Source organism: Vitis vinifera, chromosome 18 (assembly GCF_030704535.1).
Source record: "Vitis vinifera cultivar Pinot Noir 40024 chromosome 18, ASM3070453v1".
Taxonomy (NCBI): Eukaryota; Viridiplantae; Streptophyta; class Magnoliopsida; order Vitales; family Vitaceae; genus Vitis; species Vitis vinifera.
Window position 1 is genome coordinate 25,492,838 of NC_081822.1, and position 58,330 is coordinate 25,551,167.

Consider the following 58,330-nt stretch of genomic DNA (forward strand, 5'->3'; position numbering starts at 1 on the left):
TAAAGGACTCTTTTCTTTTTGTGAAGTCTTGTTTTCTAGGCATTAAAGACTTGAAAATTTTCAAGATAACAAAAATTTAACTCAACTCTCACTTTTTCTTTTTGGTAAAGAAATGGCTCAAATATTATCTTCAACCTTCCCGTAACAATGGTAAATTGTCAATTGTTCAACATAACGTATTCAAATGAACCCATCTACTAATGGACCATGAAAAGGAATAAAGAGAAAAAGATGAAGTTGTTTGGTATGCAAATGGTCGGAAACTAATGTGCTTTTGAATTTTGTGGTGGGTGTATCCCCTTCTTTACATTCTTTTAAAAGCCACACACCTCTCTTTTATCATTGTGAATAAATGACTCTTGGTACATCTCATAAAAGAATGAATATTTAATTTTAAATAAAAAAATCGTTATATAAATAAATAATAAATATTGTTTTAGTTTAAATATTTTTTTGCTAAATTGGAATACGATATACCTCGAGCCACATAAATGACCAAACAAAACTTAATGATATGATTCAATTGTTTTTAGAGGCATACTTTACTCTTTCAAACAAATGCATAATTAAGAAAAAATTACAAATTAATTAATATGTAATTTGTATAGAAATTACATATTAATTTTTCACCAAACCTCATAAAAAATGCACAAAGGAAAAAGCTAAGAAATGGGTCATCTATGTTGATAAATAAAGGACTCTTTTCTTTTTGTGAAGTCTTGTTTTGTAGGCATTAAAGACTTGAAAATTTTCAAAATAACAAAAATTTAACTCAACTCTCACTTTTTCTCTTTAGTAAAGAAATGACTCAAATATTATCTTCAACCTTCCCGTAACAATGGTAAATTGTCAATTGTTCAACATAACGTGTTCAAATGAACCCATCTACTAATGGACCATGAAAAGGAATAAAGAGACAAAGATGAAGTTGTTTGGTATGCAAATGGTCGGAAACTAATGTGCTTTTGAATTTTGTGGTGGGTGTATCCCCTTCTTTACATTCTTTTAAAAGTCACACACCTCTGTTTTATCATTGTGAATAAATGACTCTTGGTACATCTCATAAAAGGATGAATATTTAATTTTAATTAAAAAATCGTTATATAGAAAAAATAATAAATATTGTTTTAGTTTAAATATTTTTTTGCTAAATTGGCATACGATATACCTCGAGCCACATAAATAACCAAATAAAACTGAATGATATGATTCAATTGTTTTTAGAGGCTCAATTTACTCTTTCAAACAAATGCATAATTAAGAAAATATTACAAATTAATTAATATGTAGTTTGTATAGAAATTACATATTAATTTTTCACCAAACCTCATAAAAAATGCACAAAGGAAAAAGCTAAGAAATGGGTCATCTATATTGATCAATAAAAGACTATTTTATTTTTGTGAAGTCTTGTTTTCTAGGCATTAAAGATCTTGAAAATTTTCAAGATAACAAAAGTTTAACTCAACTCTCACTTTTTCTTTTTAGTAAAAAAATGGCTCAAATATTATCTTCAACCTTCCCGTAACAATGGTAAATTGTCAATTGTTCAACATAACGTATTAAAATGAACCCACCTACTAATGGACCATGAAAAGGAATAAAGAGAAAAACATGAAGTTGTTTGGTATGCAAATGGTCGGAAACTAATGTGCTTTTGAATTTTGTGGTGGGTGTATCCCCTTCTTTACATTCTTAAAAAAACCCACACACCTCTCTTTTATCATTGTGAATAAATGACTCTTGGTACATCTCATAAAAGCATGAATATTTAATTTTAAATAAAAAAATCGTTATATAAATAAATAATAAATATTGTTTTAGTTTAAATATTTTTTTGCTAAGAGCCACATAAATGACCAAACAAAACTTAATGATATGATTCAATTGTTTTTACAGGCATACTTTACTCTTTCAAACAAATGCATAATTAAGAAAACATTACAAATTAATTAATATGTAATTTGTATAGAAATTACATATTAATTTTTCACCAAACCTCATAAAAAATGCACAAAGGAAAAAGCTAAGAAATGGGTCATCTATGTTGATCAATAAAGGACTCTTTTCTTTTTATGAAGTCTTGTTTTCTAGGCATTAAAGATCTTGAAAATTTTCAAGATAACAAAAATTTAACTTAACTCTCACTTTTTCTTTTTGGTAAAGAAATGGCTCAAATATTATCTTCAACCTTCCCGTAACAATGGTAAATTGTCAATTGTTCAACATAACGTATTCAAATGAACCCATCTACTAATGGACCATGAAAAGGAATAAAGAGAAAAAGATGAAGTTGTTTGGTATGCAAATGGTCGGAAACTAATGTGCTTTTGAATTTTGTGGTGGGTGTATCCCCTTCTTTACATTCTTTTAAAAGCCACACAGCTCTCTTTTATCATTGTGAATACATGACTCTTGGTATATCTCCTAAAAGGATGAATATTTAATTTTAAATAAAAAAATCGTTATATAAATAAATAATAAATATTGTTTTAGTTTAAATATTTTTTTGCTAAATTGGAATACGGTATACCTCGAGCCACATAAATGACCAAACAAAACTTAATGATATGATTCAATTGTTTTTAGAGGCATACTTTACTCTTTCAAACAAATGCATAATTAAGAAAACATTACAAATTAATTAATATGTAATTTGTATAGAAATTACATATTAATTTTTCACCAAACCTCATAAAAAATGTACAAAGGAAAAAGCTAAGAAATGGGTCATCTATGTTGATCAATAAAGGACTCTTTTCTTTTTATGAAGTCTTGTTTTCTAGGCATTAAAGATCTTGAAAATTTTCAAGATAACAAAAATTTAACTTAACTCTCACTTTTTCTTTTTGGTAAAGAAATGGCTCAAATATTATTTTCAACCTTCCCGTAACAATGGTAAATTGTCAATTGTTCAACATAACGTATTCAAATGAACCCATCTACTAATGGACCATGAAAAGGAATAAAGAGAAAAAGATGAAGTTGTTTGGTATGCAAATGGTCGGAAACTAATGTGCTTTTGAATTTTGTGGTGGGTGTATCCCCTTCTTTACATTCTTTTAAAAGCCACACAGCTCTCTTTTATCATTGTGAATAAATGACTCTTGGTATATCTCCTAAAAGGATGAATATTTAATTTTAAATAAAAAAATCGTTATATAAATAAATAATAAATATTGTTTTAGTTTAAATATTTTTTTGCTAAATTGGAATACGGTATACCTCGAGCCACATAAATGACCAAACAAAACTTAATGATATGATTCAATTGTTTTTAGAGGCATACTTTACTCTTTCAAACAAATGCATAATTAAGAAAACATTACAAATTAATTAATATGTAATTTGTATAGAAATTACATATTAATTTTTCACCAAACCTCATAAAAAATGCACAAAGGAAAAAGCTAAGAAATGGGTCATCTATGTTGATGAATAAAGGACTCTTTTCTTTTTGTGAAGTCTTGTTTTCTAGGCATTAAAGACTTGAAAATTTTCAAAATAACAAAAATTTAACTCAACTCTCACTTTTTCTCTTTAGTAAAGAAATGACTCAAATATTATCTTCAACCTTCCCGTAACAATGGTAAATTGTCAATTGTTCAACATAACGTGTTCAAATGAACCCATCTACTAATGGACCATGAAAAGGAATAAAGAGAAAAAGATGATGTTGTTTGGTATGCAAATGGTCGGAAACTAATGTGCTTTTGAATTTTGTGGTGGGTGTATCCCCTTCTTTACATTCTTTTAAAAGTCACACACCTCTGTTTTATCATTGTGAATAAATGACTCTTGGTACATCTCATCAAAGGATGAATATTTAATTTTAATTAAAAAATCGTTATATAGAAAAAATAATAAATATTGTTTTAGTTTAAATATTTTTTTGCTAAATTGGCATACGATATACCTCGAGCCACATAAATAACCAAATAAAACTGAATGATATGATTCAATTGTTTTTAGAGGCACAATTTACTCTTTCAAACAAATGCATAATTAAGAAAATATTACAAATTAATTAATATGTAGTTTGTATAGAAATTACATATTAATTTTTCACCAAACCTAATAAAAAATGCACAAAGGAAAAAGCTAAGAAATGGGTCATCTATATTGATCAATAAAAGACTATTTTCTTTTTGTGAAGTCTTGTTTTCTAGGCATTAAAGATCTTGAAAATTTTCAAGATAACAAAAGTTTAACTCAACTCTCGCTTTTTCTTTTTAGTAAAAAAATGGCTCAAATATTATCTTCAACCTTCCCGTAACAATGGTAAATTGTCAATTGTTCAACATAACGTATTAAAATGAACCCACCTACTAATGGACCATGAAAAGGAATAAAGAGAAAAAGATGAAGTTGTTTGGTATGCAAATGGTCGGAAACTAATGTGCTTTTGAATTTTGTGGTGGGTGTATCCCCTTCTTTACATTCTTAAAAAAACCCACACACCTCTCTTTTATCATTGTGAATAAATGACTCTTGGTACATCTCATAAAAGCATGAATATTTAATTTTAAATAAAAAAATCGTTTTATAAATAAATAATAAATATTGTTTTAGTTTAAATATTTTTTTGCTAAGAGCCACATAAATGACCAAACAAAACTTAATGATATGATTCAATTGTTTTTACAGGCATACTTTACTCTTTCAAACAAATGCATAATTAAGAAAACATTACAAATTAATTAATATGTAATTTGTACAGAAATTACATATTAATTTTTCACCAAACCTCATAAAAAATGCACAAAGGAAAAAGCTAAGAAATGAGTCATCTATGTTGATAAATAAAGGACTCTTTTCTTTTTGTGAAGTTTTGTTTTCTAGGCATTAAAGACTTGAAAATTTTCAAAATAACAAAAATTTAACTCAACTCTCACTTTTTTTTTTCGGTAAAGAAATGGCTCAAATATTATCTTCAACCTTCCCGTAACAATGGTAAATTGTCAATTGTTCAACATAACGTATTCAAATGAACCCATCTACTAATGGACCATGAAAAGGAATAAAGAGAAAAAGATGAAGTTGTTTGGTATGCAAATGGTCGGAAACTAATGTGCTTTTGAATTTTGTGGTGGGTGTATCCCCTTCTTTACATTCTTTTAAAAGCCAGACACCTCTCTTTTATCATTGTGAATAAATGACTCTTGGTACATCTCATAAAAGGATGAATATTTAATTTTAAATAAAAAAAATCGTTATATAAACAAATAATAAATATTGTTTTAGTTTAAATATTTTTTTGCTAAATTGGAATACGGTATACCTCGAGCCACATAAATGACCAAACAAAACTTAATGATATGATTCAATTGTTTTTAGAGGCATACTTTACTCTTTCAAACAAATGCATAATTAAGAAAACATTACAAATTAATTAATATGTAATTTGTATAGAAATTACATATTAATTTTTCACCAAACCTCATAAAAAATGCACAAAGGAAAAAGCTAAGAAATGGGTCATCTATGTTGATCAATAAAGGACTCTTTTCTTTTTATGAAGTCTTGTTTTCTAGGCATTAAAGATCTTGAAAATTTTCAAGATAACAAAAATTTAACTTAACTCTCACTTTTTCTTTTTGGTAAAGAAATGGCTCAAATATTATCTTCAACCTTCCCGTAACAATGGTAAATTGTCAATTGTTCAACATAACGTATTCAAATGAACCCATCTACTAATGGACCATGAAAAGGAATAAAGAGAAAAAGATGAAGTTGTTTGGTATGCAAATGGTCGGAAACTAATGTGCTTTTGAATTTTGTGGTGGGTGTATCCCCTTCTTTACATTCTTTTAAAAGCCACACAGCTCTCTTTTATCATTGTGAATAAATGACTCTTGGTACATCTCATAAAAGAATGAATATTTAATTTTAAATAAAAAAATCGTTATATAAATAAATAATAAATATTGTTTTAGTTTAAATATTTTTTTGCTAAATTGGAATACGGTATACCTCGAGCCACATAAATGACCAAACAAAACTTAATGATATGATTCAATTGTTTTTAGAGGCATACTTTACTCTTTCAAACAAATGCATAATTAAGAAAACATTACAAATTAATTAATATGTAATTTGTATAGAAATTACATATTAATTTTTCACCAAACCTCATAAAAAATGCACAAAGGAAAAAGCTAAGAAATGGGTCATCTATGTTGATCAATAAAGGACTCTTTTCTATTTATGAAGTCTTGTTTTCTAGGCATTAAAGATCTTGAAAATTTTCAAGATAACAAAAATTTAACTCAACTCTCACTTTTTCTTTTTGGTAAAGAAATGGCTCAAATATTATCTTCAACCTTCCCGTAACAATGGTAAATTGTCGATTGTTCAACATAACCTATTCAAATGAACCCATCTACTAATGGACCATGAAAAGGAATAAAGAGAAAAAGATGAAGTTGTTTGGTATGCAAATGGTCGGAAACTAATGTGCTTTTGATTTTTGTGGTGGGTGTATCCCCTTCTTTACATTCTTTTAAAAGCCACACACCTCTCTTTTATCATTGTGAATAAATGACTCTTGGTACATCTCATAAAAGGATGAATATTTAATTTTAAATAAAAAAAATCGTTATATAAACAAATAATAAATATTGTTTTAGTTTAAATATTTTTTTGCTAAATTGGAATACGGTATACCTCGAGCCACATAAATGACCAAACAAAACTTAATGATATGATTCAATTGTTTTTAGAGGCATACTTTACTCTTTCAAACAAATGCATAATTAAGAAAACATTACAAATTAATTAATATGTAATTTGTATAGAAATTACATATTAATTTTTCACCAAACCTCATAAAAAATGCACAAAGGAAAAAGCTAAGAAATGGGTCATCTATGTTGATCAATAAAGGACTCTTTTCTTTTTATGAAGTCTTGTTTTCTAGGCATTAAAGATCTTGAAAATTTTCAAGATAACAAAAATTTAACTTAACTCTCACTTTTTCTTTTTGGTAAAGAAATGGCTCAAATATTATCTTCAACCTTCCCGTAACAATGGTAAATTGTCAATTGTTCAACATAACGTATTCAAATGAACCCATCTACTAATGGACCATGAAAAGGAATAAAGAGAAAAAGATGAAGTTGTTTGGTATGCAAATGGTCGGAAACTAATGTGCTTTTGAATTTTGTGGTGGGTGTATCCCCTTCTTTACATTCTTTTAAAAGCCACACAGCTCTCTTTTATCATTGTGAATAAATGACTCTTGGTACATCTCATAAAAGAATGAATATTTAATTTTAAATAAAAAAATCGTTATATAAATAAATAATAAATATTGTTTTAGTTTAAATATTTTTTTGCTAAATTGGAATACGGTATACCTCGAGCCACATAAATGACCAAACAAAACTTAATGATATGATTCAATTGTTTTTAGAGGCATACTTTACTCTTTCAAACAAATGCATAATTAAGAAAACATTACAAATTAATTAATATGTAATTTGTATAGAAATTACATATTAATTTTTCACCAAACCTCATAAAAAATGCACAAAGGAAAAAGCTAAGAAATGGGTCATCTATGTTGATCAATAAAGGACTCTTTTCTATTTATGAAGTCTTGTTTTCTAGGCATTAAAGATCTTGAAAATTTTCAAGATAACAAAAATTTAACTCAACTCTCACTTTTTCTTTTTGGTAAAGAAATGGCTCAAATATTATCTTCAACCTTCCCGTAACAATGGTAAATTGTCGATTGTTCAACATAACCTATTCAAATGAACCCATCTACTAATGGACCATGAAAAGGAATAAAGAGAAAAAGATGAAGTTGTTTGGTATGCAAATGGTCGGAAACTAATGTGCTTTTGATTTTTGTGGTGGGTGTATCCCCTTCTTTACATTCTTTTAAAAGCCACACACCTCTCTTTTATCATTGTGAATAAATGACTCTTGGTACATCTCATAAAAGAATGAATATTTAATTTTAAATAAAAAAATCGTTATATAAATAAATAATAAATATTGTTTTAGTTTAAATATTTTTTTGCTAAATTGGAATACGATATACGTCGAGCCACATAAATGACTAAACAAAACTTAATGATATAATTCAATTGTTTTTAGAGGCATACTTTACTCTTTCAAACAAATGCATAATTAAGAAAACATTACAAATTAATTAATATGTAATTTGTATAGAAATTACATATTAATTTTTCACCAAACCTCATAAAAAATGCACAAAGGAAAAAGCTAAGAAATGGGTCATCTATGTTGATAAATAAAGGACTCTTTTCTTTTTGTGAAGTCTTGTTTTCTAGGCATTAAAGACTTGAAAATTTTCAAGATAACAAAAATTTAACTCAACTCTCACTTTTTCTTTTTGGTAAAGAAATGGCTCAAATATTATCTTCAACCTTCCCGTAACAATGGTAAATTGTCAATTGTTCAACATAACGTATTCAAATGAACCCATCTACTAATGGACCATGAAAAGGAATAAAGAGAAAAAGATGAAGTTGTTTGGTATGCAAATGGTCGGAAACTAATGTGCTTTTGAATTTTGTGGTGGGTGCATCCCCTTCTTTACATTCTTTTAAAAGCCACACACCTCTCTTTTATCATTGTGAATAAATGACTCTTGGTACATCTCATAACAGAATGAATATTTAATTTTAAATAAAAAAATCGTTATATAAATAAATAATAAATATTGTTTTAGTTTAAATATTTTTTTGCTAAATTGGAATACGATATACCTCGAGCCACATAAATGACCAAACAAAACTTAATGATATGATTCAATTGTTTTTAGAGGCATACTTTACTCTTTCAAACAAATGCATAATTAAGAAAACATTACAAATTAATTAATATGTAATTTGTATAGAAATTACATATTAATTTTTCACCAAACCTCATAAAAAATGCACAAAGGAAAAAGCTAAGAAATGGGTCATCTATGTTGATAAATAAAGGACTCTTTTCTTTTTGTGAAGTCTTGTTTTCTAGGCATTAAAGACTTGAAAATTTTCAAAATAACAAAAATTTAACTCAACTCTCACTTTTTCTCTTTAGTAAAGAAATGACTCAAATATTATCTTCAACCTTCCCGTAACAATGGTAAATTGTCAATTGTTCAACATAACGTGTTCAAATGAACCCATCTACTAATGGACCATGAAAAGGAATAAAGAGAAAAAGATGAAGTTGTTTGGTATGCAAATGGTCGGAAACTAATGTGCTTTTGAATTTTGTGGTGGGTGTATCCCCTTCTTTACATTCTTTTAAAAGCCACACAGCTCTCTTTTATCATTGTGAATAAATGACTCTTGGTACATCTCATAAAAGAATGAATATTTAATTTTAAATAAAAAAATCGTTATATAAATAAATAATAAATATTGTTTTAGTTTAAATATTTTTTTGCTAAATTGGAATACGGTATACCTCGAGTCACATAAATGACCAAACAAAACTTAATGATATGATTCAATTGTTTTTAGAGGTATACTTTACTCTTTCAAACAAATGCATAATTAAGAAAACATTACAAATTAATTAATATGTAATTTGTATAGAAATTACATATTAATTTTTCACCAAACCTCATAAAAAATGCACAAAGGAAAAAGCTAAGAAATGGGTCATCTATGTTGATCAATAAAGGACTCTTTTCTATTTATGAAGTCTTGTTTTCTAGGCATTAAAGATCTTGAAAATTTTCAAGATAACAAAAATTTAACTCAACTCTCACTTTTTCTTTTTGGTAAAGAAATGGCTCAAATATTATCTTCAACCTTCCCGTAACAATGGTAAATTGTCAATTGTTCAACATAACGTATTCAAATGAACCCATCTACTAATGGACCATGAAAAGGAATAAAGAGAAAAAGATGAAGTTGTTTGGTATGCAAATGGTCGGAAACTAATGTGCTTTTGATTTTTGTGGTGGGTGTATCCCCTTCTTTACATTCTTTTAAAAGCCACACAGCTCTCTTTTATCATTGTGAATAAATGACTCTTGGTACATCTCATAAAAGAATGAATATTTAATTTTAAATAAAAAAATCGTTATATAAATAAATAATAAATATTGTTTTAGTTTAAATATTTTTTTGCTAAATTGGAATACGATATACGTCGAGCCACATAAATGACTAAACAAAACTTAATGATATAATTCAATTGTTTTTAGAGGCATACTTTACTCTTTCAAACAAATGCATAATTAAGAAAACATTACAAATTAATTAATATGTAATTTGTATAGAAATTACATATTAATTTTTCACCAAACCTCATAAAAAATGCACAAAGGAAAAAGCTAAGAAATGGGTCATCTATGTTGATAAATAAAGGACTCTTTTCTTTTTGTGAAGTCTTGTTTTCTAGGCATTAAAGACTTGAAAATTTTCAAGATAACAAAAATTTAACTCAACTCTCACTTTTTCTTTTTGGTAAAGAAATGGCTCAAATATTATCTTCAACCTTCCCGTAACAATGGTAAATTGTCAATTGTTCAACATAACGTATTCAAATGAACCCATCTACTAATGGACCATGAAAAGGAATAAAGAGAAAAAGATGAAGTTGTTTGGTATGCAAATGGTCGGAAACTAATGTGCTTTTGAATTTTGTGGTGGGTGTATCCCCTTCTTTACATTCTTTTAAAAGCCACACACCTCTCTTTTATCATTGTGAATAAATGACTCTTGGTACATCTCATAACAGAATGAATATTTAATTTTAAATAAAAAAATCGTTATATAAATGAATAATAAATATTGTTTTAGTTTAAATATTTTTTTGCTAAATTGGAATACGATATACCTCGAGCCACATAAATGACCAAACAAAACTTAATGATATGATTCAATTGTTTTTAGAGGCATACTTTACTCTTTCAAACAAATGCATAATTAAGAAAACATTACAAATTAATTAATATGTAATTTGTATAGAAATTACATATTAATTTTTCACCAAACCTCATAAAAAATGCACAAAGGAAAAAGCTAAGAAATGGGTCATCTATGTTGATAAATAAAGGACTCTTTTCTTTTTGTGAAGTCTTGTTTTCTAGGCATTAAAGACTTGAAAATTTTCAAAATAACAAAAATTTAACTCAACTCTCACTTTTTCTCTTTAGTAAAGAAATGACTCAAATATTATCTTCAACCTTCCCGTAACAATGGTAAATTGTCAATTGTTCAACATAACGTGTTCAAATGAACCCATCTACTAATGGACCATGAAAAGGAATAAAGAGAAAAAGATGAAGTTGTTTGGTATGCAAATGGTCGGAAACTAATGTGCTTTTGAATTTTGTGGTGGGTGTATCCCCTTCTTTACATTCTTTTAAAAGCCACACACCTCTCTTTTATCATTGTGAATAAATGACTCTTGGTACATCTCATAAAAGGATGAATATTTAATTTTAAATAAAAAAATTGTTATATAAATAAATAATAAATATTGTTTTAGTTCAAATATTTTTTTGCTAAATTGGAATACGATATACCTCGAGCCACATAAATGACCAAACAAAACTTAATGATATGATTCAATTGTTTTTAGAGGCATACTTTACTCTTTCAAACAGATGCATAATTAAGGAAACATTACAAATTAATTAATATGTAATTTGTATAGAAATTACATATTAATTTTTCACCAAACCTCATAAAAAATGCACAAAGGAAAAAGCTAAGAAATGGGTCATCTATGTTGATCAATAAAATACTCTTTTCTTTTTGTGAAGTCTTGTTTTCTAGACATTAAAGATCTTGAAAATTTTCAAAATAACAAAAATTTAACTCAACTCTCACTTTTTCTTTTTAGTAAAGAAATTGCTCAAATATTATCTTCAACCTTCCCGTAACAATGGTAAATTGTCAATTGTTCAACATAACGTGTTCAAATGAACCCATCTACTAATGGACCATGAAAAGGAATAAAGAGAAAAAGATGAAGTTGTTTGGTATGCAAATGGTCGGAAACTAATGTGCTTTTGAATTTTGTGGTGGGTGTATCCCCTTCTTTACATTCTTTTAAAAGTCACACACCTCTCTTTTATCATTGTGAATAAATGACTCTTGGTACATCTCACAAAAGGATGAATATTTAATTTTAAATAAAAAAATCGTTATATAAATAAATAATAAATATTGTTTTAGTTTAAATATTTTTTTGCTAAATTGGCATACGATATACCTCGAGCCACATAAATGACCAAACAAAACTTAATGATATGATTCAATTGTTTTTAGAGGCATACTTTACTCTTTCAAAAAATTAATTAATATGTAATTTGTATAGAAATTACATATTAATTTTTCACCAAACCTCATAAAAAATGCACAAAGGAAAAAGCTAAGAAATGGGTCATCTATGTTGATAAATAAAGGACTCTTTTCTTTTTGTGAAGTCTTGTTTTCTAGGCATTAAAGACTTGAAAATTTTCAAGATAACAAAAATTTAACTCAACTCTCACTTTTTCTTTTTGGTAAAGAAATGGCTCAAATATTATCTTCAACCTTCCCGTAACAATGGTAAATTGTCAATTGTTCAACATAACGTATTCAAATGAACCCATCTACTAATGGACCATGAAAAGGAATAAAGAGAAAAAGATGAAGTTGTTTGGTATGCAAATGGTCGGAAACTAATGTGCTTTTGAATTTTGTGGTGGGTGTATCCCCTTCTTTACATTCTTTTAAAAGCCACACACCTCTCTTTTATCATTGTGAATAAATGACTCTTGGTACATCTCATAACAGAATGAATATTTAATTTTAAATAAAAAAATCGTTATATAAATAAATAATAAATATTGTTTTAGTTTAAATATTTTTTTGCTAAATTGGAATACGATATACCTCGAGCCACATAAATGACCAAACAAAACTTAATGATATGATTCAATTGTTTTTAGAGGCATACTTTACTCTTTCAAACAAATGCATAATTAAGAAAACATTACAAATTAATTAATATGTAATTTGTATAGAAATTACATATTAATTTTTCACCAAACCTCATAAAAAATGCACAAAGGAAAAAGCTAAGAAATGGGTCATCTATGTTGATAAATAAAGGACTCTTTTCTTTTTGTGAAGTCTTGTTTTCTAGGCATTAAAGACTTGAAAATTTTCAAAATAACAAAAATTTAACTCAACTCTCACTTTTTCTCTTTAGTAAAGAAATGACTCAAATATTATCTTCAACCTTCCCGTAACAATGGTAAATTGTCAATTGTTCAACATAACGTGTTCAAATGAACCCATCTACTAATGGACCATGAAAAGGAATAAAGAGAAACAGATGAAGTTGTTTGGTATGCAAATGGTCGGAAACTAATGTGCTTTTGAATTTTGTGGTGGGTGTATCCCCTTCTTTACATTCTTTTAAAAGCCACACACCTCTCTTTTATCATTGTGAATAAATGACTCTTGGTACATCTCATAAAAGGATGAATATTTAATTTTAAATAAAAAAATCGTTATATAAATAAATAATAAATATTGTTTTAGTTCAAATATTTTTTTGCTAAATTGGAATACGATATACCTCGAGCCACATAAATGACCAAACAAAACTTAATGATATGATTCAATTGTTTTTAGAGGCATACTTTACTCTTTCAAACAGATGCATAATTAAGGAAACATTACAAATTAATTAATATGTAATTTGTATAGAAATTACATATTAATTTTTCACCAAACCTCATAAAAAATGCACAAAGGAAAAAGCTAAGAAATGGGTCATCTATGTTGATCAATAAAATACTCTTTTCTTTTTGTGAAGTCTTGTTTTCTAGACATTAAAGATCTTGAAAATTTTCAAAATAACAAAAATTTAATTCAACTCTCACTTTTTCTTTTTAGTAAAGAAATTACTCAAATATTATCTTCAACCTTCCCGTAACAATGGTAAATTGTCAATTGTTCAACATAACGTGTTCAAATGAACCCATCTACTAATGGACCATGAAAAGGAATAAAGAGAAAAAGATGAAGTTGTTTGGTATGCAAATGGTCGGAAACTAATGTGCTTTTGAATTTTGTGGTGGGTGTATCCCCTTCTTTACATTCTTTTAAAAGTCACACACCTCTCTTTTATCATTGTCAATAAATGACTCTTGGTACATCTCACAAAAGGATGAATATTTAATTTTAAATAAAAAAATCGTTATATAAATAAATAATAAATATTGTTTTAGTTTAAATATTTTTTTGCTAAATTGGCATACGATATACCTCGAGCCACATAAATGACCAAACAAAACTTAATGATATGATTCAATTGTTTTTAGAGGCATACTTTACTCTTTCAAAAAATTAATTAATATGTAATTTGTATAGAAATTACATATTAATTTTTCACCAAACCTCATAAAAAATGCACAAAGGAAAAAGCTAAGAAATGGGTCATCTATGTTCATCAATAAAGGACTGTTTTCTTTTTGTGAAGTCTTGTTTTCTAGGCATTAAAGATCTTGAAAATTTTCAAGATAACAAAAATTTAACTCAACTCTCACTTTTTCTTTTTAGTAAAGAAATGACTAAAATATTATCTTCAACCTTCCCGTAACAATGGTAAATTGTCAATTGTTCAACATAACGTGTTCAAATGAACCCATCTACTAATGGACCATGGAAAGGAATAAAGTGAAAAAGATGAAGTTGTTTGGTATGCAAATGGTCGGAAACTAATGTGCTTTTGAATTTTGTGGTGGGTGTATCCCCTTCTTTACATTCTTTTAAAAGTCACACACCTCTCTTTTATCATTGTGAATAAATGACTCTTGGTACATCGCACAAAAGGATGAATATTTAATTTTAAATAAAAAAATCGTTATATAAATAAATAATAAATATTGTTTTAGTTTAAATATTTTTTTGCTAAATTGGCATACGATATACCTCGAGCCACATAAATGACCAAACAAAACTTAATGATATGATTCAATTGTTTTTAGAGGCATACTTTACTCTTTCAAACAAATGCATAATTAAGAAAACATTACAAATTAATTAATATGTAATTTGTATAGAAATTACATATTAATTTTTCACCAAACCTCATAAAAAATGCACAAAGGAAAAAGCTAAGAAATGGGTCATCTATGTTGATCAATAAAGGACTCTTTTCTTTTTGTGAAGTCTTGTTTTCTAGGCATTAAAGATCTTGAAAATTTTCAAGATAACAAAAATTTAACTCAACTCTCACTTTTTCTTTTTAGTAAAGAAATGGCTCAAATATTATCTTCAACCTTCCCGTAACAATGGTAAATTGTCAATTGTTCAACATAACGTATTGAAATGAACCCATCTACTAATGGACCATGAAAAGGAATAAAGAGAAAAAGATGAAGTTGTTTGGTATGCAAATGGTCGGAAACTAATGTGCTTTTGAATTTTGTGGTGGGTGTATCCCCTTCTTTACATTCTTTTAAAAGCCAGACACCTCTCTTTTATCATTGTGAATAAATGACTCTTGGTACATCTCATAAAAGGATGAATATTTAATTTTAAATAAAAAAATCGTTATATAAATAAATAATAAATATTGTTTTAGTTTAAATATTTTTTTGCTAAATTGGAATACGATATTCGTCGAGCCACATAAATGACCAAACAAAACTTAATGATATGATTCAATTGTTTTTAGAGGCATACTTTACTCTTTCAAACAGATGCATAATTAAGGAAACATTACAAATTAATTAATATGTAATTTGTATAGAAATTACATATTAATTTTTCACCAAACCTCATAAAAAATGCACAAAGGAAAAAGCTAAGAAATGTGTCATCTATGTTGATCAATAAAATACTCTTTTCTTTTTGTGAAGTCTTGTTTTCTAGACATTAAAGATCTTGAAAATTTTCAAAATAACAAAAATTTAACTCAACTCTCACTTTTTCTTTTTAGTAAAGAAATTGCTCAAATATTATCTTCAACCTTCCCGTAACAATGGTAAATTGTCAATTGTTCAACATAACGTGTTCAAATGAACCCATCTACTAATGGACCATGAAAAGGAATAAAGAGAAAAAGATGAAGTTGTTTGGTATGCAAATGGTCGGAAACTAATGTGCTTTTGAATTTTGTGGTGGGTGTATCCCCTTCTTTACATTCTTTTAAAAGTCACACACCTCTCTTTTATCATTGTGAATAAATGACTCTTGGTACATCTCACAAAAGGATGAATATTTAATTTTAAATAAAAAAATCGTTATATAAATAAATAATAAATATTGTTTTAGTTTAAATATTTTTTTGCTAAATTGGCATACGATATACCTCGAGCCACATAAATGACCAAACAAAACTTAATGATATGATTCAATTGTTTTTAGAGGCATACTTTACTCTTTCAAACAAATGCATAATCAAGAAAACATTACAAATTAATTAAAATGTAATTTGTATAGAAATTACATATTAATTTTTCACCAAACCTCATAAAAAATGCACAAAGGAAAAAGCTAAGAAATGGGTCATCTATGTTGATCAATACAGGACTCTTTTCTTTTTGTGAAGTCTTGTTTTCTAGCCATTAAAGATCTTGAAAATTTTCAAGATAACAAAAATTTAACTCAACTCTCACTTTTTCTTTTTAGTAAAGAAATGACTCAAATATTATCTTCAACCTTCCCGTAACAATGGTAAATTGTCAATTGTTCAACATAACGTGTTCAAATGAACCCATCTACTAATGGACCATGAAAAGGAATAAAGAGAAAAAGATGAAGTTGTTTGGTATGCAAATGGTCGGAAACTAATGTGCTTTTGAATTTTGTGGTGGGTGTATCCCCTTCTTTACATTCTTTTAAAAGTCACACACCTCTCTTTTATCATTGTGAATAAATGACTCTTGGTACATCTCACAAAAGGATGAATATTTAATTTTAAATAAAAAAATCGTTATATAAATAAATAATAAATATTGTTTTAGTTTAAATATTTTTTTGCTAAATTGGCATACGATATACCTCGAGCCACATAAATGACCAAACAAAACTTAATGATATGATTCAATTGTTTTTAGAGGCATACTTTACTCTTTCAAAAAATTAATTAATATGTAATTTGTATAGAAATTACATATTAATTTTTCACCAAACCTCATAAAAAATGCACAAAGGAAAAAGCTAAGAAATGGGTCATCTATGTTCATCAATAAAGGACTGTTTTCTTTTTGTGAAGTCTTGTTTTCTAGCCATTAAAGATCTTGAAAATTTTCAAGATAACAAAAATTTAACTCAACTCTCACTTTTTCTTTTTAGTAAAGAAATGACTCAAATATTATCTTCAACCTTGCCGTAACAATGGTAAATTGTCAATTGTTCAACATAACGTGTTCAAATGAACCCATCTACTAATGGACCATGAAAAGGAATAAAGAGAAAAAGATGAAGTTGTTTGGTATGCAAATGGTCGGAAACTAATGTGCTTTTGAATTTTGTGGTGGGTGTATCCCCTTCTTTACATTCTTTTAAAAGTCACACACCTCTCTTTTATCATTGTGAATAAATGACTCTTGGTACATCTCACAAAAGGATGAATATTTAATTTTAAATAAAAAAATCGTTATATAAATAAATAATAAATATTGTTTTAGTTTAAATATTTTTTTGCTAAATTGGCATACGATATACCTCGAGCCACATAAATGACCAAACAAAACTTAATGATATGATTCAATTGTTTTTAGAGGCATACTTTACTCTTTCAAACAAATGCATAATCAAGAAAACATTACAAATTAATTAAAATGTAATTTGTATAGAAATTACATATTAATTTTTCACCAAACCTCATAAAAAATGCAGAAAGGAAAAAGCTAAGAAATGGGTCATCTATGTTGATCAATACAGGACTCTTTTCTTTTTGTGAAGTCTTGTTTTCTAGCCATTAAAGATCTTGAAAATTTTCAAGATAACAAAAATTTAACTCAACTCTCACTTTTTCTTTTTAGTAAAGAAATGACTCAAATATTATCTTCAACCTTCCCGTAACAATGGTAAATTGTCAATTGTTCAACATAACGTGTTCAAATGAACCCATCTACTAATGGACCATGAAAAGGAATAAAGAGAAAAAGATGAAGTTGTTTGGTATGCAAATGGTCGGAAACTAATGTGCTTTTGAATTTTGTGGTGGGTGTATCCCCTTCTTTACATTCTTTTAAAAGTCACACACCTCTCTTTTATCATTGTGAATAAATGACTCTTGGTACATCTCACAAAAGGATGAATATTTAATTTTAAATAAAAAAATCGTTATATAAATAAATAATAAATATTGTTTTAGTTTAAATATTTTTTTTCTAAATTGGCATACTATATACCTCGAGCCACATAAATGACCAAAGAAAACTTAATGATATGATTCAATTGTTTTTAGAGGCATACTTTACTCTTTCAAACAAATGCATAATTAAGAAAACATTACAAATTAATTAATATGTAATTTGTATAGAAATTACATATTAATTTTTCACCAAACCTCATAAAAAATGCACAAAGGAAAAAGCTAAGAAATGGGTCATCTATGTTGATCAATAAAGGACTGTTTTCTTTTTGTGAAGTCTTGTTTTCTAGACATTAAAGATCTTGAAAATTTTGAAGATATCAAAAATTTAACTCAACTCTCACTTTTTCTTTTTAGTAAAGAAATGGCTCAAATATTATCTTCAACCTTCCCGTAACAATGGTAAATTGTCAATTGTTCAACATAACGTGTTCAAATGAACCCATCTACTAATGGACCATGAAAAGGAATAAAGAGAAAAAGATGAAGTTGTTTGGTATGCAAATGGTCGGAAACTAATGTGCTTTTGAATTTTGTGGTGGGTGTATCCCCTTCTTTACATTCTTTTAAAAGTCACACACCTCTCTTTTATCATTGTGAATAAATGACTCTTGGTACATCTCACAAAAGGATGAATATTTAATTTTAAATAAAAAAATCGTTATATAAATAAATAATAAATATTGTTTTAGTTTAAATATTTTTTTTCTAAATTGGCATACTATATACCTCGAGCCACATAAATGACCAAAGAAAACTTAATGATATGATTCAATTGTTTTTAGAGGCATACTTTACTCTTTCAAACAAATGCATAATTAAGAAAACATTACAAATTAATTAATATGTAATTTGTATAGAAATTACATATTAATTTTTCACCAAACCTCATAAAAAATGCACAAAGGAAAAAGCTAAGAAATGGGTCATCTATGTTGATCAATAAAGGACTGTTTTCTTTTTGTGAAGTCTTGTTTTCTAGACATTAAAGATCTTGAAAATTTTGAAGATAACAAAAATTTAACTCAACTCTCACTTTTTCTTTTTAGTAAAGAAATGGCTCAAATATTATCTTCAACCTTCCCGTAACAATGGTAAATTGTCAATTGTTCAACATAACGTGTTCAAATGAACCCATCTACTAATGGACCATGAAAAGGAATAAAGAGAAAAAGATGAAGTTGTTTGGTATGCAAATGGTCGGAAACTAATGTGCTTTTGAATTTTGTGGTGGGTGTATCCCCTTCTTTACATTCTTTTAAAAGCCACACACCTCTCTTTTATCATTGTGAATAAATGACTCTTGGTACATCTCATAAAAGGATGAATATTTAATTTTAAATAAAAAAATCGTTATATAAATAAATAATAAATATTGTTTTAGTTTAAATATTTTTTTGCTAAATTGGAATACGATATACCTCGAGCCACATAAATGACCAAACAAAACTTAATGATATGATTCAATTGTTTTTAGAGGCATACTTTACTCTTTCAAACAGATGCATAATTAAGGAAACATTACAAATTAATTAATATGTAATTTGTATAGAAATTACATATTAATTTTTCACCAAACCTCATAAAAAATGCACAAAGGAAAAAGCTAAGAAATGGGTCATCTATGTTGATCAATAAAATACTCTTTTCTTTTTGTGAAGTCTTGTTTTCTAGACATTAAAGATCTTGAAAATTTTCAAAATAACAAATATTTAACTCAACTCTCACTTTTTCTTTTTAGTAAAGAAATTGCTCAAATATTATCTTCAACCTTCCCGTAACAATGGTAAATTGTCAATTGTTCAACATAACGTGTTCAAATGAACCCATCTACTAATGGACCATGAAAAGGAATAAAGAGAAAAAGATGAAGTTGTTTGGTATGCAAATGGTCGGAAACTAATGTGCTTTTGAATTTTGTGGTGGGTGTATCCCCTTCTTTACATTCTTTTAAAAGTCACACACCTCTCTTTTATCATTGTGAATAAATGACTCTTGGTACATCTCACAAAAGGATGAATATTTAATTTTAAATAAAAAAATCGTTATATAAATAAATAATAAATATTGTTTTAGTTTAAATATTTTTTTGCTAAATTGGCATACGATATACCTCGAGCCACATAAATGACCAAACAAAACTTAATGATATGATTCAATTGTTTTTAGAGGCATACTTTACTCTTTCAAAAAATTAATTAATATGTAATTTGTATAGAAATTACATATTAATTTTTCACCAAACCTCATAAAAAATGCACAAAGGAAAAAGCTAAGAAATGGGTCATCTATGTTCATCAATAAAGGACTGTTTTCTTTTTGTGAAGTCTTGTTTTCTAGCCATTAAAGATCTTGAAAATTTTCAAGATAACAAAAATTTAACTCAACTCTCACTTTTTCTTTTTAGTAAAGAAATGACTCAAATATTATCTTCAACCTTCCCGTAACAATGGTAAATTGTCAATTGTTCAACATAACGTGTTCAAATGAACCCATCTACTAATGGACCATGAAAAGGAATAAAGAGAAAAAGATGAAGTTGTTTGGTATGCAAATGGTCGGAAACTAATGTGCTTTTGAATTTTGTGGTGGGTGTATCCCCTTCTTTACATTCTTTTAAAAGCCACACACCTCTCTTTTATCATTGTGAATAAATGACTCTTGGTACATCTCACAAAAGGATGAATATTTAATTTTAAATAAAAAAATCGTTATATAAATAAATAATAAATATTGTTTTAGTTTAAATATTTTTTTTCTAAATTGGCATACTATATACCTCGAGCCACATAAATGACCAAAGAAAACTTAATGATATGATTCAATTGTTTTTAGAGGCATACTTTACTCTTTCAAACAAATGCATAATTAAGAAAACATTACAAATTAATTAATATGTAATTTGTATAGAAATTACATATTAATTTTTCACCAAACCTCATAAAAAATGCACAAAGGAAAAAGCTAAGAAATGGGTCATCTATGTTGATCAATAAAGGACTGTTTTCTTTTTGTGAAGTCTTGTTTTCTAGGCATTAAAGATCTTGAAAATTTTGAAGATAACAAAAATTTAACTTAACTCTCACTTTTTCTTTTTAGTAAAGAAATGGCTCAAATATTATCTTCAACCTTCCCGTAACAATGGTAAATTGTCAATTGTTCAACATAACGTATTCAAATGAACCCATCTACTAATGGACCATGAAAAGGAATAAAGAGAAAAAGATGAAGTTGTTTGGTATGCAAATGGTCGGAAACTAATGTGCTTTTGAATTTTGTGGTGGGTGTATCCCCTTCTTTACATTCTTTTAAAAGTCACACACCTCTCTTTTATCATTGTGAATAAATGACTCTTGGTACATCTCACAAAAGGATGAATATTTAATTTTAAATAAAAAAATCGTTATATAAATAAATAATAAATATTGTTTTAGTTTAAATATTTTTTTGCTAAATTGGCATACTATATACCTCGAGCCACATAAATGACCAAACAAAACTTAATGATATGATTCAATTGTTTTTAGAGACATACTTTACTCTTTCAAACAAATGCATAATTAAGAAAACATTACAAATTAATTAATATGTAATTTGTATAGAAATTACATATTAATTTTTCACCAATTCTCATAAAAAATGCACAAAGGAAAAAGCTAAGAAATGGGTCATCTATGTTGATCAATAAAGGACTCTTTTCTTTTTGTGAAGTCTTGTTTTCTAGGCATTAAAGATCTTGAAAATTTTCAAGATAACAAAAATTTAACTCAACTCTCACTTTTTCTTTTTAGTAAAGAAATGGCTCAAATATTATCTTCAACCTTCCCGTAACAATGGTAAATTGTCAATTGTTCAACATAACGTATTCAAATAAACTCATCTACTAATGGACCATGAAAAGGAATAAAGAGAAAAAGATGAAGTTGTTTGGTATGCAAATGGTCGGAAACTAATGTGCTTTTGAATTTTGTGGTGGGTATATCCCCTTCTTTACATTCTTTTAAAAGCCACACACCTCTCTTTTATCATTGTGAATAAATGACTCTTGGTACATCTCATAAAAGGATGAATATTTAATTTTAAATAAAAAAATCGTTATATAAATAAATAATAAATATTGTTTTAGTTTAAATATTTTTTTGCTAAATTGGCATACGATATACCTCGAGCCACATATATGACCAAACAAAACTTAATGATATGATTCAATTGTTTTTGAGAGGCATACTTTACTCTTTCAAACAAATGCATAATTAAGAAAACATTACAAATTAATTAATATGTAATTTGTATAGAAATTATAGAAGGATATTATAGAACGTCACTTATAAGCATTGTTTTCAGAACCGGACCGGTGATCGAACCGGAAAAGTTACCGGTTCACGGTTCACTGGTCGGACCGGCGGTCGAATCGCTATCGAACCGGTGACGTCATAAATATATAATTTATATATTATTAAAATTAAAAATAATTATAAAAAATTTTAAAATATATATGAATAAATTAAACATCAATAATATTATTTTATATCTTTGATATTATCAAATTAAATCATATTAATATTTTAAATTTTATTAAATGAAATATGTATAATATTTAAATGTGAATATATAAAAAATGAAAATTTAAACTAATTTCATAATTTTTAAAAATATTATATTATTTTTATTTAATATTATAAAAAAATTTAAAATCTAATATATATTATTTTGTTTGGCGTATTAGATGATAAAACACATGTAGCCGAGTGGTTTCTTAGGTGGACTAGAGTTAAAGATTGTTCCAAGGTTCAAATCCTGTTGGTGGAGTTTTGTTATGTTTTTTTTCATTGATAAAATGCAATCCCACATCGGAATGTGAGAGGAACAAGGAGTCAAATGACTCCTATAAAAGCCATCCTCAGCAAAACCTTGGCATGATCTTGTAGGCTAAAAAAAAAGGCCCAGGGTAATTGGAGTGGGTATGTGGGCTTGTCATAAGACAGGCCCAACATGGAATCCTACATTTCATGCTTGCAGCTTACCCACAGTTCCCTTGGAACCGGCCGGTTTGTCCGGTTCAGCGGTTGAACCGCCGGTTCGAGCGGTTCAACCTCGGTTCGATCTCAATCCGGTCCAAATGACCAGACCGGACCGGAATGGTGACCGATCGACGGTTGGACCGGTCGGACCGGCCGGTCCGGTCCGGTTTTTAAAACATTGCTTATAAGCACCCAATGATAGATGCTCTTTAGGCATATCAAGTATTGATTGAGCACAAGTTTATCATTTATAATTAAATAATAAAATTTTTAAGGATATATTATTTTATATTAAATAGAATAAGGAATTGAATAATTATTTCAATCAATCTTGAAAATTAATTTATATTAAATAATTTTAAAATAAGAAATTAAGATATTTATTTTTATATTTTTGTTCTTTTTACCAAGAAATGGTTTTAAAATTTTGAATGAAACTAATATAGTTTAAGATAAAAAAAATAGACAAGTTTTAATTTTAATGTTTATCTAATAAATTAATTAAGAACCGTAAACAAATCAAAAATGTATTTAAAAAGTGATTTAATATATTTAAATAAAATAAAATCAATAATGCTTTTAGTTTTGAAAAACTTGAATAAAATAAAATTTATAATGGCTTTAATATTTTGAAAGTTTTGTAAGTTTATACAATATAATTTAATTTTGAAATATTAAGAATTATTGCAAGATGGAAATTTCAGTTTTGGGTTTAATGTTACCATGTCCAAATATCAAGATATACATATGGAATCTGCTGTACAGTTGTTTTAAAGAATGCCCGGATAAGGAAAAAAAAATTTTTAAATCACATTCTTATGCATTGAGAGAGGAAATTAATGTTGGCTTGGGGCATGTGAATCCGGCCATTGTAGCGTCAAAGATGGTAATGGCGAAAGAGACATTATGTAAGGATTACTTGTCTTCACCTGTAATGCATAAAATCACCAAGACCATACACACTGTACCTCTTTTCCCTTTTTGGCAAAATTTATGATTTAATTTTTTTTTTTTGACTTTTAGTTACTGTATCTACCCTTCCCATCGACCGTCATCAAGATTCCTTGAAAAGCCACCACAGCCACTCAACGCCCAGAGGCCGTCTTCTTTCTTCTAGGCCTGCTCAATATCGAGGGTGCACTAGTTCTTCCTGGGCTCTATTTCAATATTGGCAGAAAAAGAAAATCAAATCATGGCTTCACCCTCTACTTCAACCCATGAAGGGATTTATGATGTTTTCTTAAGTTTTAGGGGAGAAGACACCCGCTACCACTTCACTGATCACCTCTACTCCGCACTAATTGATAATGGCGTCCACACCTTTAGAGATGATGAAGAGCTTGAGAGAGGAGGAGTGATTGCTCCAGAACTCTTTAATGCTATTGAGCAATCAAGGATTTCTATTGTGGTTTTCTCAGAAAACTATGCCCAATCTAGATGGTGTTTGGACGAACTGGTCAAAATCATTGAGTGTATGACAGGAAGGACACAAATAGTTCTGCCAGTTTTCTACCATGTCGATCCTTCCCATGTGCGGAAGCAAATGGGGAGTTATGGAGAGGCATTTGCATATCATGAAAAAGATGCTGATCTGAAGAAAAGGGAGAAGATACAGAAGTGGAGGACTGCCTTGACAGAAACAAGCAATCTATCTGGCTGGCATCTACATGATCATCAGTAACTATAATTTCCCCTCATCACTTTCCTTTCAATTAGTTCATTTTTTACTTGTTTTAATAAGGAAAATGTCTGACGTTATAATTCTAGAGGGTCCATGGACTAGTACTGCCAGCCACATGTTCTTCTACAATAGCTCTTTTTTTTTCTTTTTTCTTTTTTCTTTTTTCTGATTGTTCTCATAATGGATGAAATGATAAACAACCAGTCTCAATTATCCCGTGTTTCCTGGACATAAAAGTAGCAAATCCTGATCTTTTTCCTTTAACTAAAAGCATTCTTCTCAAATCGATCAGTTTCCACCTAGGTCTGATTCTGGGTTTTTCATCAGTGAGTGGGAAGCATGAAATTAAGTTCCCTTATAATTGGACTCTATGCCATTTGGGAAAATGTGGAAGAGCCAATGCCTGAAACTTACATACCAATTGGTAAGTTTAAAAAACACAGTGACAAACAGAATTCAAAAGGGAAATCATAGAGCAACTTGTTTGTGAAATAAATGGTAAAAGAAAGATGTGATCATGGAAGACATTCAGAATTTATGCTCTAAAAAATGAATACATTATTCAATTGGGAAGCTTGGATGGGGGTACTTGACACTAGGAAAAACCTGTAGTAGTCTACCAAACCTCATTAATTAACACTATAATAGATTTAGTTACAAGGAAATGGTAGATATCCTACGTAGGCTAACTTCAGTTCGAACCTTCCAAACAATTAAGAAGCATAATTAAGATAACATGAATCATGCATACACTCTTTAATTCTCTTGCATAGGATTTACTTCACAGTTTTTTTTTTATCTCTTGCTGCTGCTTCTAATTCAAGCCGTGTTTTATTGTACTTTATCATTGGCAGGTCTGAGTCTGATGTTATAAAAGAAATTACTTATAACATCATTACAAGATTGAATCCTAAGAGTTTATATGTTGGCGAAAACATAGTTGGAATGAATATTCGTTTGGAAAAACTCAGATCTTTGATAAACATTGATTTGAATAATGTTTGCATGGTTGGGATTTGTGGAATTGGTGGAATCGGTAAGACTACCATCGCCAAAGCTCTTTATAATGAGATCTTAAATCAATTTGAGGGTGTTTCATTTCTTGCAAATGTTAGGGAGAAATCCAAAAATGATTTTGGTCTACTTCAGTTACAACAACAACTCCTTAATGACATCCTAAAGAGAAAAAATCGGGAAATTAGTAATGTTCACGAAGGAATCAATGTGATAAAGAATGTGCTCTACTTAAGAAGAGTTCTTGTTGTTCTTGATGACGTAGATAATTTGAGACAATTAGAACACTTGGTGGGGAAGCATGATTGGTTTGGCCAAGGAAGTAGAATCCTCATAACAACTAGAGATAGGCATCTACTAGATGCGCATGGAGTGGATAAGCCATATCATGAGATTGAAGAACTGAATTCTGAAGAAGCTCTTCAACTCTTAAGCCTGTATGCCTTTAAACAAAATTTTCCCCAAGAAGATTATAAAGATCTCCCGGACCATACAGTAAAGTATGCTAAAGGCCTCCCATTAGCTCTTCAAGTTTTGGGTTCTCACTTATGTAAGAAGACACCAAGTGAATGGGAAAGTGAATTACGTAAGTTGGAAAGAGAACCAGCCCCAGAAATTCAGAATGTGCTGAAAATAAGTTATGATGGATTAGATCGTACACAAAGAGAGATATTCCTAGATATTGCATGCTTTTTTAAAGGGCAAGACAAAGAATTTGTTTCAAGAATATTAGATGGTTGTGATTTCTATGCAAAGAGCGGATTCAGAGTTCTACGCGATAGGTGTCTTATAACCATTTTAGACAATAAGATACATATGCACGATTTGATACAACAAATGGGTTGGCATATTGTTCGTGAACAATATCCTAAAGAGCCTGGAAAATGGAGTAGATTGTGGGAGCCTAAGGATGTCTTTCATGTATTAACAAGAAATACGGTACGTAAGAGCTAAACACATGAACTCACTTGGATTTTATTGGAATATCTGTAATCTTTAGTGATTTTTTTTTTTTTGTTGAGGAGTTACGTATTTGTATTATATTTGTAAGCTTTTATAAGTTTTTGGTTTTGCTTATTATTGGCTTTTATTCTTTAGGGGACAGAAGAAATCGAAGGGATATTTCTAGATATGTCAACATCAGAACAGTTGCAATTTACAACTAAAGCTTTCAAAATGATGAATAAGCTTAGATTACTCAAAGTCCATCAAGATGCTAACTGTCAGCCCCTTAGCCACTTGATCTAGACCGAGAAAAATAGGTCTCATGGGTAGGCCTTGCACCTATGAGAGCCTGGGTTGATAGCAAGGGAAGCCTAGAGGGTTGGTGGTTTGAACCCTTGAAGCTTAGTGTGAGAATCACAAATGAGCCAGACACGCACCGCGGACGAGCCAGGCGCGCACCGCGGACGAGCCAGGCGCGCACCGCGGACGAGCCAGGCGCACACCGCGGACGAGCCATAAGCGCACCGCGGGCGAGCCATAAGCGCACCGCGCGTGCACCGTGGGCGAGCCAGACGAGCACCGCGCGCGCATCACGAGCGAGCCAGACACGCACCGCGGGCGAGCCAGACACGCACCGCGCGCACCACGGACGAGTCAGGCGCGCACCAAGGGCAAGCCAGACAGGCACCATGCGCACCTTGAAGGCACTTGGGCTAAGGAGTGGTGCAGAGGGATATTTTGGGAATTTAAATTAATTTGTATTTATTTAAATATTTCCATTATGTCTCCTCAGACATATTGATGTCTCCTCCAGAAACTTTGAAAACGGCCCGTATTGCTCTTTAAGGGGGTGGGTGTCTCAAGGGAGATGAGCACCAAGAGCAAGCCTTGACCGCACCAAGGGCGAGCCTTGACCGCACCAAGAAGGCACCCTGGCAAGGTCTTGGGCGTGCTTAGGACATGCATGGCAATTGAGCATGCACGCATGGGCTCCACGACATGTGTGGTATGCAACCCATGGCTGCAGCAGCACGGGGCATGATGCGGCCTAGCCCCTCCCCGCGCCAGCATGAGGGCGCCTAAACTTTGTGCAAGCAAGCCAGCCAAGAAGACCATGGGCGCAATGCCATGGCCAGATGAGGCATCAGACAAACAACCGACTAGCACCCGAATGCCTATGCACAGCACAGGGGCGCAATGCCCTGTGCACCAAGAGGGAACAGCCATGGGCGCAATGCCATGGCTCGTTGAAGCGGAACCTGACACAGGAAGGGAAAGCAACAGGCCCAGACCATGGGCACCTCGACATGGCTTGGGCTCACTCATCAGCGTGGGGGAGGCACACTGATACAGTTTGGACAGCTAGTGAGCAAGTCAAGGAGTTGCATAGACTGACAGTGGGCTGAGGCAAAACTGATGCTGATGCAAGTGGGTGGTTTCTCAGCAGGCCACCATCTGGGTGGTGGGTAGTTATACCAGCAGTTCAGAGCGGTTCTGAGCAGTTGCACCACCACCAGGGGAAAAACTGCGGAGTCAGTCTTTTAAATAGGACTCCTGCAGCCTTGAGAGAGGGAGAGAGGAAGGAGAGAAAGAGGATCTTTGAATGCTTGGGTTGTAAGCATTATCCTCTGGCTCAAGGAACAATTTTGTATCTTGTAGGTTGAGAACTAATACAAGTTGGGAAGAAATTCCTGTAATCTCGTGTGTCCTTGTTTTTCTTTGGTTTGCTGTTGTTTGTGTGTGAGTGTTGAGAAGACTGGGAAGGAAGGTTGGCTAAGGAGGGGTCCTTAGCACCGCGCACCAGGTGAAAAATTTAGGGTGATTTTCGAGGGTGTGACAGTTGGTATCAGAGCAAGCACCAGAGATGGCTGGTGGCAGTGCAATGGAGGCCTTGCGGGAGAGGATGACTCAATTAGAGGAGGCGCTGGGAGAATGGCCACGTGATGATGGCACTGTGGCTTCGTGGGCAGAAAACACCATGGGAGAAATCCAATTACAGAGGAATCTGTTGGAGTCCCATGACAATTTCTTTGAGGAGAAAATGGCTGAGTTCAAAACCGAGATGTAGTCTCAGATTGATGAGTTCAAGGAGACCCTGCAAACCTATGAAGAAGATATCGATGTTCTGAAGAAGGAGGTGTTGCAGGGATCTGCCTCAGGCCCTAAAGCCCCTTCCAAAGTTCGAGTCCCTGAGCCCAAAGGCTTTAATGGCAACAGAAACGCGAAGGAATTGGAGAACTTCTTGTGGGACATCGAGCAGTTCTTTAAGGCTGCTCATGTTCCTGATGGCGAGAAGGTTTCCATCACCAGTATGTATTTGACTGGTGATGCCAAACTGTGGTGGCGAACTAGGATGGAAGATGATGTAGAGTCGGGAAGGCCCCAAATCACCACTTGGGAGACTCTGAAGAAGGAATTGAAGGATCAGTTCCTCCCCACCAACACGGCATGAGTGGCCAGGGAGGCACTAAAAAGACTCAAGCACACCGGATCTGTGAGGGAATATGTCAAGGAGTTCAGTTCCTTGATGCTGGATATTAAGAACATGTCAGAGGAGGACAAGCTGTTCAACTTCATGTCGGGATTGCAAGGGTGGGCTTAGGCGGAACTCAGGAGACAAGGAGTTTGTGATCTCCCTACTGCCATGGCTGCAGCAGATTGCTTGGTGGACTACAAGATGGGTGGCGCCATCTCCACCATGCAGAGACCCAGGTCGGAAGGAGGCAAGAAGGCTAAGTTTGAGGGCAAGACTTCTCAGAAGTCTGGGTGGAAGAAACAGGGCAAAAAGCCCGCTGTATGGGGAAAACCAGTGGAGAAAACCACAAAGGTTGTGCAACAGACCACCCGGATGATGGGATGCTTCATCTGCAATGGCCCTCATCGAGCCAAGGACTGCCCCGAAAGAGAGAAACTCTCAGCCTTGGTGACTGCAGAGGACAAGGGAGATTCTGACCCAGAGACTCCTCCAAGAGTCAACCCCCTGCAACTTCTGAACGTGATTCATGGTGAGACCCCTGTCCAGAAGTCCTTAATGCATATACATGCAATGGTGAACGGTGTACAAGTGAAGGCCTTGGTGGACAGTGGTGCCACTCATAATTTCGTGGCCACCAAGGAAGCAGCCAGGTTGGGACTAAGGTTGGAAGAGGACAGTAGCAGGATCAAAGCTGTGAACAGTAAAGCTCAGAAAATCCAAGGGGTAGCCAAGAATGTCCCCATGAAAATTGGTAACTGGGAAGGTATGTGTAGCCTACTTTGCGTACCTTTGGATGATTTTGATTTGATCTTGGGTGTGGATTTCCTCCTGAGGGCTAAGGTGGCCCTGATTCCCCACCTTGGTGGGTTGATGGTGTTGGAAGAAAAGCAGCCCTGCTTTGTGCAAGCTTTGAGGGCAAAGGATGGTGGCAAGGGCCAACCAGAGATGTTGTCTACCATCCAATTGAAGAAGGGATTGAAGAGGGGCCAGGAGACTTACGTTGTAGCCTTGATCGAGATCAAGGAGGGACAGACTATGGAGGTCCCTAATTCTGTGGTCAAAATCCTTAAGGAGTTCAGTGATGTTATGCTTGCAGAACTCCCCAAGGAATTGCCACCCCGGCGACCTATTGACCACAAGATAGAATTGCTACCTGGAACAAAGGCCCCTGCACAAGCTCCTTACAGAATGTCCCCTGCAGAGTTGCTGGAATTACGTAAGCAACTGAAAGAGTTGTTGGATGCAGGCCTGATCCAGCCCTCAAGGGCTCCATATGGTGCACCAGTGATCTTCCAAAAGAAGCATGATGGCTCTCTCCGCATGTGCGTGGACTACAGAGCACTCAACAAGGTGACCATAAAAAACAAGTACCCGATCCCCTTGGCTGCAGAGCTCTTTGACCGACTATCAAAGGCTTCTTACTTCACCAAGTTGGACCTGAGATCGGGCTATTGGCAAGTACGGGTTGCAGCAGGAGATGAGGGGAAAACAACTTGTGTAACTCGGTATGGCTCATACGAGTTTCTGGTAATGCCTTTTGGATTAACCAATGCCCCTGCTACATTCTGCAATTTAATGAATGATGTTCTGTTTGATTATTTGGATGCGTTTGTAGTAGTGTATCTAGATGACATTGTTGTTTATAGCAAGACACTAACAGAACATGAGAAACACCTGAGATTGGTGTTCTAGAGATTGAGGGAGAATAGGCTTTATGTAAAGCCAGAGAAATGTGAGTTTGCTCAGGATGAGATCATGTTTCTAGGACACAAGATCAGTGCAGGCCTGATCAGAATGGATAAGGGTAAGGTGCAGGCCATTATGGAGTGGACAGTCCCTTCCAAAGTGACAGAGTTACGGTCCTTCCTTGGCTTGGCCAACTATTACAGAAGGTTCATTAAGGGATATTCAAAGACGGTGTTTCCCCTTACTGACCTATTGAAGAAGGACAACCAGTGGGATTGGAGCAGGCAGTGTCAGATGGCTTTTGAAAGCCTGAAAGAAGCCATGTCCACTGAGCCTGTGCTGCGGTTGCCAGATTTGGACTTACCCTTTGAAGTCCAAACGGATGCCTCTGATAGAGCCTTGGGTGGAGTCTTGGTGCAGGAAGGGCACCCCGTAGCATTTGAGAGCAGGAAGCTGAACAATGCCGAGCAAAGATACTCCACTCACGAGAAGGAGATGACTGCTGTGGTGCATTGCCTGCGGCAGTGGAGGCACTACTTGCTGGGGAGTATCTTCACCGTGGTCACTGATAATGTGACCAACACTTTCTTCAAAACCCAGAAGAAGCTAAGCCCCAGACAAGCACGGTGGCAGGAGTTCCTGGCTGACTTCAATTTTGAATGGCTGCATCGACCAGGGAGACATAACACTGTGGCTGATGTCTTGAGTAGGAAGGAATTGATCACTTACATCACAGCCCTCTCAGAAGTCATCTCTGACTTCAATGAGAAGATCAAACATGCTGCAGAGCAGGACGCTGCATATGGCAGGCTGAGGCAGCAAGTAAAGGAGGGTGTGATCAGGAGATATTGGCTAGAAGGTGACCTCCTTGTGGCAAAAGGAGGAAGGTGGTATGTACCTGCAGGCGGCTTGAGAAAGGATCTACTACGGGAGACTCATGATGCGAAGTGGGCAGGTCATCCCGGAGAAGAAAGGACACTGGCACTACTAGCCATATCCTATTACTGGCCTAAGATGGGTGAGGAAGTGCAAGCCTATGTAAAGACTTGCCTAGTTTGTCAGATGGACAAGACTGAAAGGAAGAAGGCTGCCGGGTTGCTGCAGCCCCTCCCCATTCCAGAGAAACCTTGGGAGAGTATCTCTATGGACTTCATTACTGGATTTCCAAAGATTCGTGACTTTAAATCTGTCTTTGTTGTTGTGGATAGATTTTCAAAATATGCTGTTTTTATCCCTGCCCCTGATACTTGCCCGGCGGAGGAAGCGGCTAAGTTGTTTTTCAGCAATGTTGTTAAACACTTTGAGTTACCGCGGGATATAGTAAGTGATCGGGATGCAAGATTCACAGGAAAGTTTTGGGTTGAGTTGTTCAAACTCTTAGGCTCAAAGTTAAAGTTCTCCACAGCCAACCACCCTCAGACAGATGGGCAGACAGAAAGGATCAATGCATTACTAGAGGAATACCTCAGGCACTATGTCACGGCAACACAGAAGAATTGGGTGGACTTGATGGACACTGCACAGTTGTGTTACAACTTGCAGAGAAGCTCAGCAACAGGGATGAGTCCCTTTGAGTTAGCCATTGGGGTACAACCTCGGATGCCTCTAGAGGTGGCAAAGCAGAAGGTAGGAGGTAACAGCCCTGCAGCTTATAAGATGGTGCAGTCCCGGCAAGAGATGCTTGATGAAGCTCGGGACAGTCTTGAGAAAGCAGTCAGACGTATGAAGAAGTATGCAGACCGGGATAGAAGATCCTTAGAATTTCAGGTTGGGGATAGGGTCCTCCTGAAATTGACTCCCCAAATATGGAAGAAGATCAGCAGCAAGACAAGGCAAAGGGGCCTTATTCCCAAATATGATGGACCCTTTGAGGTGATAAAGCGGATTGGCCAGGTGGCCTATATGTTGAAGCTGCCTGAGAGGCTCAAGCTTCACCCGACCTTCCATGTGAGCTTTCTGAAGCCTTACCATGAGGATCTGGATGCAGAAAGGGTGCAGACAAAGCGAGCACCTCCCTTGGTCATGAAACAATTTGATCGAGAGCTAGAAAAGATATTGGATCATAGGACCATGGGACATAGCAAAAAGAACCGGCGAACTGATTTCTTGGTTCAGTGGAAGGGGATTTCAGAAGCTGAAGCTTCATGGGAAAGAGATGTTACATTGTGGCAATTTGAGAAGGAGGTCCAGGCGTATTGGCGGTCTAAGTCGACGAGGGCGTCGACTTCAGCAGGTGGGGGTGGGTTTGTCAGCCCCTTAGCCACTTGATCTAGACCGGGAAAAATAGGTCTCATGGGTAGGCCTTGCACCCATGAGAGCCTGGGTTGAAAGCAAGGGAAGCCTAGAGGGTTGGTGGTTTGAACCCTTGAAGCTTAGTGTGAGAATCACAAATGAGCCAGACACGCACCTCGGACGAGCCAGGCGCGCACCGCGGGCGAGCCAGAAGCGCACCGCGCGCGCACCGTGGGCGAGCCAGACGAGCACCGCGCGTGCATCACGAGCGAGCCAGACACGCACCGCGGGCGAGCCAGACACGCACCGCGCGCACCACGGACGAGCCAGACGCGCACCAAGGGCAAGCCAGACAGTCACCATGCGCACCTTGAAGGCACTTGGGCTAAGGAGTGGTGCAGAGGGATATTTTGGGAATTTAAATTAATTTGTATTTATTTAAATATTTCCATTATGTCTCCTCAGACATATTGATGTCTCCTCCAGAAACTTTGAAAACGGCCCGTATTGCTCTTTAAGGGGGGGGGGGGGTGGGTGTCTCAAGGGAGATGAGCACCAAGAGCAAGCCTTGACCGCACCAAGGGCGAGCCTTGACCGCACCAAGAAGGCACCCTGGCAAGGTCTTGGGCGTGCTTAGGACATGCATGGCAATTGAGCATGCACGCATGGGCTCCACAACATGTGTGGTATGCAACCCGTGGCTGCAGCAGCACGGGGCATGATGCGGCCTAGCCCCTCCCCGCGCCAGCACGAGGGCGCCTAAACCTTGTGCAAGCAAGCCAGCCAAGAAGACCATGGGCGCAATGCCATGGCCAGATGGGGCATCAGACAAACAGCCGACTAGCACCCGAATGCCTATGCACAGCACAGGGGCGCAATGCCCTGTGCACCAAGAGGGAACAGCCATGGGCGCAATGCCATGGCTCGTTGAAGCGGAACCTGAAACAGGAAGGGAAAGCAACAGGCCCAGACCATGGGCACCTCGACATGGCTTAGGCTCACTCATCAGCGTGGGGGAGGCACACTGATACAGCTTGGACAGCTAGTGAGCAAGTCAAGGAGTTGCATAGACTGACAGTGGGCTGAGGCAAAACTGATGCTGATGCAAGTGGGTGGTTTCTCAGCAGGCCACCATCTGGGTGGTGGGTAGTTATACCAGCAGTTCAGAGCGGTTCTGAGCAGTTGCACCACCACCAGGGGAAAAACTGCAGAACCAGTCTTTTAAATAGGACTCCTGCAGCCTTGAGAGAGGGAGAGAGGAAGGAGAGAAAGAGGATCTCTGAATGCTTGGGTTGTAAGCATTATCCTCTGGCTCAAGGAACAATTTTGTATCTTGTAGGTTGAGAACTAATACAAATTGGGAAGAAATTCCTGTAATCTCGTGTGTCCTTGTTTCTCTTTGGTTTGCTGTTGTTTGTGTGTGAGTGTTGAGAAGACTGGGAAGGAAGGTTGGCTAAGGAGGGGTCCTTAGCACCGCGCACCAGGTGAAAAATTTAGGGTGATTTTCGAGGGTGTGACACTAACTATAATTTTGTTGTAAAACCTTGGATACTTGTGGAACCTTCTGAAGTGCACCTTTCTCAAGTACACTTTTGTAGGGACTTTGAGTTTCCTTCTCATGAGTTAAGATATCTCCATTGGGATGGATACCCTTTGGAATCTTTACCATCAAATTTTTATGCAAAGAACCTGGTAGAACTCAACATGCGGTGTAGCAACATAAAGCAACTTTGGAAAACAGAGGTATTATTATTATTTAGTTATGTTTTTACTTTACATGGATTTTAAAGCTCATTTCATTTAAATTAATTTTTATTAAGAAAATTTCTCTTTGTTGCAGCTTCTTGAAAACTTAAAGGTCATCAATCTTAGTTATTCAGAGCATCTCAACAAGATTCCAAACCCCTCAAGTGTACCAATTTGGAGATACTAACTCTTGAAGGTTGTAGGTTTACTTTTGATTCACCCCATGAAATATTAGAGTTATTAACTAACTTCTTTTTCTTGATTTTGATAGGGTGCATAAACCTTGAGAGTCTTCCAAGGAGTATTTATAAATTGAGACACCTTAAAACTCTCTGTTGTCGTGGCTGTGTAAATCTAAGAAGCTTTCCAGAAATCATGGGTGATATGGAAAATCTAAGAGAGCTTTACTTAAATTATACAGCTATAGTAAAGTTACCATCATCAATCGAACACCTGAAAGGACTTGAGTACCTGACTTTAGCAAGGTGTGATAACCTCATAACTGTCCCTCAAAGCATTTGTAATTTGACGTCTCTTAAAGTTCTCAGTTTTGGCTGCTGTTCGAAACTTGAAAAGTTGCCAGAGGATTTCAAGAGCTTGAAATGTTTAGAGAAGCTTTATTTAGCCGCTGTCAATTGTCAACTGCCTTCTTTGTCAGGTTTATGCTCCTTAAGAGAATTATGTCTATGTATGTCAAATCTAACAAAAGGAGTAATCCAGAGCAATAATTTGTTGAACTCATTGAAAGTATTAGATTTGAGCATAAGCAATGTAATTGACAAAGGGATCCTCATTCGTATTTGTCACCTATCATCATTGGAAGAACTGTACCTAAATAATTGCAATCTAATGGATGGAGAAATCCCCAGTGAAGTTTGCCAACTATCATCATTGGAAGTATTAGATCTGAGCTATAATCATTTTAGTAGCATACCTACTAGCATCAGTCAACTTTCTAAGCTGAAAGCCCTTGGGTTGAGTCACTGCAAGATGCTTCTACAAATTCCAGAGCTTCCATCAACTCTACGACTTTTAGATGCACACAATTCACATTGTGCTTTATCAACTCCATCGTCACTTTTACCATCATCATTTTCAAAGTTTCAGGTATGATTTTCATGGCACAGGTCCTTTTTATGGAGGCATTAATGGATTTACATGCTACTTTTTTTTTCTTTTGTTTTTTCCTTCTTTTTTTTTTTTTTTTTTTGGCAGGATTTTGAATGCAGGAGTCGTTCATCTCAAGTAAATTTACATGATTCTTCCTCCTATTTTGGTGAGGGAGTCAGTATTTTTATTTCTGGAATTAGTGGAATTCCAGAGTGGATAATGGATCAGAATCTGGGAAATCATGTAACTACAAATCTTCCTCAGGATTGGTATGAGGACAAGGACTTCTTGGGATTTGCTTTATGCTCGGTTTATGTTCCTCTTGATGACAAATCTGAGGATGATTTTGAACATGGATTCGAAGACAAATCAGAGATTCAATCTGAAAATGAATCAGATCATGATGAATGGGCTCATAAATCTGAGGATGAATCTGAGAATGGATCTGCCTATAAATCTGATAACAAATCTGAGGATGCATCTGAGGAATGGTTTGAGGATGAACTTGTACCCTCTTGTCGTTTAAAATGTGAATTGAATATCCATGGTCATCAATTTGGATATGTGCATTTTTTACACTTTCACTGCTATTGTGAATGCTACTATAATGGTGCTGTATCAGATCAAATGTGGGTGACCTATTATCCTAAGGTTGCGATTAATGAGCTATGTCATTCCAATCAATGGAGACACCTTAAGGCTTCTTTTCATGGCTTTTATGGATCCAACCAACCCTTTAAAGTGAAAAATTGTGGGATCCGTCTTATATACAACCAAGATCACCAAGAGAGCCATACACTGACAACAATGCCAGACAACTGGAATATGGAATGTTTGCAGAAGCTTTATTTAGATGGTACTGCTATTAAGAAAATACCATCCTCAATAGACAGTCTCTCCATACTAGTTGAGTTTTATACACGAAACTGCAAAAACCTTGAGAGTCTTCCAAGGAGCATTTGTAGGTTGAAATACCTTCAAGTTCTTTGTTGCTCTGGCTGTTCAAAGCTAGGAAGTTTTCCAGAAGTCATGGAGAATAAGAACAATTTACGAGAGCTTCATTTAGATGGAACAGCTATACAAGATCTACCATCATCAATTGAAAATTTGAAGGGGCTCGAATTTTTGGATTTAGCATCATGCAAAAAGCTTGTGACCCTCCCTACCCACATTTGTAATTCGAAATCTCTCAAAACTCTTGATGTTTTTGGTTGTTCAAAACTTAACAAATTGCCAAAGAGGCTGGGAAGCCTTCAATGTTTGGAGCACCTTGATGCTGGATGTTTAGGTTCAATTGCTTCTCAACTGCCTTCTTTGTCAGGTCTATGCTCCTTAAGAATATTAGATCTGAATGGGTCAAATCTAATGCAAGGGTCAATCCAGGATGACATTTGCTGGTTGTACTCACTGGAGGTATTAAATCTCACTAACTGCAATCTAATTGATGACAGAATCACAGACGAAATTTGCCACCTATTATCACTGCAAGTATTATATCTAAGCAGAAACAACATTAGCAAGATACCTGCTGGAATTAGTCAACTTTCGAAGCTGCGAGTGCTTGGATTGAGTCACTGCAAGATGGCTGTCGAAATTCCAGAGCTTCCATCAAGTCTACGGTCCATAGATGTACATGATTGTACAGGCCTGAAAACATTATCAAATCCATCAAGTCTACTTTGGGCTTCTCTCTTCAAATGCTTCAAATCAGCTATTCAGGTACTATATGTTTTCATGTCACTTGACTTTTATACAGGCATGGAATTTACATGCAATTTTTGTGCAGGATTTGGAATGTGGAAATCATTGGTCTGATCCATTTCCAGAAGTATTAGATGATTTTTGTTATTATGGTGAGGGAATTAGTATTCTTATTCCAAGAAGTACTGGAATTCCAGAATGGATACGGCATCAGAAAAAGGGATCCAGAGTAACAACAGAGCTTCCTCGGTATTGGTATGAAAACAAGGATTTATTGGGATTTGCTTTATTCTCTGTTCATATTGCTCTTGCTAATGAGTCTGTGGATAGATCAAAAGATGAAGGTCTAGCTCCTTGTAGTTTAAAATGTGAATTGACTTTCCGTGGTGATCAACTTGCATTCTTGAATGATCTGTCCTTAGAATCCTGGTGTGAATGCTACGAAAATGATGGAGCATCAGGTCAAGTGTGGGTGTTGTATTATCCAAAGGTTGCCATTGAGGAAAAGTATCACTCTAATAAGTGGAGGCGCTTGAAGGCTTCATTTCATGGTTACTTCAATGGTATGCCGATGAAGGTGGAGAAGTGTGGGATGCAGCTCATATATGCCAAAAATGATGAGTATAACTGTCCTACACTGATACAACACAATGATTCTCAAGAGATCAATTTGGGTGACCAAAGATCAACAGTAGAGGATGTGAATGTTAATTATCAGAGAAGCTGTACTGATGCACAAAATACTACACAGAAGAACCATTTGCCAATAATGCAATACACGAATGGTAATGATCCTGGCGTGCAAAATGATGAACAGAACCATATGCCTAGGTGCCTGAATCTTCTTTTCAACATTGTTGAATGGATATGCTGTAGAAGACACTAATGTCAATTACTGATCTCAAGCTTTCAACTCTATCTTTGTTGGTAAGCCTCCTTTTTCTCAAGTTAGTTTATATGGAAAAATGATTCATAATGGATTAAAATTTTTATCATTCTTTTCTTTTTAGTTTGTTTTTTCCAAGATAAAAGATATCTAAAAAGACTTCTCTTTACATCTTTTTATCTGAAAGTGTTTTATCATTCATTGTGTATCACTTTCATGAGCCATATTCACTAAAAATTATGACCCTTCAAATTGCAAAACTCATATGGTATTACAAGTTTTTCAATATCACTTTTGTACAAAAATGAGCAAATCTACCTTTTTGTTTCGAGTATACTTAATGGACGTGTTACTGCCCAAAAAGTAGAACAAATCTTAGGGTGCTGATGAGCCACTCTTGGGATTGTTTTTTACTCTCTGATCTATCAGCTTTCCAATTTGTATTTTTACTTACAAGTTATAAAGCCATTTGAATTTAGTTTCTAGAAAAGTAGTACAAGTAAAAACACACACACACAAAATAAAAAAAAAATAAAAATAATAATAATAATAATAATAAAAATACAAAGGCAATATGAAGTTTGAAAACCATAAATCGGAAGCTGCTCTGTTTTGGCTGCAAGATCTACTATATTGATTTAACCTTGTGAATCAAATTCACTTATAGGAGTGGCCTAACGTTTTTCTTCTTGTTTTATAATGTCTATCTCTTGTCCAAAGTCAATTAAACCTCATTGGATGAAGATACTAATTTTATTTCATTCTAACCATAACTCAAAATTTAGCCATAACCCTACCGATGTTGAAAGTATGGGAAGTGATCCAACCTATCAAGGCTTTGAATTATAAAGAGCTATGTTTATTTCATCTCTTTCCGTTCCTCACACTGAATTTGGAATCATGGTTCAAACCTCTATATATATTAGATAGTGCCATGGTTTGTAATGTGAGGGTGCAATAGCTTGGTACCAATCTAATGGTTTAGGTCAGAAGGGAGTTTGTGGTCCATGTTTCCAAGTCTTGATATTGTTTTCATTGTGATACTGCATTGTGTGTTGACTCATATATGTGTGACTAGATGATTAATGTTAGAGGTAAAATTAATTAGTGAAATTATGAACATATTCTATAACTTTGACAAAGCATATGTCACTGGAGCTTGCATTTCCCTTGGTAAATATCTTGTGTTTCTTATGTCTTCCTGCTTGAAGTATAAGTCACCAACTGTCCTTATTATGCCTTCCATTAAGTACTGATTTAATTTTACTATATGTTTAATTGATTCCCAAGATTTGGACTTTCCTGTAGCTAATTAGTGGGGTGATTTAGGTGGTGTTTGTTTTTTTACCTAATTCTAAATAGAACCTTAATGCTTAATGGTGTTAAATATTAGGTTGTTTGTTTTTGTAGTATTTTATTTCTATTAAGTATTAAAAAGTAAAGAAAAACCAATATGTTATTTTTTCTATTTAGAAAAACCTACATATTTTGGCATTTTCTGTTTAGTAAAAAGTTTATAATAAGTTATGAAAAAGTAGAAAAACAAACAACCTAAATTTTGAAAATAAATTGCTTTCAGCAAAAAGCCAAAAAAACAAACACCGCCGTAGTGAGATCCCATATTAAGACGAATTGCCAGTGCTTCATGTTTTTACTATTATATTTTAAGACATAAACCTTACTGATGGGCTTGCTTAAAATTTTCTGTATTCTCTTGAAAAATGCCAGACACAGAAACTTTCATGGGCTTTGCTTAAATGTCAACTCTGTAATTGTCACTCATTTATGTGCATCTCAAGAAATATTTCAAGTCTTTAATATTGATTGGCTTGTACAAAGAGCATTCAGAAGAAATGCAAATGCTAATATTTTAGCTAGAATTATTCAGCTTGTCATATGTGTGAGTTCATTAAGGATGATTCACAATTTTCATCCTCATATTGATAAATTTCTTGCTAACTATAACATGACTCTAAAATTCAGTCGCATATTGATAAATTTTTTAACTAGCAATATTAAACCTCAGGGTATTGCAGACGGCATAATGCAGATTTTTTACCAGAAAGTAAATCTGATAACATCATAATGCTGTTTTGAGCTAAATTCCACGATCATCTGAGCTTTTTTGAGATAAATATTAGCAAGTCTGCACAACTGCATGAAATTCTGATGGATGCTGGATTTCTTGATTCCCTGATTTTTGTATTTCCTCCCTTAAAACTAACATGAAAAATTATCTCAGGCAATGGTCTATAACATACATCAGCCTAGAATAGTATGCATTCAGATTCTTTATCTCAGTCCCAAGCTACTTCCCCAGAAGATTAACAGAGATAATATCCTATCTGCTCATTTGCTACTTAGATTGACCTTGAAAAGACCCTATCTTCTTAGTTGCTCTGTTGAATGAGTAAGATGGCAACTTCACCATTTACTACTTCATATGTTACTTGCAGTTGAAAAGTGAATGTATATGTGGCCCTCGGTATTGGCCTTAAGTAATAGAGATTGTTCATGAAGGTAGAGTAGGTGCTACTTCTCATGTTTCCTTATATTTTACATTTATTCGTTAAAGTTCCTGTGAAACCCAAGCGTTAATTCTTCTACAGATAAACCATGGTGGAGTTCTGGAAACGAGACTAACCCTTTTAATTCTGGTATGCTGCATATCAAGTGGAAGGTTGGAGCTTGTTCACATGTGGATGGCCCCAAAGGATGTCAGTCATTACTGTCATGAGCAATGCACATTAAGGTTGTGGTGACAATTTATTTGACTATGGTTGATCAGTTGTTCAGCACCTTTCTGTCTGATCCGAGCTTAATTCCTTTTGCACAACTTCGTTGTGACCCTTCTTGGAATGGCTTTCAAAACTCTTGAAACTTGTATGGTTTCTGTTAACAGCTTTTGAAACTCCCTAGTCGTTTCATTGTTTGTTTCAGAGAAAATTTATTTCAAATATAATATGGAGTGTTAAGAGGAGAAACCAAGCATCTTGTAATGAGAATGGCTAAGACCCCACTAGGCCATTACCTTAGCAAACCTGAATTGGTTTATAGCATCGTTTCTTCAACTATGTGCGCTCAATAAGCATATTCCTCTTGGTCAGATCAATTATAATGTCAACCATTACTGCAAAATTCTTATCATTCCTTTCTCATAAACCATATTATTCTAAATTCTAACAGGAAAAGCAATAGGGGATGCTTTTCTTTTGTTGTAGCCATTGCCCGTTGTTCTCTCTAAGAGGATTTCCCTTTTTCTTTTTTCTTTTTTTCTTTTTTATCTATCTGCAGTAATTAGTCATCAAAAACACTTGCAGATCTGATGTTGGTTTCCAGACAGTTTGCTTGCAAGTATCAGTTGAGTGTGTGAGCAAGGACAGACCAGCTCTTTTACAGGTAATGTTTTAACTTAAAAGAAGCCAGCTTCCTTGCTGCTGCCTAATTAATAGAAATTTCAGTGCAATGTAACCTATGAATGAAATTAGTACACTCCATAATGATTAGATTAGCAATAGTAGCATCTTCACCATTTATTAGTGTGCATAAAGCTTATTAATGATGCAAAAGTTTAGATATCCTTGTTAAATGTTTTCTTGTGGTTTTTGAAAATTTAGAAGAGAGATTGCTTTGAATTTTTTTTTATTTTTTTATTTTTTTTATAGGTAAATTTTTTGTCCCCATTAGGACTTGAACCTAGAACCTCCCACAAACCCTCCCATCCCTTTATCACTTGAGCAGGACCTCAAGGACAAGATTGCTTTGAATTTCTAGTTTTTTAATCCTCTGTTTGGTTGTTGGGAAATTTGAGGAAATTACTACAAGAAATTAGGGCTATATTGACATGTTTTTAATAGGGGTTGGAAAAGGCCAAGAGTAAATATGATATATAGGACCTGGGAAAGTATATAAGTGCAATCATTAGATGGACTGCTTCTAATGATAAGAATTTTGTGCTCATATAGCTGCAATAGTTTATCAACCACTACCTATAGACATAGTTTTGTTTAGCTCGCAGATACCACATAGACTCATTAGAGTTGGCCTAAAACCTACTCTTACTACCCTAATAGATAAACAACGTGTGAGATTCAAAGCCCCTTCTTCACCATCGAAACCCTTTACAACTTCGATATCAACTTTTACTCCGTCCTATCTAACACTGTTGGCTTCCCTCAATTGCTGTTTAGGTCGGAGTCGAGCTTGTTGTAGATTGCCATTATAGCTTAGATTGTTGCTTGGGATCTGGAGATTGCAATTCAACCATCATATGTTCTTGTCGTGCAAAGATGAATCTAGGGTTTTTCCATGGTAAAGAGGATCGAGTCAGAGTGGCATGCCCAACTGTAGCTTGATCTCATTGATCTTTATATCAAGTTTGTGGTGGTTTTTTGAACTGGTTTGGATGATTTCATTGAGTAGATTCATGGTTTGGTTTTGAAATTGCTATAGTTGAATTTGGAAATTTTTTAATTTTTATTTAAAATTATTCAGCCAAAGCAAAATAATTTCTAAAATTAGATTCTTGAATAATCTTATCAGTTTTTATTTATAGATATAAAATTTGGAATTTGGCTAGATATTATCAATTAGCCAGAATATTTTGTTTTTTTTTTTTTTAATTTAAATGCTCTTGCTGAATCACTACTTGCATGAGAACAAACTAGAGTTATAAGTGAATTTTTAATCAAAATAAGCTTAAAATAAGGCTTGAAATCAAGCTACTCTCTATTCGGATTTTTAACAAAGTATTGCTGAATTACTCCTATTAGCCTTCCTTAACTCCAATTTTAGTCTTAAGACAAAGTACCTAAAGTATCTTAAGATAGTGAGCTGGATGTCACAAGATGCTTTAAATGAGCATTCCCATGGGTTTATATAGAGCCCAGGAAGCTTCTGAAGACTCCTACACTTAGCTATTGGTGAGGAAAGTGTGGAAGATTCTAGAAATGCATAGAGAAGTCCACACATCTCTACATTATGATGGAAGGTATGAAAGGAGTCCAGAGCTTTTTAGAGAATTCTAGAGGTCTCTTGTACATAGGCTTGTACATAGAATGATGTAGGACATTATAGAATATTCTTGAATTGTAAGGAACTCTCCAAGGTTCCAGAGAGTTCCATTGGTGCCTATAAATAGGTGAGGGCCTCATTTGGCCAAGACACCAAGCAAGTGAGTTCCTAAAGCACTTGCAAAGGCTTCCTTGAGTAATAAGAACTTCCACTCTCTAAGAGTTACCTACTACGCCTTCTCAAGCTTCCGAGTCGTGAGCATCTTAGCCTAGCAACCTAAGCGTTGGGAGTAAGGCTAACTTAGCAAGATCAAGCACCTTAACTTGTCTAAGTGCCGCACGAGCTTAGGAAATGACTAAGTCTATGACAAGTGGTATCAGAGCATGGCTACAAAGCAAGCATAGTGAAGGATGCATGTCGGGCTCTAACGTGGAGGAGACTAGTGAGCAAACCCGTGGAAGGAAGATTGAGCCTACTAGATGGGGCAGGGGCAGGAAGGATAAGTCTCGTGACGCCTTAGCCAACATAGAGGCAAGGCTAGCCAAGGTGGAGTTTTCCATGGAAGACACCTGGGAAGTGGTGGACTTGATCAAGCAAGGCATGGAGTAAGGCTTAGAAGATCTAAGGGAGCAGATCCAAGACCTTCGGGATGGGGTGTTAGGCTCGCAAGTTCAGCTGGTGTCACACGAGGAGTTCATATCCTTCCAAGACAAGGTCATGAGCATGTTCGCTAGTGTGGAGTTAAGGGTGGAGGCCTTGGCTGGGCGCATGGAGGCCCGAGACCAAGAGATTCGACAAGAGCTGACCATTTATAAGACTGCGGTATCAACACGAGTCATGGCCACTCATGAGGCACCAAGGGTAGAGGTGTCCAAGCCACACACATTCAGTGGCAAGAGGGATGCTAAGGAGCTGGATAACTTCTTGTGGCACATGGAGCGCTACTTTGAGGCCATCGCGTTGACGGATGAAGCCACTAAGGTATGCACCACGACCCTCTACCTCATTGATAATGCTACTCTATGGTGGCGTCGACGGTTTGCCGACATAGAGAAAGGGGCGTGCACCATAGACACATGGGATGCCTTTAAGAGAGAAATCAAAAGGCAATTCTATCCTGAAAATGTGGCTTACCTAGCAAGGAAGAGTATGAAGCGTTTCAAGCACACAGGCTCAATCCGTGAGTATGTCAAGGAGTTCTCTACGCTTATGCTTGAGATACCCAACATGTCCGAGGAGGAGCTACTATTTAACTTCATGGACAACTTGCAAAGCTAGGCCGAACAAGAGTTGAGGAGATGTTGTGTCCAAGACCTAGTCACGACCATGGCGGTATTAGAGTCCTTGGTAGATTATAGAAGGGGAGACTCCTCCAAGCCTAATCCACCATCCAAGGGTAACCAGGCCAAAGGTGGGGGAGACAAGGGATCGCGAGGCTACACTTCTAAAGAAGGATCAAGTAAAGGCCCTAGTGGCAAGGATGGCAAAGGCAAGGATAAGCGGAAGGAGTTCACGCCTAGGACCAATTGCTTCCTATGTGATGATCCGCATTGGGCGTAGGACTGTCCCAAAAGGAAAGCTCTAAATGCTATGATCGAGGAAAAGGAGAAGGAAGGTGATGCTCAAGTGGGATCGTTACAGCTCCTAAATGCCCTTAAGGTCAAGTCGATGCCTAAGACGCCTCAAAGCAAAGGGCTAATATATGTAGAGGCCCTTGTGAATGGGAAGGCCACCAAGGCCCTGATGGACACTGGTGCCACTTATAATTTTGTCTCAGAGGATGAGGCAAAAAGGCTAGAGCTCCAAGCATCCAAGGAAGGAGCATGGCTTAAGGCAGTTAATTCAGCAGCCAAGCCATCACATGGAGTAGCTCGCAAGGTGACTATGCACATTGGCTCATGGGAAGGAAGGGTCGACTTCACAGTGGCACCCATGGATGACTTCAAGATGGTGCTAGGAATGGACTTCCTACAAAAGGTCAAGGCCGTGCCGTTACCTTTCCTACCCTCAATGGCTATCCTAGAGGAGGAGAAACTGTGCATGGTGGTCCCTACGGTCACCGAAAGTACGCCCAAAACCTCTATGTTATCAGCTATGCAAGTTAAGAAGAGGTTAAAGAGGAAAGAGGTGACCTACCTCGCCACCCTGAAAGAAGAAAGGGATGATGGGTCAAGAGAACCCATGCCAAAGGAAATCAAGGGAGTCCTTGATGAGTTCAAGGACGTGATGCCGCCTGAGTTACCCAAGCGAATTCCTCCTAGGAGAGAGGAAGATCATAAGATCGAGTTGGAGCCGGGAGCCAAGCCCCCTGCTATGGGGCCATATAGGATGGCACTGCCTAAGCTGGAGGAGCTAAGGAGACAACTTAAGGAATTGCTAGACGCGGGGTTCATCCAACCATCCAAGGCTCCCTATGGTGCGTCGGTCCTATTTCAGAAGAAACATGATGGGTCCCTACAGATGTGCATAGACTACCGGGCACTCAACAAGGTGACGGTAAAGAAAAAGTATCCTATTCCACTCATCGCTGATTTGTTCGATCAACTTGGTAGGGCGAGGTACTTCACGAAGCTAGACCTAAGGTCACGCTACTACCAAGTAAGGATTGCGGAGGGGGACGAGCTGAAGACTACATGTGTGACCAGATACAGCTCATGCAAATTCTTAGTGATGCCTTTCGGACTCACCAATGCCCCAACCAAGTTCTACACGCTCATGAATAAGATCTTCCTCCCATATTTAGACAAGTTTGTGGTGGTATACTTGGATGACATAGTCATCTACAGTAGCATCCTAAAAGAGCACGTGGAACATTTGAGGAAGGTATTTAAGATCTTGAGGCAAAACGATCTATATTTGAAGAAGGAGAAATGCTCCTTTGCTAAAGAGAAATGCTCCTTTGTTAAGGAATAAGTGAGCTTCCTAGGACATCGCATCAAAGATGGCAAGCTGATGATGGATGTCAGCAAGGTGAAAGCCATCCAAGAATGGGATCCACCAACCAAGGTACCTCAACTCAGATCTTTTCTTGGTTTAGTTAATTACTGCCAGCGATTCATCAAAGGTTATTCAGCAAGGGCCGCTCCACTCACTAATTTTCTTAAAAAGAATAAGGCATGGGAATGGGACGAAAGGTGCCAACAAGCCTTTGAGGATCTAAAGAAGACTGTGACTGAGGAGTCGGTGTTAGCACTACCTGACCACACCAAGGGTTTTGAGGTACACATAGATGCCTCAGGCTTCGCTATAGGAGGAGTCCTTATGCAAGATAGGCATCCGATCGCCTTCGAGAGTCGTAAGCTAAATGACATAGAGAGGCGTTACACGGTGCAACAGAAGGAAATGATCGCCATCATCCATTGCTTGCGCACCTAGAGGCACTATCTTCTAGGGTCTCACTTCATAATGAAGACCGATAACGTTGCCACTAGCTACTTCCAAACACAGAAGAAGCTAAGTCTCAAGCAAGTTAGGTGGCAAGACTTCCTGGCCGAGTTCAACTATATGCTAGAGTATAAGCCAGAAAGTGCTAATCATGTGGCTGATGCCCTAAGCCGTAAAGCGGAGCTAACATCCATGATGAGCCAGCCCTAAGGAGACATAATGGATCTTCTAAGGGAAGAACTGCAACATGATCCAATGGCTAAGAGCCTCATCGCCTTGGCCCATGAAGGGAAGACTAAGCGGTTTTGGGTGGAGGACGACCTACTCTATACTAAGGGGAGACGACTCTACGTGCCTAAATGGGAGAACATAAGGCGCAATATGATTAAGGAGTGCCATGACACCAAGTGGGTTGGGCAACGACGCACGAGGGCACTACTTGAGTCAGCTTACTACTGGCCTCAAATACGGGATGAGGTTGAGGCCTATGTGAGGACTTGTCTTGTGTGCTAACAAGACAAAGTGGAGCAACGACAACCTAGAGGCCTATTGGAACCACTACCTATAGCAGAGCGCCCATGGGACAGCGTCACCATGGACTTCATTATCGAGCTACCTAAGTCGGAGAACAACGGCTCTATCATAGTATTAGTGGACAGGTTCTCTAAGTATGCAACTTTCATAGCAGCCTTGACTGATTGCATTGCGGAGGAGACGACAAGGCTATTCTTAAAGCATGTAGTCAAGTATTAGGGGTTGCCTAAATTTATCATTAGTGATCGTGACCCACGATTCATTGGGAAGTTTTGGACGAAGCTCTTCAAGCTTATGGGTTCAGAGTTTCACTTCTCCACAAGCTTTCATCCACAAACGGATAGGCAAACTGAGAGGGTGAACGTCTTACTGGAGCTATACTAGAGACACTTCGTGAGTACTAACCAGAAGGATTGGGCTAAGTTGCTAGACATAGCCCAGTTTTCGTACAACCTACGAAGAAATGAGATAACCAATAAGAGCCCGTTCGAGCTAGCCACATGACAGCAACCGTTAACTCCTTACACTTTAATGATAGACTATACGGGGAGAAGTTCAACGACTTTCAAATTCGCGAAGGGGTGGCATGAGCAAGCTGACATAACACGCTCATACTTGGACAAGGCCGCTAAGAAAATGAAGAAGTGGGCAGACAAGAAGCGACGTCACACGGAGTACAAGGTTGGAGACATGGTGCTTGTCAAGCTCCTTCCTCAACAATTCAAATCCCTAAGGCCGGTGCATAAGGGCCTTGTGAGGAGGTATGAAGGACTCTTCCCCATACTTGGAAAGGTCGACAAGGTGTCCTATAAAGTTGAGCTACCACCGAGGTTGAAGATTCATCCCGTCTTCCACCTAAGTTACTTGAAACCCTATCACGAAAACAAGGATGATCCAAGCCGAGGGTTGTCTAAGAGGGCACCTACAGCGGTCGTGACCTCCTATGACAAGGAGGTGGAACACATCATTGCAAACCGAGTCATTAGGAGACAAGGTGTGCCTCCTGCTACGGAGTACTTAGTGAAATATAAGGGACTACCAGAGAGCGAGGCTAGTTGGGAGCCAGCAGATGCACTATGGCAGTTCTAGGAGTAGATTGAGCGGTACCGGGCAGAAGACGCGACAAGGACGTCTACGGCTTAGGTGAGGGAGAGTGTCACAAGATACTTCAAATGAGTCTTCACATGGGTTTATATAGAACCCAGGAAGCTTCTGGAGACTCCTACACTTAGCTATTGGTGGGAAGAGTGTGGAAGATTCTAGAAATGCTTAGAGAAGTCCACACACCTCTACATTATGATGGAAGGCATGAGAGAAGTCCAGGGCTTTCTAGAGAATTATAGAGGTCTCTTGTACATAGGCTTGTACATAGAATGGTGTAGGACATTCTAGAACATTCTTGAATTGTAAGGAACCCTCAAATGTTCCAGAGAGTTCCATTGGTGCCTATAAATAAGTAAGGGCCTCATTTGGCAAAGGCACCAAGCAAGTGAGTTCCTAAAGCACTTGTAAAGGCTTCCTTGAGTAATAAGAACTTCCACTCTCTAAGAGTCACCTACTATGCCTTCTCAAGCCTTCGAGTCGTGAGCATCTTAGTCTAGCAACCTAAACGTTGGGAGTAAGGCTAACTTAGCAAGATCAAGTACCTTAACTTGTCTAAGTGTCGCACGAGCTTAGGAAACGACTAAGTCCGTGATATGGAGCTAGCCTAATGTGGCTGAAGGGCATTTCTCCTGCCAACGTCAAAGTAAATTAGAATGGCCAGTACGCAATAGAGCTAGGAATGAGTAGGGGATAGGCATCTTATAGGAGAAAAAAAATAGAACCAGGAATGGTGTACTTATAGTTTCAAATAGTAAATCAGCCTCAGGACATCCCATTACAAAAAATTTTATTATCTAATGATTAAGAAATGAGTACCATTTTTTTAGACATTAGTTTCATCACTATATTTAATAGATTAGTGACTCCATTGTGAAATGACAAGGGTTTTATGAGCGCTGATTTGTTTGCTTTTTGGGGTTTCTTAGGTGCTTTCTTCGTCAGTTTAGGTCTGTTTCTGGAAACAAGTGTTAAGGTCTCTGTTTCTGGTTTTAGGAATTGCCAGGGAAATGAGGTAAGTGAAAATGGAAAGAAAAATGAGAGGGGAAACACATGGTAGAAGTCTGAACCAAATAAATCCTTATTTCCTTCATCGTCCCTGATGTACCTGGCCTTCTATAGCATTGGTCTTCTTCATTACCTTTGTCCTCCTTTATATTTTGCATCCCATGTTTTTTCATTACGACATGCATGATATTAAAGAAATCGATATTTCTTTTTTCTAGTTTTTTTTTTAAGATCTCAACATAGCCTAATTACATGAAGTATATGTATCTACCAATTCTATTTAATTAATTCTTGTGTTGTGTGTTTGATTTAAACTATGGGTTTTAATACAATCACATAGGAAGGTTGACCATGACAAAGGGCTTATAGGGTAGTCCAAGCTTGATGAGATGTGTTAAATCTAATGACATGAACATGGATTCCTCAGAAAAATAGAAGTAGCCAACTAAGGAGATTTACTATCGACTAAAATCATTTGTTTCATGTAGTCTCTCCGTGGTTGTATGTTTTGATTAGCTTTTAATTACCCATGTGATTGTTTAGTTTTAGACCTATAATAGGCTTTAAAATAATGGTTTTTGGGCTTATTTTGAACCATGGATGATGACTTTCTCTCATTCCATGCTTTTATGGGAGTCTTGTTCCATGTTGCCTAAGTTCAACATTTGTTAATAAAATCTATTGCTGCATTGGAATAATGAACATGACACAAAGGTCTAGATAGAGAAAGATGCTATCCTCATAAAAGCTAATCCACAATGGTATTCTCATATTTAAACCATCCAACTGCATCACTAGGTTATATTTAGCTACAATATTTACCTCTAAAAGCTACCAATTTTCAATCCACGCTTTAAATTACCAAACCCTAGAATTCTAAGGCTTATTTTTAACTGGTGACAATTTCTTTTTAGCAAGAAAATGAACTTGGAACCTTTTCATCTCCATCATAATCCTTTTGACACAAGTTCGGTCCCTAGGAACCTTCCTCATTTAATCTTCCCATACCAGGGTTTAGTTAGCCAAGTGATATCTAAACTCCTTGCCACACCCACCCTCACCCCCATCTTCCTAGAATTTCAAACAATGTCTCCTACAACCAATTTTTGCATATGAATGAAGAATGGAAGGTCTTTTATTTATTTATTTTTATTTTTTTCTCAATTAACCAAAGCATAGGTATTCCTTACCTTTGCTTTCTTCCTTCTTGGTTTTATTAGATGCACTCCAATATAGGTATATTCATTTTCAAATTAATTATTATCTTATTTTTATTTTAAAATAAATAAGGAACCCCTTCTTCTTAAATCATCACATAATTTTCTTTTGGTGCTAAAAATTTCAGAATAAAATGTAGTTAGGCCTACAATGTAATATATAACCTCCCTTATGACATGCTACAAGTGAGAAGACCCTACAAAGCCCTTAGTCCTGATATTTTTATTCTGTGCATGAAGCATGGGGAATCGGCAGATCACCTTTTCCTTCATTGTTCCTTGACGATTGGGTTGTGGCACAGATTATTTCAGTTAGCTAAGACAGATTGGGTCCCCTCGAGGAGCATCTTTGACATGATGTCCATCAAATTTAATGGTTTTGATTCATATAAGAGGGGGATAGTTTTGTGGTAAGCTGCGAGCATCGCTCTAATTCGGGTTGTGTGGTGGGAAAGAAACGCGAGGATTTTTTAGGATAAAGCAAGGAATTTAGAGTGTCTTTGGGACTCTATTGTTTTCCTTGCTTCTCTTTGGGCTTTCTGTTCCAAGGTTTTTAAGGAAACTCCCTTTAATGTGTTACAAGTTGATTGGTTAGCGATGTGTACTCCATAAGGAATGGTCCGTTATAAAGAGTTCGTTTGTTTTACAGTGTAATTTCTTGTAATTTAGTTTTCTTTGGTGGGAGGATTTCTCATCCTTTTGATTATATTTCTTTTTATCTATCAATATATCTTTGTGTCGTTTCCAATCCAAAAAATATATAACCTCCCTTATCCACTAATTTACAACTAGTATAAACATAGCCCTTTCCAGCTTCTTCTACCTTAGCATCTATCTCATCAGCAATGGAATTCGAATTTGTTGACGCTTCTTTTGGTTTGGACCTTAAGTCTAACCCTCCTAGGAACAACCTTGTTGACTTTTCTACTGTAAGTAGTTATTCTTATGAATATAACCCAAATATATATATATACACACCCAGATTTTTATTTTTATTTTATTTTTAATTTTCAAGTGTTTGGAGCTTAAAACTTAGATGGGTGTATATTCTATGTTGTTTCTATAGAAAAGAGGAGATTGTGTGGATGTGGAAAAGAAACCTTCTTTAGAATTGAAAAATGTGAGCTTTCTTTCTATCACTCAAATTATCACTACATTTGTGAGATTAGTTGTTTTGCACAATCACTTGAAAGAATTGATGAGAAAGCACTCTGATTATCCACTCTCTAAATCAAGGAAGAGGAAGATTGAGAGTGATGATTATACTGGTTCTCAGAAATGGCATTGAATAGGCAAGTCTTGGATTATCACCTTCTTCTTTTACCCCATAGAGTTTGATATAGTACAAGTGAGTAAGCCTTAATAAACTAGATGTCAAAGAAATCTACCTCGACTATAACAAAGTTTTTCCCTCATCCATGGTATACGACTGGCTCCCATGGACATGTTTAGAACACTGAGGAGCTACCAAATGGGAGCATTAACTGATGTTAGATATTTCTTGATCACGGAGGCATGGACAATTTTGACATTTTGTTAAGTAGGCATTGAAAAGAAAGTTTCCTCAATATATTGAAGTTAAATTGTTGTTTTGGATGTCGTAACTTGAATTCTTTATTTATGCTTTATTAGAAAGATAGTTTCCAATTGTTGTTCTATCATGTATATTTGCCATATTACATTTGATTTTTGTTGATAGAAATTGTTAGATTTTTTTTTTTCTATTCCTTTTTATTTCCTCCACCTTGATAATAATGGGAATAGAAATTAGGTTTACTACATTATTGTAGGCTGTCTCTAGGGAGAATTTTTCATTATCTTGGAATATTATGTTTGATAAAAACTTAAGGTAGAGAGTTTGGTTCCTTAAAGTTGATAATGAGGAATATTTTAAATTTTTGATGTGCAGGTCTTGGATGAAATTCACTGCCAACTTGTCTCATTGCATTGTCTATGGTATCACTCCCTGCCTTAGAGTCAATTTACTTCAAAAGGCATGTTCAAATTTAGTTATGTCCTCTGTTTTTTAGTGTTGTCAATTTACATTAGTCGATAACTGGGCAATAAGATCATGGCATTAAATCAGGAGGTAGCATCCATGAAGTTGAACAATTTTAAACTGGTTATCGGTTTAATTTTTGGCTTCATTTGTGGCTATCCCCATTGCAGAATTTCTTAATATGGATTCTGAGAGCACTAAATTCTGGAGGCATCAGACTTTAATGGTTAGCTTAGCGAATAGATGTTGCAATTAGTATTTGTCCCAACCAGTTGGGTTATAGTTAGTATAGGCCTAGTCATTTCCTTAAAAATGACCAATTGATTTGAAATTTGTGTACTGAAATAAACATTTCCTTCTTTTTTTTTTTTTTTTTGGTAGTGGTGCTGATGATGTTGCTTAACTGGTCATCCATTCAAGGTGCTCAGTGATGGGATAAATACAAATAATGCATAACCAGGTTTTATCCCCTTTTATGAGAACCTAATAGGAATCAATCAAATAAAGTAGCAAGAAGGCACCCAATCAACAAGTATATGAACACCAATAATTTTAGCGTGGAAAACCTTCTCCAATATGAGAAGTAAAAACCATGGGACCCTTAAGTCACTTAAAAACTCCACTAATATAATTAATGGGTTACAAAATTCTCTCTAGATAAAACTAGAAGCATACATCAACCATATCTCAAGACAAATTGATCTTGGCAATTTCAACAACTTTGCATAAAAACAATGAAGAGATCTCACCAAACACACCACTGTTCTCATACTAAAATATAACTTTTTAGAACTCCAAACCCAATCTCCACCGTTCAGAATAAATATCAATGAGTTCTGAACGTGCTCTCCAAAAATCGGCTCAATCGAACCACGGATTAACCTCGATCGGAGTTCATGATCAAAACTGTCCGAATAGAAAACACATCAAAATGGAGGCTCTGTTCTCGGACTGAAAGACGACCGTCCAGATCTCTAAATCTGATCTCCACCGTTCAGAATGAAGATCAATGAGTCACGAACCTCTCCTCCAAATTTCAGGTCGATCGGCCCACAGAAAAAGCGGGATCAGACCTTTGATGAAATCAGGGCAGTGAAGAAAAAACTGAATTTTTCTCTTTAACTTCAAAAATGGTGGTTCTCCCATTTCTCTCTCTTTTCTCCTACCTCCGGTGGCTACGAAAAATTGGAAGAAGAAGAAAAAAAAATGATTCTTTTTCTAGCCCTTTTATATAAAAGCCCAAGAGGCCTTAAATTTTGGGCTCTTAATTTTGGCCTTCCACATAAGGAAAAACCCAACAAATCTCTCCTTTTTCGATTATGTGGAGGGACTCGCTATCCCAGTAATTGAACAACAAACTTCAAGCTTCTCCCTTGGTAAGGGCTTCGTTAAAATATCTGAGTCATTGTGATTGGTATGTATATTCTCAAGTTCAAACAAATTATCATTGAGAGCATCTCTCATCCAATGATACCTCACATCAATATGCTTTGATCTTGCATGAAAAGTAGAATTCTTACTAAGGTGAATGGCGCTCTGGTTATTACAGTATACCACATAGCGCTGCTGCTTAAACCCGAGCTCATGTATGAAACGCTTCATCCACAACAACTCTTTACATGTTTCTACTGCTACAATGTACTCTGCCTCTGTTGTAAAAAGTGCAACACATTTGTAGTCTTGATTGCCAAGACACAGCACCTCCTAAGAATGTCATCAAATAGCCTAAAATAGACCTTTTATTATCTACATCCCCTGCCATATCTGAATCAGTGTGGCCAACAAGTACCGGTTTCCCACTTCCAAAAGTGAGTTTCAACTTGGAAGTGCATCGCAAATATCTCATAATCCACTTGACTGCCTCCCAATGTATTCTTCCTGGATTAGATAGAAAGCAGCTAACAACACCAACTGCATAAGCTATGTTTGGTCTAGTACATACCATGACATACATCAAACTTCCTACTGTTGAGGCATACAGAACTCTTCTCATGTCTTCCTTCTCCTTATCTATAGAAGGGCTATGTCTGCTGCTTAACTTAAAGTGACTAGCTAGAGGAGAACTAACCTCTTTAGCTTTGCTCATGTTAAATCTTTCAAACACCTTTTCAATATATTACTCCTGTGACATATACAGCTTCTTGGATGCTTTATCTCGCTCAATTCTAATACTAAGAATTTTCTTTACTGGCCCCAAATCCTTCATGGAAAAGGATTTACTTAGCTGCTTCTTTAGCTTATCAATTCTTGAAACATTTCTACCAACAATCAAGATATCATCAACATAGAGCAACAATATAACAAAATCATCATTAGAGAATTTCTGCACAAATACACAATGGTCAGAAGTAGTTTTTCTGTAGCCTTGCTCCCTCATAACTGATTCAAACTTCTTATACCACTACCTCGGTGCCTACTTTAATCCATAACGATTTTTCTTCAACTTACACACATAATCCTCTTTTCCTTTTATTATGAAACCCTCTAGCTGTTCCATATAAATTTCTTTGTTTAAATCACCATGGAGAAACGCAATCTTAACATCCATCTGCTCAATCTCCAAATCAAGACTAGCTACCAAGCCCAAAACTACACGAATAGACGACATCTTAACAACAGAAGAAAAAATCTCATCAAAATCAATACCTTTCTTTTGACTGTACCCTTTGACAACCAATCTAGCTTTGTAACGTGGTTGTGAAGCATGTTCTTCTTGCTTCACTCTATAGACCCACCTGTTCTTCAAAGCTCTTTTTCCCTTTGGCAACTCGACAAGCTCATAAGAATGATTCTCATGCAATGACTTCATCTCATCTTGCATAGCATCAACCCACTTTATCTTATTCTCATCTCCCATGGCTTCCTTATAACTTTCAGGTTCTCCCCCGTCAGTTAGTAATACATAATCATCAACAGAATACCGTGTGGAATGATGTCGGTCTCTAGTAGACCTCCTGAGTGGAATATCTAATGGAGCCTCTGCTACTAGTGACTGCTCATGAACATCATCATCCATCTCAACTTGTGTGGGATTTTCAACATTACCAATGTCAAGTTGGTCATCATGTGCTTCATCTTCAACCTGTGTAGGAAGATGTGTCAAAGGAAATGGATCAAAGTCAATCAGATTATCACTATACTGAAAACTCTGTTACATCAATCTTCTCAATGTCTTGTATGGTATGATCTTCCATAAACATAGCATCTCGGCTTCCTACAAGCTTTTTCTGCATCGGATCATAAAACCTGTAACCAAGCTCATCCTGACCATAGCCAATGAATACACAAGGTCTTGTTTTAGCATCAAGCTTAGACCTCTCATCTTTTGGAATGTGCACAAAAGTCTTGCATCCAAAGACACGCAAGTAATCATAAGAGATTTCATTATTTGACCAAATTCTATCCAGAACATCAATTTCTAAAGGAACACATGGCGTAAGATTGAGAACATGTACAACAGTATTCAAAGCCTCACCCTAAAAGGATCTTGGCAACTATGATTATGAAAGTAAACATCTCACCCTTTCAACCAGTGTCCTATTCATTCTTTCAGCCAACCCATTCAACTGAGGAGTCTTAGGAGGTGTCTTTTGATGTCGACTACCATGTTGTCTACAATACTCATCAAAAGGACCAAAATACTCACCCCATTATCGGTTCAGATGCATTTCAATTTTTCACCAAATTGTCTCTCAACAAAAGCATGAAACTGCTTAAACACTTCTAACACTTGGTCTTTTGTTTTCAAGGTATACACCCAAATCTTTCTTGAATGATCATCTATAAAAGTCACAAAATATAGAGATCCACCAATTTTTTTTGTTTTCATAAGACCACACACATTAGAATACACTAAATCAACCATACCCGGCTTCCTTATATGGCAGTGTGTTTTGAATGCAACTCTAGTCTGCTTTCTTGCTAAGTAATGAGCACACCTTTTCAAAGATCCCTTCTTCATACCAGAAAGAAGATTCTTCTTAGCCAAAATCATCAAGCCTTTCTCACTCATGTGACTGAGTCTGTTGTGCCAAAGCTCAATTGTGATATCATCATCCACTACATTGATACTGGAATCAATTACCCTTGCCTGCATCAAATACAATGAGGAACGCTTCTTTCCTTTTGCTACCACCATAGAACCTCTAGTGAGCTTCCACTGACTATCACGAAAGATGTTGCAAAACCCTTCATCATCAAGCTTACTTGTGGAGATTAAATTCATGCAAATATTTGGAATGTGTTTGACATTCTTCAAAATCAACATAGTACCATTACTAGTCTCCAAACACACATCTCTCATACCAATGGCTTTAGCTGAGCCATCATTACCCATCATAACACTTCCAAAGTCACTAGATGTGTAGGATGTAAAGAAATCTTTCTGAGGTGTAGCATGAATTGAGGCACTACTATCAATCACCCAACTGGTCTCCTGGCAAGCAAAATTAACAACATCACTATCATAAACAATAAGGAAATTTGAAGTGGTAGTGGCAACTCGATCATCTTCACCATCATTGTCATTCTTCTTGTCCTTCACTTTCCCTTGTTTCATATATCTCTTCAATTGGCTACAATACTTTCTTATATGCCCTTTCAAATGGCAATAATGACACTCAACATTGGCAAACTTGTTAGTCTTGCTTTTGCTTCTGTCTCTGTTCTTCGGACCTCTACTCTTACTCCTCCCCATCTTTTCAGTAACTAGGACATCTGACTGTGAAGAAGAACCATGTGACTTTCTTCTCATTTCTTCATTCAGAACACAACTCTTAACCAAATTCATATTCATAGTACCATCTGGGGTTGAGTTAGACAAAGAAGTTCTAAACGTCTCCCAGGAGTCCGGTAATGTACCAAGAAGCCACAACCCTTGCACCTCTTCCTCAAACTTGATATCCATTCCAGCCAACTGATTAATAATACCTTGGAATGTATTCAAGTGATCTGTCATAGGAGTTTCATCTTGATACTTCAAGCTAATCATCTTCTTGATCAGAAACAATTTATTGTTACCAGTCTTTCGAGCATATAACTGTTCGAGCTTGTTCCATAGACTCTATGAATTTTTCTCTTCACTAACATGATTAAAAACATTATCATCTACCCACTGTCTAATATAACCACAAACCTGTCGATGAAGTAAATTTCATTATGCATCAGTTTTATTTTCTGGCTTTTCAAAAGCAAACACAGGCAAATAATAATCCTTCACATACAATAAGTCTTCCATCTTTCCTTTCCAAACATGATAATTGGAGCTA

At 35.3% G+C, this 58,330-nt stretch overlaps 1 protein-coding gene and 1 pseudogene across 1 annotated transcript; both read left to right on the plus strand.

Annotated features, from left to right (window-relative positions):
* The first annotated feature begins 23,868 nt into the window (after positions 1 to 23,868).
* Positions 23,869 to 27,302, plus strand: LOC104882701 (disease resistance protein RPV1). Its single transcript, XM_010666915.3, has 3 exons — positions 23,869 to 25,007; positions 25,866 to 26,964; positions 27,124 to 27,302. Exons 1-3 carry the CDS (start codon positions 24,523 to 24,525, stop codon positions 27,271 to 27,273), a joined length of 1,734 nt encoding a protein of 577 aa, XP_010665217.2. The 5' UTR covers positions 23,869 to 24,522; the 3' UTR covers positions 27,274 to 27,302.
* Positions 27,303 to 34,158: 6,856 nt separating this feature from the next.
* Positions 34,159 to 41,940, plus strand: LOC104882697 (disease resistance protein RPV1-like; annotated as a pseudogene).
* Positions 41,941 to 58,330: the final 16,390 nt, after the last annotated feature.

Bases quoted from the DNA above. Each gene is read 5' to 3' on its own strand.
- LOC104882701 (XM_010666915.3), top strand. From the start codon at position 24,523: ATGGCTTCACCCTCTACTTCAACCCATGAAGGGATTTATGATGTTTTC. The intron at 25,008-25,865 runs GTAACTATAATT...TATCATTGGCAG, and splicing joins TGGCATCTACATGATCATCA to GTCTGAGTCTGATGTTATAA. The intron at 26,965-27,123 runs GTACGTAAGAGC...TTTATTCTTTAG, and splicing joins ATGTATTAACAAGAAATACG to GGGACAGAAGAAATCGAAGG.